The 56,440-nt window shown below is 45.3% G+C and overlaps 1 protein-coding gene across 1 annotated transcript; it reads left to right on the top strand.

Moving 5' to 3' along the window:
• Nucleotides 1-1,920: 1,920 nt before the first annotated feature.
• Nucleotides 1,921-38,713, top strand: LOC137153281 (MORC family CW-type zinc finger protein 4-like). Its single transcript, XM_067548432.1, has 21 exons — nt 1,921-2,313; nt 4,740-4,856; nt 5,422-5,614; nt 6,179-6,383; nt 8,146-8,540; nt 9,244-9,391; nt 14,858-14,990; nt 18,293-18,509; nt 19,433-19,581; nt 22,340-22,502; nt 22,819-22,947; nt 25,000-25,119; nt 25,981-26,072; nt 28,184-28,282; nt 29,068-29,196; nt 30,798-30,875; nt 31,375-31,438; nt 33,038-33,228; nt 36,170-36,914; nt 37,196-37,479; nt 38,489-38,713. The coding sequence occupies exons 1-21, from the start codon at nt 2,306-2,308 to the stop codon at nt 38,640-38,642; spliced, it is 3,813 nt and encodes a 1,270-aa protein (XP_067404533.1). The 5' UTR covers nt 1,921-2,305; the 3' UTR covers nt 38,643-38,713.
• Nucleotides 38,714-56,440: the final 17,727 nt, after the last annotated feature.

A 56,440-nucleotide genomic window follows, 5' to 3' on the forward strand; every position in this document is an offset into this window, starting at 1 on the left:
TAAACTTAGTGCATGCTGTTAACATCACTTAATTTAAAAAAGTTCAAGCAGTATATATTTGCTGCTGAAAGTTTTAAAGCCAGTCAAATCACTGAACTGGTGGAAGTCACTGGCTAAGCCCCAGGAACCAGTTTGTTGAAGTGCTAAATCAGCTTTTGAAAACAATAGCCTCTTCTGCAGATGCAGAGAATATTTTCTTCATTTCAGTTTATTCAGCTAGTTCAGTTCAATGACTAGTTCATTAACTGTTAAGCTGATTGGAGTTGGGGAAAAAAAGGAAGCTTGTTTTCTCTTCCAGTCTATGACAAAGTTGTTAGCAGATGAGATATTCTAGTTCTAAAATTCTGAAGGATGTGGTTACCAGAAACAATTAGTTCCATTCATTAAATACAGATAATACTTCCCTGTTTTAATAAATAGTCCTTAATACAAAACAGGTTTAGATAAACTTTTTTCTTATGTATTCAGCACATGTAAGCTTGCTTGCTTGTTTTCTTTGGTTAAATGAAATTTTTAAATGTGGGGTGAAGGGGGGATTTATAATTGAATTCCACATTCCATCCAAATAGACTTTGATCACCAATTTCTAACAATGTAAACATTAAGAATCTTAATTTGTTAAGCTATATATTACTTAAATGTGTATATAGTGTATCCTGATGAGCAAAAGTTACCAAATTTAGTGTAAAGGCTATTAGTTGCAAGTCATTTTTAATGATTAGCCAACTAATAAGAATCAACCTTTCTTTAGCAAACTAACTAAAGTACAAATGTAAAACAAGGTTGAAATTGGTAAATTAAAACAAAGTTCTCTGCTTGCTGACTTAAATCAGTCCATCCTAAATTGGGCATGTTTCCACTTCTGAAAATTTGGGCTGCAATCTGCTATCTCCAATAAGTAGTGTGCTCCCTTCCTCCTCGTACCCCACAAATCTTTTCTGACATGTTGTAATTTCAATAGCTCTTTTTTTCTGATTCAAAGATGGTTAATCAAGCTACAGGGAAAATGTAGGTGTTGGTCCCTGATGCTAGCGAGACAAGGTGGATGAGGAAATATCTTTTATTGGACCAGCTGTTTGTGAAAGAGACTAGCTTTTGAGCTTCATCAAGACCTGAAGAGCTCTGTGTAGCTTGAAAGCTTCTCTTTTACCAACATCAGCTGGTCCAATAAAAGATATTTCCTCACCCATCTTGTCTCTCCAGAGGAAAATTGGCATGTCTGAAACACTTAGCCCCCAATCCACAAAGGTTAGGAATGTTAGGAACCTAAATACATTTGTGCATCTGGGCCTTATCATCTAGCACTTGAAGTATTCAGTAAGCGCTTCTGTACCATACATGGATTGTGTGGATAAGTGGCAATAGACTTCTATCATCTATATGGTTTTAAACTGGTTTTATATGTTATTTGTAGGAATGGTGAAACTTGAGTGATCTTTGTTTTCTTATTAATGCAAAGGTAAATTCCCTATACCTGCCCTATGAGCAAATCACAGTACAACCCCCAAAAATGCTGATGGGGAAGGTGCATCTTCTCTACCCAAGTCTCTTCAACTCAGATTCATGAAGGGATGTACAAATATCCCCTGACAAACACTAAGTTTGTGAATTAGAGATGTTAATGCATTCTGTCCTTCCTCCTCACTTGGTTTGCCCCATCCCTCTAGTTGCCAGCTGAAATAAAGTAAGGGCCTAATTCTCCTGACATTTTACTGACTTTAATGGAGTTACTCTTACCTCTCACTTGTGTGAGGTCAGAATCAGGCCTTCAGTATTTTCAGTTACTATACAAATACATAATACTGAACAGGCCCTGCGCCGAGGGGCTTATGAGTCAGAGCTTGCTGCCCTATTCCCCTGAAGCTTTAGTGTAATAAGCACTGTGGGGCAAGGACTTGTCAGTGGTGGTAGAGTGCTTGGCATAAGGGGGCACTGATTGTGATTGGTGCCTAGGTCCCACCATAAACAGTGTGATTAGTAGCAGGGCCATGCTGAGGCAGTAGGCTCCAACTGCACCCCAGTCTGTGAGGAAACCCCTGTTCTGCTGTGGGGTCAAGGGCTGGGGTGATAATGGAGGCCCCACACTAAACTAAAGTCAGCCACACTGACTGACCCTTGCTAGAGCCTGGTACAGCCTGCCCCGGCGGGTTAGCACCACTGCACTACAACTCCCAGCAGCCCCTGGGACCCGCCCACCCATCCACTCGGGCCCTGCCGCAAGGAGCTGCTGGGAGTTGCAGTCCAGGCCCTCGGAGCTGGCTGCGGCCGGAGCGGCGGGGGGCGAGAGGTGCTGGGGGCCAGAGCTATGCGGAGGTGAGAGGAGGGCTCCGGCGAGGGCATCTCGCAGCCGGGCGCTCGTGACTCCCCCCCACAACCGGGGGCAGCCAGCGCCTGGGCTGCTGCTGGATTCGAGCAGCTGGGGGCTCCGGGGCCCTCTGTGGGGTTAGGGTGCTCTGGGTTGGGGTGCTCTGGGGGAGGAAGGATGGGGGTGCTCTGGGTTGGGGTGCTCCGGGGGAGGAAGGGAGAGAGTGGGGGAGCTGAGGGAAGGATGACGACTGAGGGGTGGAGGAGGAAGGCTGCCCAGGTGGGGAGAAAGTGAGGACTGGGTGTTTGGGGTTGCTCCGGAGGAGGCAGGGGAGCTTGGGGACAGGAAGGAAGGATGAGGAGTTGGGGTGCTCTGGGGGAGGAAGAATGGAGTTTGGGGGACCCTCTGGGGGGGATCTTTCCTTGTTTGCCAGTTCCTGTGAGACATCCTGTAATGCAGACTGCCTGTATGTGAATCCTAGCACTGCTAACTCTCATGATTTTATGCTGAGTCCCACAATACTTAGTGTTTTTCTAAAGCCCCAGTTCCTGGAATCAGGAGAGGGCAAGAACGTCTCAGCTTCCATTTAAAAAAAAGTTTTTAGCTTTTGTGATGGCAGAGAAAAACTTGAAAATACCAAGTGAGTATGTCCTAAAGGCTCTGAAACCTCAAGACACAGGAAAAGATCCCAGTATTTATTATTTTAAAATCTCATTATGTCAGTGTGGGGCCTGAGCCATGATTTTTGAGGCTTGGGGTTGGCCATTCTGGGGTGAAATCTTTCATGTTCCTATCATCCCCTGGAATGAGTGAGACCAGCCTGTCTGCTTTGCAGTGAAAGGTTTGAGCAGTTGCTATTTACTACCAAAGTTCAGTAGCATTGATGCAATACACTAAAAGCTTCTGTGTTAATTTCTTTCTACTCCCATGAAACACAGGAAAGGAGGGTGAGATGGGGGGAGTCTTTGGCAAGGGCAAAACCAACTAGAGATTTTAAAAAAGAAAGTTCCAGTTTAACATAGAGAGGACTTGGATTAAGTTGGCACATCATATCGCAATGGATAATAAAACAGAAAATATCATAATGCAACTATATAAATCCATGGTATGCCCACAGGTTGAATATCGCATGCAGTTCTGATTGCCCCATCTCAAAAAAAGATATATTAGAATTGAAAAAGTTACTGAGAAGGGCAACAAAAATGATGAGGGACACGGAACAGCTTCCATGTGAAGAGAGATTGAAAACACTGGGACTGCTGAGCTTAGAAAAGAGTTGACACAACCCCATGATCTGGGTGTCCCTAAATCTTTGACTGCCAGAAGAGGGACTGGCTGATGGGATGGATCGATTGAAATTGCCCTGTCTTGTTCATTTCCTTTGAAGCATCTAGTATCAGCCATTGTCAGAGACAGGATATTGGACTTGATGGACCATTGGTCTGATCCAGTATGGCGGTTTTTATGTTGTTATACTGGCACCTCTCTATGTTTCAACAGAATCTAAGCTTTTGTTCAAAAACAAAATGACATTTCCAGCTCTGATTGTTGTGAAGAAACCTTCACCTAATACTGGGGTGTTTGCCCAAATGTTTTCCAGTGCATGGCTGTCTGCCTGAGTTTAGAGGCAGCTGAAACAATAGCCCTAGGAGAGGTGTGGGCAGCTCCATTCATAGCAATAAAGTATTAAAGCAAGAATCTTAATAACTGTTTAGACATCTGCATTGTTAATCATTTCACTACTCATCACTTTAGCAAAAACATCCTATGTCACTAAGATTGTGAGTGGGGCTTGAAGAGTATCAACTATTTCTTCCCTCCCTTTATTCTGATCTTGGTACAGGCACTGAGAGAAGGAAACAAAAAGCTACAGAGCAGTAGATGCCAATGTCCTTTAAAGTTTTGTATGAAATAACAAATGCAAGGCAATGTGCCATTCATGGAGCAAGTTTTCCCTTAGAAAGGCAGATTGATAATCGAGTTATAACTATGTTCCAGCATGCTGCCAACTTCCCGCTTTCTTTGGCTGTCTCCAATGGCTTTGTTTTTGTTTTTTTGTGGGGGTTTTTTTTTTTGCACTGATTCATTTGAAGCTAGGCAGGATTCATTTTTTAAAATAGATCTTCTGTAAATAAAAATTACAGGATTGCATGTGAATAAAATAAACCATGCTCCTGGGATATTTTAAATTTTTCAAAAAGCATCTGTGCATCTTTCTAATTGACATCAGTGGGAATTTTGCAGTGAAGGTTATTTTTAGTTCCATCTTGTTCTTTATAGCCCATCTGGACTATCGCATTGTTTTCCTAGTGTTCTAATAAAGGGCTGGAAGACAGAATATCTGTGGATTTATAAATATGGTAGATTTGGGTGTGTGGGGAGTAAAGCAGTCTCTATAACTTACTGACCACCTCTGTTGTGTTTCCACGACCAGGGTCAACAGCAGCCTATCCAGCGATGACCACCTTCTGGAGGATTTGGAGACAGAAGGAGAAAGGCAGCTGAAAAGCCTCCTTCATCATCAGCTTGATACCGCTGTCTCCATTGAACAGTAAGCATTGAACTAGGCAGCAAAGCACAAGAGGCTGTTAGAGGCTAAAGGCTGCCCCTGCTGGCTCTTGGGTGCTGGCGGATGGAGCACATTCAGATTATGGAGGACAGCAGTACAGTAGCATTAATGCTATAGCAGGCAGATGATGAGCAGATAGTAGTGTAGGTGAGTCATGGGCAAATAGATGGAGGCAGGTTTCACAAGCAGAGCTTCCCGTGCTGTGTCTCACCCGAGCAGTGGAGCATGACTTTTGCTCCCAGCTTTCTCCTCATGCAAACACAAACTGCAGCTAGATTTTTCAGCCACTAGATGACACTGCAAATAATAGAAATATACATTGTTTGATACTCATGTGCCTTATATAGTCTTATAGTATCAGGTAAAAGAATATGGAGCATGCCCATCTTACAGAGGACAGCACCTTCAGAAACATAGCATCTCTAGTGCTCATGGTAGGCTGCTAGTGGTGAGAGCATGTCCAGGTTTTAAAGGCCAGCATCCTGTCCCACACACTTAATTTCTAAGTCCTAAGGACTACTTGCTTTGCTGTTGATTTGGGTTGCAGGTGCGTGTCCAAGCGGCGATGCTTCGCCCCAGCTGCTCTTTACAAGCCCTTTGGAGAAGAGGCGGCAGGGACTCTGACCTTAACGCAGTTTCAAGCGCTGCAGGAGAGTGAGCAAGAAACAGCCTCTCTTCGCGAATTGGGGCTCTCAGACTCAGAGATCCTGCTTTGGAAGAACCATGGTTCAACAGATAAGGTGAGGAAAGAGCTTTACTAGTAACAGCAGGAAGCCGGAACCCAGCATTGAGAGCCATCTAGAACATAATGGAGTCCGGAGTTCAAAGCTCTGCAGTGAATTAACAATGGACAATAATAAATTGCTGCTTTTAAGGCACCCTAAGCATTCTGCCAAGGAATGATTAACAGTATGTCTATGTTTCATAGAGCTACATTCACAAATAGATCAGAGAACAGGAGCAGATGCTACTCACTCCTCAGGTTTTATTCAGTTAAAGGGAGCCAGGAATATTGGGGTGTATGGATACAAGTAACCAAGGAGCAAAGCAAATGAAATCAGAGTGATCAGTAAGATCAGGAGAGAATGAGCTGCTCATCATTTTAACCCCCTATGTATAGTGGGTTCCTGGCTCTGAGTATGATAATGTCTCTGCCCTCATCCGGTGATAACAGAAGCTCTCACATCAGCCCCCCTTTGAGAGTAGCTCTTATTCTTAATTCAGTGCCACTCTAGTCTGAATTGCAGCGTCGCCCTAGAAGTGGGGTGGGTTTTCTCCTGAGCGATGCTGCTGATATATTTCAGGGTTCTGGGCTAGGGGCAGCCCCTGAAGCCATGAAGGAACGGCTGCAAGCCATCCAAGAGAAGATCACAGAGCGCCAGCGCATTTTGTCCCTGCCGCAGAGATTTGCTGGCAGCAAACAGCTGAGCCGGCGGGAGATGGAGATTGAGAACGCGCTCTTCCAGGGGACAGACCGTCACTCCTTCCTACGAGCGCTCTACCACCAAGGTACACGGGCTTCCAAATGCCACCAGTGCCCCTGGCAGGGTGGAAGTAACACGAGCAAGTGTTCTGTGAATGTAGATCTGGGGCAGTCTGGGGCATTTCCTTCTTGCCCTTTCTCCCTGAAGAAATAGATCTGCTTCTGCACCATGACGAGGTGGAGGGAAAAAGCTGTCTTCCTTTTGCCAAGAGCATCTTGCATGAACAGACTGTTTAAAGAAAGGACTCTCTAATATATGAGTCTGCACAGAGCCACTGTCAGATTGGACACCCCCACTAGCAGGCTGAACTCTGCGCTCTCTAACACTTGTGCAGCCAGATGGCATGGGTATAGCTGGAGACAGAGTTCAGCCTGGTATATTTAATAAGAGTAAGATGGTTCTCTTATTAATTATTTGTACTGCTGTAGTGCCTAGAGGCCCTTACCAAAATCAGTGCTTCTTCGTGCTAGGTAGTGTGCATACACATAGCAAAACTGTCCCTGTCCTGAATTGCTTACAGTGTAAATGTACAAGACAGACACGGGGTGGGACAGAAACTGAGGCACAGAGAGGCAAAAAGACTTGGCCAAGGTCACCCAACAGGGTCGGTGGCCTAGTCAGAAATAGAACCCAGGTGTCCTGATTCCTAGCCCCGTGCCCTCTCCACTTCACCACATTGCCTCTCATCTGAGCATCACTTTTCTCCTGCCTCTTTGTTGTATTCCTTCTCACAATCTGACCCTTATGCAGTGATGTCTGACACTGCCCTAGGAGACTGCAGAAACACATCATACACCAGATCATAGCAAAACTTATAAGGGTCGCATTTAAAGGGGTATTGCAAACCTAACAATTAGGTTTTGTTTGTTAGAAAAACAGTTTAATCCAGGTGCTTTTCACGACTTATTTTAAAAAATTATTTTTTAATTGTTGTTGTTTGTATTATCATAGTGGTCAGGAACCCTGGTTGTTGACTGAGGCCCCATTGTGCTACGTATTATACAAACACAGAGCAAAAAGATGGTCCTTGCCCCAAAAAGCTGACAATCTAATGACATCAATCCCCATTCCCACCTACAGCAGCAGCGTCCAGGAAGTGCAACTGCCTGAGGACTGACCGCTCTGGTGTCAGCACCCCAGCAGAGTGCAGTGTAACACAGTAAAAAAGCAGACTGATTAATGCTGCATGAATGGGAGGAAAGTACATTTCATTTTTGCCCTTTCTTCCATTAAATAAACTAAGGAAGGTGTTATTAGTAACCCAAGCAAAGAAACTCCTTTAAATCCATGATTTTAACCTGATGGTTTCCCTGAAAGCTCAAGAAAATGGTTTTGTTCAAAACAACATTTTAAAAAGCTGCATGGCAGCAAATAAGCTTCACTAGCCATAAGCACGGACCAGGTGGAGAAAGGTCTCTGCTAGCTGGAGTGCAGGGGAACCAGTCAATGGTGCTGATCTCTGGAACATGTCGAAATCAAGTGGCAGATTAGTTGGTTATAACATCTGCAGGATAATTGAGCCGGGAACGAGTGTTATAGAAAGTATTCTGGTAGAGATGCTGTTCTTTTCGGAAACCTGTTCTAATCTGGAATGCCATCTGATATTGCTGGTGGCCTACATTTTGCTTTTCAGTAACCCCCAAGCTCCTGTTGGAGGTTGGACTGAGCTGCCCTAAAGCAGAACTTCTTGCCATTGGGGCCCAGGCTCTAGCTGTCCGCAGTGATCTGTTCATTTACTTGTGGTGGTAGGTTTCATCATGTCACCATGTTTCTTTACTGTGGATTAGATGAAGCTCAGAAGAAGACGGTGAATGAGAAGGACCCCATGAGTCATTTGGAGACTGTCTGTCAAGAGATGCTAAGTAAGCCATTGCCTAGGGAATCCCAGTCTACAAAAAGTGATCTATGCTTGCCTTGCTTCCCGGCCCCAAATGAATCTGTGGTTAAGGATACCACACAGCTTCCGGACCAGGGGAAGCAGACAGAACAGTATGGAGGTCCCAGCTTCCCCGCGATGAAGAGAACAGGATCTGTGGCCCAGCAACCCAGCCTGGGGCCTTTGACTGTAAAGGAACCCGTGGAGTTCATCCCAGAAGAGGAGATCCTCAAGAATCGTCTCTCAGAGGAGGAGATCAGGAGCATCTCCCGGTTTTGCTCGTACAGGCCGGGAAAGCCAAGCAAGGTATGGTAAGGCCAAGCTGAAGGTAATAAACTGGGTATGTTTTTCCTTCCCAGTTATCACTGTACCATGCCCTAACGCAGAGCTGTGGGGATGCTGTTTTGGCACCTGTATTAGATTCATAGATTTCAAAGCTACAAGGGGTAAATATTCCTGCTTACTAAAGACTGAGCATCACCATAAGAGTGTGTGCAACCAAAGGAGGAGTAGCCTCTTCTGCTGGGGAAAAAGAGGGGGACCTTTGGAGTCAACAAAAGAGATTGCCCTGCTTAAATACTCCTAGGATACCTAACTTCCATCCATGCTTCAAACCCAGTCCCAGATGGACTATAGAGGGAGAAAGATCTCTGGCTCTCAGAGACGTAGACAAACATAGTGCCGCCTCCATAACTAGTCACGAGCAGTCTGCATTAAACCTTGTTTAACAGGCAGCAAGAGCTCATGATATAAATAACTGGAGCCAACAGGAACTTATGTAGATATGGCGTGATACAGCCTCAAAAAAGTCACAAGATATCTTCTAAACATACAACCACCAGTGTGGGGCAGAGGGGGTGAGAGGGGCAGAGCCAGCCCCTCCCCATGTGGGGCAGAAGGAGCTGTGGAAGTGAGGGGGAAGTTAGCTGTAAAGAGATGACCCTTCTCAGCACAAGGCTGTGATGACTCTCTCTCCCCCCCTGCTCCCATTGTTCTGGGGGCTGCTTAGGTGCTGTATCTGAAGAACCTGAGCCCTCGGGTGACAGTGAGGGAGCTGGTCTCACTGTTTGCTCGGTTCCAGGAGAAGGATGGCCCACCAATCCAGTTCCGCCTGCTGAGTGGCCGCATGAGGGGTCAGGCCTTCATCACCTTTCCCAGTAAGTTGCTCAGCTACATCTCACAGGCCTTTCCTGATGAATGAAGGTGCAGTGCCAGCTCCTCAGTGCACTGTGCTGGAAGGGCCACGGTCCCTGGGGTGAGATGGGAATCTGGCTTCCATACTTGTCTGACCTCAGCATCCCAGTGATGAATTCCAGCCTTGTCATAAAGTAAGAGGGGAATTCAGTGTCTTATGTTCACTCAGTGCTGACATTCCCCACACACTGCTCTACTGATCAGATCCCAGCACTATGCTGTATACAAGAGCTGTTAATGGCCAGGAGAAGACCACATAGTCTTGAGGTCTGTGTTTGAACCCAGTGGGCTCAAGAGCAGAGCTGGCTGTATGAGCAGTTATATGTACCCTGTAACCTGAGGTCACTTTACTCTCCTGTTCCAGGTGTCGAGGTTGCACGGGAAGCAATGCTGCTAGTGAACGGCTATAGCCTGCTGGGGAAAACGCTAGTGATGGAGTTTGGGAAAAGCAACATGCAGTCATTAGGTGTTGATTCTACCTCCCCCAGCTCGTGTGCCCTGGACAGTGCAGAGAAACCCACTACCAACTAGTGGACAAGCAATCTGTGGGGCTTGTGTGGATCATCATGGTTTGTAGTTACTCAGCTATTGGAACTGTCCTTTAATGCTCTGATTCTGAGCTCAACATTCAAATATATAAATCCCAGTGTGGGACAGGGGAGTCCTGGGAGATAAGTTCCTTCAGGTGAGACTCATAAGAAAACTAGAGACAACCCCACTTAGCATGGGGCAGAGGTGACTCTTGGGATGACAGGAACAGAGGCAACCCCTCCTGGTGTGGGGCAGAAGGGATGCTGAGATCACTGGCTTGATAACCAGACACTCTGATTTGAAGGAGTCTGAGGATCTTAAATTGCTGTGTGTTTGAACACTCATACCATGCAGCATGTTTTGAGGGGTGAGTACTATGCTGAATTCCATTCCGTATTTATTTTAAACAAATAGCTTTATGCTGTTTGTCCAGGATGTCTGTATTTCCACCACTAACATAGTATGTGTTAGCTTTTCTCTTTTGTTTTATATCTGTATTTTGGCACTGCCATCTGAATGGCCTTTAAGGGAGGAGAATATGTAAATAAATGTGTTCAAGTTGTGTTTTCCTAGTGCATGTCTCTGTTTCCCAGATATCTTTTTGGGTACTGCAGGAGCCTTCTATGTAGGGCCTTTCTTTTTGGACCAGATGTGTTTTGCTTTGCAGACTCTAGATAATAACAGCAGATCTCACTTCTTCCTCACAAGTTACTGTACTGGAACAGACCAGCAATGGTCTGCTTGGTCTGAAAGCCTGTCTCTGACAGTGGATAACACTGGAGGGTTCAGAAGAAGACATAAATGCCCCTGTTCTCACCCCACATCCATGTGGACAAATGCATTTGACTGTGCTGTGCTACGTGATTGGGAAAATTACTTGAACCCTCATGGTTGATTCACTAATACCCTGAAGCATAAAGATTGGTAGCCGTTGGAATTTTTCCCAGCTAGTCTCACTGCAGATGCTGCTGTTGATATAAATGTCCAATTGCTTTCTGAGAATTATGTTGTTTTCTTCAGAAATAGCTGCCTCTGTCAATAAATATGGCAGGTTGTTGTAATGCTTCTTCCCCATCATCCTGACTGTCTTTGGAGAGATGCATTTGAGTTCCCCTTGCCCTCTGATTGATGGAACCAGATTTCATGGCTTTAGCAGAGATGAGCTGCAACACCTGCCACACACCCAGAAGGGATACAGATTCCCTATAACAGCTGGTTCCTTCCCCAAGCAGCCAGCCAGTAGTCCAGCTGTCTGTTGCTTTTTTCTCTCCTTGCCTAGTCTCCCCTTAGCCTGTCAGTTTGATTTTTCTGGCTATTGTCTCTTTTGTCAGCTCTTGTTAGCCTTTCATCAAGTGCCATGCACAAAATCTAGGCTTGAGTTCAAATGTCAAATGGAGTGATATGTAGTGTCCTACTTGCAGTGCTGGGGGGATGGCTTTGGAGCAAAACAAAAGCAGAATGTAGAAGTGTTACTATATCCAGCCTTGAAGGATGCGCTGCATGCCATAACAGAGCTCTCTGGCTTTGGGGCTGGCCACCTTTGTCCTTACAAACTCTATAAGCCTAATTCTTCAAAACAGCAACATGATGGGCACAATATCTGAGGAGCATTCTTGGACTTTTCAAACACCAACATTGCTTTGGGGTCCCGAGTTTGGCGATCCCAGCCTGCTTAGTTTATGTTGCCATGCTATATTTGTGCATCATCAAGGTGATGGTTCTAAGCTCCATGCTGGCTGGGGTTTAAATTGACTTTCACAGGGAGTGGAGAAGGTGGCATTTTCTTCCACTTTACAAGAGAGTAGAAAACAGAGGGACATGTCAGAGAGAGGTCTAAATTATCCATTTTGTTTCCTTTCATTGGCATATCTTTTAATTCAGTTTACGCCTTTCATACCCACACTTCCCTGAACACGTGCATACTTGCATGATCATATAGACGTGATAGTGGGACCGGGGGATAAGATTAATCGCTGGGCAGGCAGGATGTGGGCAGAGGGGGTGAGAGCTCCATCAGCAGGGGCTAGAATCACCTTCCCCAATATACGTGGGAGAGGGGGGTGCACTAATTGTCACATGCATGCACCGGATGGCTTGGGGGAAGTTCAAAAACCACACTATTGTCCTTTCAAAAAACCCCATGATTTGTTTGGGTCTGACTCCTGATTTTTGAGGCTACGGGTACAGGAGAGGCAGGTCCAGGAGCCAGAGCAGGGCTGCTGCCCCCGGACGCTGGAGTTGCAGCAGGCACGGCTGGCAGTTAGTGCATATGTTGTATGCAAATAGAGCCAAGCGGCTCTTGAGGGAGCCCCATGTGGGGGGATCTCATTAGGAGCACTGAGAGGGCCGCCATGTTGCTGTACGGACGTGGAAGTTTCCTTTCGGAGGTCGCCATGTTGCTGTACGGCAGCGTGAAAGGGGTATCAGGACGGGGAGGGCTCCATGTTGCTGTACGGCAGCGTGCGTCTAGCAGGGCCACCATGTTGCCGTACGGCACGGGACGGGAGCCCGCTAGTGACAGACAGGGGGCCGCCATATTGCTGCGGGTGACGGCCGGAGCAAGGGGCTCTGTCTCGGCGCTGCCGCGGTGCGCTCGGAGCTGACACCCGACGCGGTTGCCCGGGCCGCCTGGCAGGGAGCCGCCATGGCCCGGAGGCTGAACACGGAGCAGGGCATCCGCCTGAGCGCGGTAGGTGCGGTGGGAGGGTGCGGGGCGGCGGGGCCCTGTACGCGGGAGCCCCGACCGGGCCCTGACCGCCCCGCTCTGTCCTGTCGCTCTCCCCGCAGATGAGCCCGCACTACCTGCAGAGCAACAGCACCAGCCACACGCGGCCCTTCAGCGCCATGGCCGAGCTGCTGGGTAAGGCCTGCGGGGCCCTGGAGGGTGTTCTGGGACCCGGGAGCTGTGCGGGCAGGGCACGGGGGGTGTGCACAGGCTGGGAGCTGTGCAGTGGGAGGTTGGGGGGCACCGGGGGTGTGTTCACAGCGCTGGTAACTGTGCAGTGGGGGGGGGGTTGGAGAGCACTGGGGAGTATGTTCGGGGCACTGGTAGATCAGTGGCAAGGGCTGGGCCGTGGAGGATGTGTATGGGTGGAGGGCACTGAGTGTGTGGGGTTGCTCCTTGCAGAATTACTTCAGTTCAGGTTGTTCGAGGTCGAGAAATGCATCTCTGCCAGGGGATGGGGAAGGGCATTGCAGTTTGTTAGAGGGCACTGGGGGTCGCTCATAGAACTGCTTGCTGTGCTAGGTCATTGTGCCGGGTTGGATAAGGCAATGCTGCCAGGGAGAGGAAAGGGCCATGGAGGAGTTCTAGGGCACTAGGGGGTGCTCACTGCACTGGTAAAGTGTTGGGTCACTGTGCAGGTGCTGGGCAGCTCTGCCAGGGAGATGGGAAGCAGCCATCTGAGTCTTAGTTCTCTCATTTAACAGCGATGCAATTCTTGGCTCTCATGTTTGAAACTCTTAGTGACCTGAATGTGGCTGGTGCAGCGTTGCATGCCTGAGTCTGCAGACAGATGGCTCCAGTGTCTGAGTCTGCCCAGCGTCTTGTCTAGCAGCAAGAATGTAAAACTAAGAACACTGCTAAATTTTGCTCTTGTTATTCGGAACCTGGTGGGCAGCAGTGAAGCTCCGGTTTCATGCTGCTTGAGAAAACTCTGAGCAGGCACTGAGGACAAGGACGCAAAAGCAGGCTACCATAAGGTAGTTGAAATCTCTCTTGTGGCATCTGAGTGTTGAACTTTACCTGTCTTGGGCCTCACGCAGGTGTGATTTGATGGAAAGTTTCACAGATGGATGAAGAAGGATGAAATGTTCAGGCAAAAAACAAAGCATCAGCTGTTTGAGCCTGCTTAGAGATTTGGGATGTTAGAATAAATCCCAGGTGAGATGGAATAATGGCAGTGAAAAGGGCATGATCACTCCTTATCACATCATACAGCAAATATTACCTCCCTTTTGTGCTGTGTCTACATCATACTATATTATACTATGGTTTTTCAATTATCATACATTCTTTGACTACCTCCTGTGACCATCCGTCCATGTCCTTTCAGCACAGTCTCCAAGTTTACAAATTTCTGAGCAGTTACAAATAGTCAGTTGTCTTAATTTTTTTTATAAGCAACCTGCTTGAGTGATTCTTGCTTTCACCTCACATGCAGCATTACCCCATCCCTCAAATTCTACTTGCCTGATTCTCAAGACTGGCTGTGATCAGTTCTGCTGAGCTTATGGCCTGATATTTTATGACCCTTCAGGACTACAAGAGGGCTTCCTTTTAGGACACTTCCTTCTAGGCCTGAAAGGTCCCAAGATATCTATCTTAAAATCATGATCTTTTTATGTACAGAAAAGGCACTTTTTTTTTTTTAAGAAGTTCATATTGACTTTCTCTGAGCCCTATACAAGTGAGCTGAAGGTAACCACAGCACCTGGGTTTACACTGCAAAGGTTCCAATAACATTTTTATTTCTAAACCATTTTCAAACTAGTTCTTCTGTAACACACACAGCACATACAAAATACTGATAAGGTGTGTAGTTATGATTTTATTGGCAATTGTCTGAGATGACTTGCATACCTCATTAGTAGCTTTCTCACTCATAAGAAACACAGCTCTCCTGAACTCATTCTATTCAAATCTTTTGATCATAGTATTCCTGTATTCTCTTTATGTATAATTCATATTTTCACACCTTCCTACGGAATAAGTATCCTTTTCTTATGGTAAGCAGTTTTGCGGAATATGATGAATCCTCTACCAGATATTTTCCTGAATTTGGAAGAAGCGGGATGGAAGCATGCTTTCATTTACTGGATCTCAGGAGATGATCTGAGTGTCAGGAGTAGTTGAGGACATGAGTATACCTAACTGGCCAGGTTTTTTCCTTCCACAGACAATGCCTCAGATCCTGGTGTGACGGCTAAGCTTCTTTGCATTGATGTTGTGGAGATCAAGGGGGAGCTTTGTTTGACTTTCACAGATAATGGTGCTGGAATGACACCTCACAAACTTCACCGTATGCTCAGGTAACAAGCTAAGAATTCATCCTGATATGGTTCTGCTACCCTAGACTCAGATCTTGTACACAAGTGTTGTCCTTGAGCCAGGGTTCAAGTTTTTAGGAATCCTGATTCATATGCACACAGAGCTCTCCCTGTGGTTTCTCTTCTCTTCTCTTCTCTTCCTTACATTGTGCAAAATCCTAAAATGACAGCTTTTAGATTTACCCTTCCACAAGCTGCTTTTTAACCTATAGTGCGTGGTCCAGGGACTCTTGATTTTTACATGCAGGGCTGGTACACACACAGACACACAGGTTCCTCATGTAACAACCTGTCCCTGCCTAGCTGAAGTCATTTGGCGTGAATTAGAACCAGTAACTCAGAGCACATGCTTCAGTACATAGGGGAAGGAGTATTTGCTTAAAGTAAACATGTCTCCTGGAGTTAGTAAATGAAGTCAGGGGTCCACAATCTCTTTCTGAAGAGAAATGGTAATGATAAGTTCCCGTCTTGTCTCCTTTCCTTTCAGAATATTAAGATTGCTTGTGGTTTTAGAGAATGTGACTTTTCTTTAATCTTTCATTCTGTGATGTAAGAAGATAGGCTTTCCTCATCGCTGCTTTCATGACTTCTTGTTAACAGTGGCAGAGGGAGACCTGACCTGACTCTGCAATGAGGAATTTCAATTCATTGTCAATTTTTATTATATAACTAACTTAAAAAAAATAAATTTTAACTTACTTTTGATTCTAAACCATAGAATATCGAATTTGCCGAAGTGTAACATCACCAAAAATCTTTTCTATCTCAAACAGTCAGGAGCAGTCTCCAAGAGATGACCTCTCATTCCCATCCCCTGCCAAAAGCATAAAGATCATCTGGATGCTCTTGCAGTTGATTCCTAGGGTAAAATTCTCAAGAGTTGGCTCTCTCAGTAGAGTCCCCACCCCTCACTCAGGTATACCGTAGCCTGAGTTCAATAATCTTCAGGGTGTGATGCAAGGCCCACTGATCTTATTTGCTCTTGTTTAGGTTTATTCTTCTTGTGCTTTAATTGTATCTGCTGGTAGTAGTCATACTAGAGGCTGTGTGATCATCATTCCTCACTGAGGGTGGAGAAGGGCATGGGATTTTGGTGTCTTAAACACCAAAAAGATGTGCCTGAGCAGCTATGGCAATAGGTACTATATACATTGAAGAAATCATGTTAGAATTGACAGTTAATTTTCCAGGAGTCTATCATAGGATAGAAAATTAAAGAGTAAAAACTTGCATGCCTATGCATGCCTCTTCCTTTATGCCTTGTGTCTGGCAGATGCCCAGGGACCATCAGATGTCTACTCCTTTGGGGCCACACCAGTCTCACAGTCCTATCTTCCCACTTAGTGTTGGTGCTCATATCGTCTTTCCCAGGAGTATCACCAGCCCCTCCCTTCTTTCTCTCCCTGTGCTGCATTTCCAGTAAATGCCTGTAACCTCCAGATTTCCATTTGCCCATATAATAATTTTGCAGTTTCCAGCAGGCTGTCTGCAAATCAGATAGTCACTCCGGGTTGGTTTGGTTGTTCCTCTGCATCAATTTGTTGATAGATAAGAAAAGGTGGGGGACAGAGGCAGAGAATCTATCATTTCTTCAAACGCAGTGAGCACAAAACCACAGTTCTGAAAAGTCAGAGGGGTTCAGGAAGTGAAAACCAGAAGCCTTAGCCCCTTCCTGCTCTGTGTGGTAAAGGAGGAAAGCAATGGCCTGGTCTCTTAGTTGAGTTTCTCTCGAGTTAATATGAAGTGGCTGTGAAATTGAAGTGGGGGAGGGGCAGCGGACTCTAGCTGTTAAAATTCTAAGACAGATAATTTCAGGGTCACGTGGGAAGCTCATTGCAAAATCCTTCCTTGGAACTAGAGAGATGCTTTCCAAATCTGTTGTTGGACTAATCTAGAATGAGGTGTGGCCAAAGCCACAGAGTGACCCTTTTTGCTTCTCACATCACTTCTTCACCCTTCCTGTCATGGTGTGTGGTGGAGCGGAAGGACTGACTGTCTCATGCAAGCACACCAAGAGCCTGGAAAGAATTAAGAGAATTGGAAGGAGGGGCCTAGAGTTGCTGGCACATAGATACCTACGTGGAGGACAGATAATGAGAGGAGGGAAGGAATTTTCTGGTTATTAACTACTTATTTTCCCCTCCCCAAAGGCAGCGTAACTATCAAGCTATCTTTATTAACAGGGTTCCACCACTAGTCTCTCTCCTGAGTGCAGACAATATTTAAGCATAGAGTTTTAAAAATGGGTGACTTGGACATGCAGGGCTTTAGAGGAATAATGGAGTAGTGCTGTGGATGTGTGCCAAGACTGACCCTTTAACAAGTACAAGGCTGGCTTTAGTAGTTTGGGTCACAGGCGGCTGAGTCTTGGAGATGCGCTTATCTAAACTGCATCGTTGCAACATCTTGAAGTTTATCTTACTGCACATATCATGCTCCACTAGTGTGTGAGGCCAATCACATTGAGATAGCGTGTTACATAAGTGCAGTATCAGTGGGGCGTGGTGTTACTTCATGTGACCCATAAAGTAAAACGCAGGCAGTGCTGACAAACCCTTCCTTGAAAATCAGGGCGGCAGGCATTGTGAGTGCCTGAACCAACCTTGATTGTGGGATCTGATAGGAGGGGATGCTGGACTCTCTTCAGTCTTGCCAACCCCTACTGATGGTTTTATTCCATCTGGGGAGTAAACGTGCTGGTTTATCTGATGTCTAGTGCTTAGAGCATAATGAGGAGAAGAGGACACATGGGGTCTAATCCTGATTGTCTTTGGCTCAGTGTACAAACTATGGCAGATTTTCACCTCTGTAATTCATTTTCCCTATCTGTAAAATGAGGATAATGGAGCTACATTGCAGAGGTGTTAGGATTAATTAGTGCTTAGAAGTCCTTGGGCAGAAGGCATTAAAGAAATTCTAATTAATGATAAAACTTACTCTGAGCCACATAATGCAGTAAGAAGCAGCACTGTATAATGATTGGAGCGTAGAACTGGGCGTCAGGAGAACAGGATTCCCATTGCAACTCTGCCATTGGTTTATTATGTGACCTTGGGCAAGTCTCTTAACCTCCCTGAACCTCCATTTGCAAAGTGCTTTGAGATCTTTGGCTGGGAAGTGCTGTATGAAGGCAAAGTATTATTCATTTGCCTGATGCACTGTGATCCAGTAGCCGCCATGGAACTCACATTTAAAATCGCTTTCCACTCCATGAATTCTTCTAGGTCCTGCTCACTCTATCAGACAACTGTCCACTTGACTGACTCTCTGTGTGTGATTTGCAGCTTTGGCTTCACGGACAAGGCAATGAAGAAGAACCACCCTTCTATTGGGGTGTATGGTAATGGTTTCAAGTCAGGCTCCATGCGTCTGGGAAAGGATGCCATTGTCTTCACCAAGAACGGAGGTGCGCTCAGCGTGGGACTCCTTTCGCAGACCTATTTGGAACGTGTCCATGCTCAGGCTGTTATTGTCCCAGTGATACCATTCAACCAGCAAAACAATATCCTTCCCTGTAAGGCAAGAGTGGCTGTGCAGACTGAACCATCTGGGAGGGAATGCAGGGGTAGAGTAAGTGTGGTACAGAGGAAGCCCAAGGGTCAGTGTTTCATGAGGCGTCATTGTTGCAGTAATGTCTGATGGTGAGGGTTATTCTGGGATATTTCTGGGTAGCCTCCCACAGTATCACCTGCATGTGCCACTGCCTCTGGGTAACATCTGTAGAGGATGCCAGGCCTATGGAGTACTGTGATAATGGCAATGTTCAGCACTGCACTTAGAGAACCCCTGCAACAGTAACTATGCTTGGTGTTGCAGCCGTCATATTATTCCCCTGCACTTATGTCAGAACTTTTCATGAATCCAGTGGGTACTCCTGCTAATTTCCATGTTCAGGATAACTCCTGGAGAATCTCTGCAGTAACTGCATCACCCTCTTCTTCGCCCCATAGAGTGCCCCCTCTTCCCTAGTAGTTGTCTGGTTTGTGCCCCCACATAGTGTTACCCCTCTGCAGCAGTGTTGTGATATGTGCATATGGTTCTGCCTCCACACTATTGGGAGCCTTAAATACACAGTTGCCTGTGTTCCACTGTTCCCGTGGGTTGAAATGGCTGTGCTTGGTATTCCTCATATTAACAGCAGTGCATGGCTTCACTTCCTTACATCCTCCCCCTCTGGTAAAGTTGATGCCTGGTGGTATTTTTCCACCAAGTTGCCAGTTTCCTTGGTTACCACTTCGCATGGTTCAACTCCCCTTTGGAAACATCTGCTGTTGGCACTGTGCTCTGTCATGCTCCTGGTGGGAGCTGTGTCCGTGTACATCTCCTGTCAGTGCAGTAATGTCTGAATTCTTACTGTCTTATTGGTAGTGGGGAGGGATGAAACCCAGGGCAGTCTTGTTCTTTCTTTGACTCCGTGGCTTCTAAAGAAAATGATTGTTACGGATGACTCTGGTCCCAGCCTCGAGGCCATCCTGAAACATACGCTCTTCACTACGGAGGAGGAGTTGCTAGCCCAGTTTGATGCCATTCCAGGCAAAAAGGGCACACGGATCCTCATCTGGAACATCCGCAGGTACTGGGAGCCAAGGTGCACAAAGAGGGATGAGTGGGAAATGGTATGTTCAGCGCTCTGTAAGGCTGAGGGGGAAGAGGTAATAACTCAGTAGCCTAAGGATTGAGTATCTAGATGGGCTCAATTTGCATCCATGTCAGTTCAGCCCATCCTCATTCTGGGGGTATAAATACCCAGTTTTATGCAACTTGCTATGTTTGGCTCTTTCAAGTATAACAATGACACCGTCTTACTCCATAAGTCTGCTTCTTGAGTGGGTCCCAGTCAGATCTGCTAACATTAGTAACTAAATATGTTGTGCTGCTGATCCTCTCTCCTGTTAGCCCTGCAGAACCACCACAGCTGAGAGAGAATCATCTGGAGTGTGTTCTCTTCTGTGCATCACAAGAATTGTTTAAGTTCCAGCGGCTACAACTGTGCTGAAGGTGATGGGTTAGCATAGGTGTCACTGAGGGCCTAAATTGGGGTGCAGATCTTTTATTAGAGCTTGTGGCACGTGGGAAGTGAAGAAGCCAGCTTGAGTCTCAGAATTTTAAGGGTTGGTCATCAGAAATACTTCATTATATTTGTAGACTGAGCACATTTGATACAGAAATCATTGGCCTAATAACAGGGAACTATACAGTGCCCTCTTTTGTCACTTTTTCCAGTAGAACTGCACTTTGATGACCAAGATCCTGTCTTTGGTGCATGGAGATATAAAAATCCCATGTGTTGGTTATTAGAGTAGAGCATTGCCTAAATCTCTTTGCTAAATTTTCCCTTTGCCTATTATTGTGTAGAGTTCTATGTCAATTGGCTGCTACATGCTATCCTAGAGGTTAAATGCATTTCAGATATGTTCCATGCATTTTGTTTAGGAAGTGCTTGGGAAGAAAGATGCAATAAAAATGTAGAATATTTATAGATAGGGCTTCTGGTTAAGTTTTATAGCCAATAAAACTATCCTGAAGCTATTTTTCACATCCAGTTATTTAGAGTAAACAGTGAGAAAAATTCTTTTAGTTCTGGAGTTTCTATTTTTCCTTACTTTTTTTAATTGGGTTATGTCCTTAAATTTGTTGCTGAGAAATTAAATGATACATTTAATGATGGAGGGAGCAGAATAATGCAATTCTGCAGCTTACAGTTTTTCCTGTTTTTTAAATGAGAACATTTTCTAGACTGAGAATTCAGGCTAAGATGCTTTGGAATTTATCTTTTTTTAGCAAATAAAAATCTAGACTGTCTTGAAAATATACCAAAAATGGTCTCCAAAAACCAGAAACCCTATTTATAGATAATTTGGTTCTATGTTCACGCTGCAATTGTAAATCTTTGCTTTTTTTTTTAATGCAACTTTTATTTTATCAATAGAAAATTCTTCTCCTACTGTCTCCTTCAATTCCACCCCCACATGGACTACAGAATATGTTGGGATTTTTTATCATTATGCCATAAAGAAGCATTGCTAGTGCATTTCCTTTTAATTTCGTAGCATGCGTCCATGTCCGCCAATGCTTTAGGACATAGAATGTGTTGTGTACATTGTGGCACATATACTGTGACAGAATTGTGCAACTTTATACAGATTCATGAAAGATTTAACTTATTCTTCAGCACTTAGTACCAGTCTGGAGTGTTGTTGCTTGCCTTTCTCTCCTATCTGTGGCAGACCATGGCATAATAGTAATTGCTGATAGTCCTCTGGGCATGTTCTGTTATCAAACTCCTATCCTCAGATGTTTATAGCGCCTCTGGAAAATTTCACTCCAAGGTTGAGATACTGAGTCGGGGGAAGAAGGGCTGTTGGTATTAGCTACTAATGCTCAGAAACTGACTTTGGATCACCTTCTTGTGAACCTGGAAAGACAATGGGTTGCAATGCTGCAGATTTCACATTTAGCCTGTCTTATAGATGACTGGAGATTCTGTCACTGCAGAAATCTTAGGGTTTCTATAAGATCTCCTCCAAGCTAGGCTTCTGATTAATCAGATGCTTTTAGGTAAGCCAGTGGAATGTAGTCGTAGGGTAATTCAGCTAAGAGTACGTCATCAAAAATGCAGACTTTAGCCCTACACTTCTTTTCTCCCAAGCACTAGCTGACTCTGCTTCCTTCCTTTTCCCCTCAACACATAGAAGGGGCTTCTGTGGAACACTTACAGAGACTGTTATGGGCAGGAGCTTGTTACATCATCCATCTAGATACCACCACATTCCTGTTGGGAAACCTTAGATAAATCTCAGTATTCCTTCTCCTTCCTATGTATAATCTTGTGTATGGGACACATGATGTGGGAGATATGGGTTCCTCTTCCTGTCTCTGCCACAGACTTGCAATATATTCTAAGGCAAATCACTTAAACCCTCTGTGCCACAGTTTCCCCATATAAAGTGAGGATGTTTCCCTACTTTCACAGGGCAGTTGTGAGGTACTCTCTTAGTGTGGTGTTTGGCATAGAAAAGCTATATAAATAAAATGACTGCCTGTGGGGTAACTCAAGGGGAACATGAAGGAAGATGTAACACTTTGAACTGCTTGCCAGGTACATGGATGATCTTGTGAGTGGAAAGTAGCACATTAATTGCTTATCCTGCCACTAGGGGGTCAGGATTAGAGGAACAACTTTAGTTTTTACTTTTCCCATAGCAGAGTCCCACCAAGTTACTATGTTCTTATGGGTGGGACACAGGATATTGTATATCTTGACTCCTATAAAGCTGTTCTGTTGCTGAAACGGGATGGCTGGATAGGTTATGTTGTTTGATGTTTTTCAGAAATAAAGACGGGAAGCCTGAGCTGGACTTTGATACAGACAAATATGACATTCGGATATCGGACTTCAGCACAGAGGAATCAGAGAATGCTGGGAGGAAGATTCTTCCTTGCCTTGAGAAGGTTCAAGAGTCCTCTGCACCAGAAACAGAGTACTCCTTACGGGTGAGTTAGGGGTGCTGGAGTTACACCAAAGTATTAGATTGATACTTGCCCTGTGTCTATCCAAGGTGAACAATGTCAGCTAAAAGTCTGTGCTGATGTCAGACATGCTGGGGCCCCTCACTGTATCACTTCCTATGGAATTAAAAGGTATGGAATCCAAGCTGAATAGCTGTGTTTCCCTGGAAAGGACTCAGCTACTTGGCTGTATGGGACTGAATGAGTTGTCAAATAACTTGACTATTTTCCCTAAAGGTTTTCAGTGAAGTCTGTGTCCATAATACTGCACCTCTCTCCTTGCCCTGTCCCCCACTCCCAGGCATACTGCAGTATCTTGTACCTGAAGCCCCGCATGCAGATTGTCCTGCGACAGAAGAAAGTGAAGACTCAGCTGATCTCCAAGAGCTTGGCCAGTATTGAATATGATGTATACAGACCTACCTCCACAGTATCCTTATAGCTGCCTCTGCTCTTTCCTCCTCCCTGGCAACTTCTTTGCATCCAGGCCAACACACAATAAGGGTCACTTGTTTCCCAATTGACTCCTCATCTGTACTCAAAGCTGGTTTGGGTGGGCTGGAGCAACAGAATAGAGAAACCGAGGATTGAAATGAACTTGGAGCCTGAGATCCCAATCTGAATAGTTCAGGAAGGAGCCCTGAAAATAACTGATGGATGGGGGCAAGAGTGTGCCAATTTAATGGATGGAAGCCCTCGCACTTTTCAAGCGTGAGCTAGGTCCAGATGAGTGGAAGGAGTCTTCATGCTTCCATAGTCCTGGCAGCTGAATTCCAACACCAGGCTTATGTGATTATCAGCACAAACCTACAAAAACCTGTTTAAAACTATAAATATCTTTGAAAGTGTATAGGGAAGAACCCTCAGTATAAACCAGGGCCTGGTTTCTGTGCGCCAGACCAGAACTTGTGCGTGACAAAAGCGGAAACCTTTCTCCATGCTCTCCTCTTTGCCTTGTTTATCAACATTCAGTTGCTAGCTTTATTTTTCCTGACTGACTGGAAAGCTTGTGATCTGAGTTAATTTCATTAATTTTTTTGCCCGCTAGCTATATGAACACACGATTTTTTTTTTTACCCTTTTGCGTGTGTTTTGAGAACACATTGACAGAAGAACAGAGACATGATTCCAAGTGAAAGCAAAGCACAAAGTGATCTGTGCTTACCTTGGTATCCAGGAAAATAGCCCTGACACAGTATGGCTTAGTTAATATTTAAAAAATGACATTGTATAAAAAAATCTACCCTTCCTCTTGAACACACTTAAAAAGCAGTTCTGCTCTGACAGGTGACTCTGTAAAATTGGTATCCTGGGATTTCATCTGTCTCAATTTCCACATCAAATGTGAAAAGAGTAAAAAGGTGGATTTATTTTTAACTTCCAACCCTGCATACTCATCCAGGAATCAGAGACTTCAGCATGGGTCCTTTCTTGTTTTTGCATCTTACTATTAGAGGTTTTACAGATTTTGACTTTGGTGACACTCAACAAACCATATTATTTTCAGTGGGTGTACATAATTATACCTGAGTGGAGTTTAATAAGTGGTGATGATGCAGAAGAAGAAATAGACTTTGGCATGTTCTCTCACAACTGTGTTGGTTCTGCAGAGCTAGCATAAGTGAAATGTCCCTCACGCTGAAAAAATGTGTTAGGATACACTTAAGGTAGCCCCAGAAGGTGACACATAATGAAAATATGCCATCCACATATATTCTGTAAATGTGGGAGCCCTCTTAAAGGGATTGGCCAACCAATAACAAGGTTGTTCTTTATAAATAGCTTCTATTTTTAAATCTAGTAGTAGAATTTCTTGCTTAGAACTGAAACCAAGTGAAGTGGGTGTCGTGTGTAATTTTCTCAACCTCTGTGGACTTTGATGTCTTTATTTCATTGTTTGTTGAGGTTTCTTCGGTCTTGTTTACAATGCCAAGACAACCAAATTTAATTGTGGTATTAGTCATTTGTTGGTCCATCTGGCTTATTATACAATTTGATCAGGGTTCTTTGGTCAGAACTTGTTTGCTTCATAACCAGCTTAAAATAAACACTGTAGCCTTTTTAGAGACCCAGGGTAAAACATGTTATTTTAACCTATCTGTAACAGTCTTGTTCTGGCAAGACTGGCTGTATTAAAGTGTTGGAACTCAGATGGGCTGCAGTTATGCTTATCCACCATTTTTGGCTGTGTATCCAGGGCTTTTCTCACTCTACAAAGGCCAGTACTCAGCTCCTGCTAGAGGAAAGGTGTTGCTCTAAGCAGCACGGCATTGTGACATTCAAGGTTGTGACATTGAAAATTTGTGTGCTTCACCTCCTTTTGGAGACACTTCCCCCTCTGCTGTTCTCCATCAGCACTCCCCTCTTCTACTTCTCCCCCTTCCTCCCCACAAATAATGTGCTTCCCACAAAATGCCATTCACATCTCTTTTCTTCCTCCTTGGAGCTTGCTGTTTTTCTCCTTTGACTAGTTTTCTCTCAGAATAAAAGGGTGAAGATCATCTTTGGGTTCAACTGCAAGAACAGTAGCCACTTTGGGATCATGATGTACCACAACAATCGACTCATCAAGTCCTACGAGAAGGTGGGCTGCCAAATGAAGGTGAGTGGTCAGCACTTCCCCTCTGCTCTCAGGAATGGGGGAGCGGAGAAGAACATGGCTTCACCAGAGGTAGGCCCTATTCATAGATCATTGCTCTCAGGTCCCATAGGCCTCCAGGATCTTGCCAGCTTAGTGCAGGAGTTTTTGAACCTGGTAACTTGGTGTGTAAGTCCCCATGAGCAGTTTACTATACATATATACATATTGTACACTTGTCTAGAGACTGAGATCCAAGTGCATCCTCGGAGATTATTTATTGCTGCTGGAAGGGGCAGATGCTGGTGGGGAACTAAGTTCTGATAGCCATCCTCTTTGCTCAGCCAGACTCAACCTTTCTCTGCGTGGTGCGCTCATTACAGAATTTCGTGTGCAATGGTGGGGCAGCATAGCTGTTCTAGCAAGCTGTCTGTCATTCCTTTGCTTCTAGGGGTTATCTTGTGGGAAGATCTCAGATTAGTCACACAACTGAGAGGTAACATCTCCGAGATACAGATAAATTGGTGGCTTTCAGAGTAAGGAAGCTAGCTGGTATTCCAGGTTTATGCCCTATGGGATTTGTGTTCAAACCTTACCTTGTCTGTAGTGTGTCGAGTGATCTGCCATCTGGGGTTTGAGATCAGGCCCTTGGATATTGCCACCTGTTCATGCCTGATGCATGTCACTGCTGTACATGGCGCATGCAGAGGTGTTACCATCAGTTCTTGTACTGGGAAGGGGATGTGTGGTATTAAATCGTGTTGCTCTTGCTTCTGGTATTACAGGGAAATAGGAATTGTTCTGAAGGTGCTGCCTCCCTCTCTGTTGTAATCACTATGGCTGAAATAATTGGTTCCCCTCCTTCCTTTCTGACCATTGGTGTAGGGTGATGGCATGGGAGTGATCGGGGTGATTGAATGCAACTTCTTGAAACCAGCGCACAACAAACAGGATTTTGAAGAAAGCAAGGAATACCGGTAAGGGAGGCTGCAGCTGGAACCACTGCTGTGCATGGGTTTTAGGTCTGATGTAGCTCCATGTTGGGCCATCTTCCTTCTGCTGTCTATACCAGAAAACGTCTGAGACCATGTGTCTAGGCAACCTGGAGAGACCACGCTCTCCTGGGTAGGGAGAAGGAGTGGTTTCCATGCATGTCTCCACCCATGAACCTTAAACGCTGCCCTGGAGATCTATCTGAAATAGAACAGCCTGTTTTCATTCATTAAAGCAGTGTTTCCCAGGCTTTCAGAGGCTGAGCCCCATTGCAGGAAAATTAAACAAGTCATGCCCCACCTTGAACCCTGTCATGTTAGTAGGGCATCGTGAGAGAAACTGGCATTGACACTGCTCCGTACCCTCTCCCCCCAACTAGTCCTTTAGTTAGGTATGCCCCCAATTTTGGGGAAATGCTGCGCTATAGAGATGAACTTTTACAAATTAATGTGAGCATTGAATTTAGAACAAGGATTGGGGGAGGGGTGCAAAGCAGACCCTGCCATTTGTCTTTGCTTTGCAGATAGGCAGCTGCTCTTAAGTTAGTACAAATAGCTATCAGAGCTCTGGGCTGCTGTGCTGAGGTCAGGGCCCCCTTGTCTCAGCAGGAAGTGAGAGGTGAGATGTTTGTGAACATCTCTCTGGTCTATCATTTTCCTGTCCCCTTTCACTACAAAGCTGCTAGTTTATTGACTTGACTGGAACTTGCATCCTTCTGAGTTGCCTGGGTTTCGTGCTGCTGCTGGATGGGTGGGGGGCTTTTGCTGTCAGTCTGACACCAGGAAACCTGTTTTATCAGTGGAAAGGGTAGATCCTGGGTGCAATTCATCCTTGAGTGCTGCCTAAAGTTAAAGGAGACTAGGGGTCCCCAAATCTTGCTCCCTATAGCAAGCTGGTCTGTTGAACAAGAGAGACAGTAATTTAGGATGGGCTTTGGCTAGGCCTGTGCTTTGTGTTCTAGTTTGAGCACGACTGGCTAGAATTTGGGTTTTCTCTCTTCATAACTAAGTCAGGGCTCTCTGCATTGTAAGGTATCCTCTGATTGGTGTGTTCAGACATTTTCTATTGGAATGTGTAGGAGATGGCTACTCTGTCCCAAACAACTCTTAAAGACCTTATTCTGAAATATCAGCCTCATCCAAACGCAAAGGGTAGACATGCAGCTTTCATACGGGGAGTATCTATGTCTGCTCCACCCTCTCCTCCTGTGCACAATCTTCATGCTTAGGCTTGTGTCTAATTTGTTTTACGTTCATTGATGCTGGCCTTAGTCCTGGTGGTTACTTGAATCATATACAGCAACCACTGTCTGGATGAGACATTTCATTAAGCTACCAGGAAATGTTAGAGGGACTGATGGCTTCTCTTCGGAGTGTGTGGGGGAACTGCCCAAAGATTTCAGGCAGGGCTAGCCAGGTCTAGTTAGCTGCCTGGATTTGGTATTGCCCTGTGAGACCTGAGTCTTTCACTGAGTGAAACTCATAGTAAAAATTGTGTGTTTGACCCCAAAATTTAGCTACACATAAAGATGAGAGACTAGCCTCTGCACAGCCTGATCTTGAGCCCTAAGGGATGCAGAAATTATAGGATGAGGTTCTCTAGCCTGCGTTGTGCAGGTGGTCAGACTAGATGATCATAATGGTCCCTTCTGGCCTTAAATTCTATGAAAACTATGAGGTACCCCTGGTGTGTTAAGGAATTACTCTGACTCTGAACATAAAGGCAGTCCTGCTCCAGTGAGAGACTCAAAGAGCAATAGAGAACAAGACTCCAGAGATCTCGAGTATTAGGAGCCCTATGTACTGGTAACATTGGGTTGTACTGACAGACTTCTGAAGCTGTGGGATAGACCAGACTTATTCCTGGTACAAATCTAGAAGAATGTTCTGAAGCCCAAGCAGGCCCTGCAGTGGCAAGGCTGAGTCACTTTTCTGTTCCTACCACTGTCACATCTGAGCACCTCTGGTTACTGTGGTGAAAGGCTAAAGCAGGCAGTAAGGGAGGTTTGTTTCTCCACCTGGGTTGTTACTTGTGTTGCCTGTTGTGACTTTTAGTGGCATTTGCATGTTCTTCACTGCTTTCCCCTTCCCTCTAGACGGACAATTACTGCACTGGGACAGAAACTCAACACTTACTGGAAGATGAAGGTTGCACAGATGAACTTGGATAGTTTGAATGCAGCCCACATGATAGCGTGAGTTCGAACATGATGATCTAATTTTAGTGTACCCTTAAAAGTACAGGCCTTTCATTTGCAGAGACAGGGTGGGGAGTTAAGGAAGGGCAGAGAGTATGGTGGGAGATATAGCTGTAAAGGCTGCTAGTGTAATGAATTAGTGATCTCAGCCTAGTCCACTAGCTAGTGTTGGGGATGAGCAGGACATGTAGTGATAGGGTGTTCCAGGTGAGAATCGCATTGGCAGATATATGGAGGGCTGGAGCACTGTGACTATGATAATGTGGTGTTCCAGGCTGGGACTTGCAGTGCCTTGACTGAGCTACCTGTCAGGATTAGGTACTAATACAATCCAGACTTCGTTTTCATAGCTCTGATATGAACAGCGCAATAGTGAAGTGAGCAGTTCATTCCGAGGGAGCTGTGTGCAACTGACGAAGCATGGCGATGTGTGGGGTTGCTGTGATGGGTAGTGGGGTATGATGTTGATGGCTGGCTGTCCACTGCAAGGCCAAGCACTTTGTTGGCAGGAAATCTGGTGACCTGGAGGGAGCTTCATTGGGAGCTGCTCATGTTATACAGGCACTACCTTCAGAATGAATGGGGACATCTGAGAATGAACAGTTATTAAAAACAAAACAAAATGTGGGGGACACATTGCCAGAAATTGTCGATCAGGATAGCCAGCCATGCAGTACCAGTGCTGGATGCAGCATTCCCAGTACACAGGGGATGAAATACAGGGAAGGGGTAGTTCTTTGCTTTGCATCCAAGCCATTTGGTCAGTGTATCTCTCTTTCCAGAGGGAGACCAGACCAGACTTGGGTGCAGTGTGAGGAGTGTTTGAAATGGAGGAAGCTCCCTAATAAGGTTGATCCTGCATCATTACCTGAGAAGTGGTTCTGTCATCTCCATCCCCACCCCAAGTACAAGTAAGGTGCTCACCTGTCTCAATCTTTGTCTGAACTTTCTCTCTGCTGCCTCCCACTCTTAATACAAACACTTGCTATCCAATTTTTGCTGGCTCCTGCTTCCCTTCCCATGTACATGTGCATCTTCTAGATTTCAAGGCATATGCAGCTTACCTGGCCAGCTCCTATGATCGCCCCTCGGAAAATACAGATCTGGGACTAAAAAAAAAATCCCACTTGAAAAACCGGTCCTCATGTGGAAGGAGGTTCATAGAAGGATGCCTCAAGGTTCCGGACTAGGATGGTGACTTTTTAATATATTAATTGGTGATCTGGAAAAGGAGATGTCAAATTACAGATACATACAGATTCAGTCAAGATTAATGGATTGTGAGCAGCTTCAGATGGGCCTACTTATACGGAGTAGTTGGCCAGCAAGATAGACAAGTGCAAAGCAATTCAGGTTAGAAGGAATAATTAAAATTACTCATATGTACAGATGGTTTCTAAATTAACTGTAACCTTAGGAGAAAGACCTAAGATCATTATGGACAGTTGAGTGAAAACATCTGTTCAATGTGCCATTGTTGTGGTTTAAAAAAAAACCAAACCAAACCCATCAAGATATTACTGGGAGGGTGCCTTAAGAAAGGGATAGAGAATATTACTGAGACTGTTATAATGCTTTTATGTAAATCACTGGTCTGCCCAAACCTGGAATTCTGTGCCTAGTCCAGGTCACCCTATCTCAAAAAGAAATACCGGGTCAATTAAAATTATTAGAGCCATGGAAAGACTTCCATAGGAGGAGAGATCAAAAGGACTAGGACTGAGTAGTTTAGAGAAGGGACATGCTAGATATAAATACAGTAATGTAGGGGAGGTCAATCAGAAACTCCTCTTTGCCCTTTCTCATAATATAAGAACCAGGGAACATTCATTCAAATTTAAACGTGATAAAGGAACCCGGTGTTCAAACGGCACATAATTCCCTGAGGGACTCATTGCCATAAAGTAAAATGGAGGCTGGGAACTTAGTAGAATTAGATGTTTTTATATGATTCATATCCACATTTACATTTTTTAAACTAGTGTATAAGGGATGTAAACCCTCCTGCTTCAGGATATAAGCAACCCCTAGCTGCCTATGGTTAAAGGAGTTACTTTTCTCTATAGGCATATGACAGTATAATTGTTCATTTTGTGGGTTTTATGCTTTCCCCTGAGGCATCTGGTATTGGCCACTATGGGAGACTGGGATTGCCACACTGTTCTCAATAGTAACTCATCATTTGAGAGGAAATGACACAGATGCAACAATACTTGATGCCATGAAATCAGATATTAAAAGCTTCACTTTCTGCCTCCTCAACTCTGTAATTTTAGGAAGTAAGTGGCTGTGTTCCCCCCTAAATATTTCAAATTTTGTTTGTTTCCAGGCTGCTCCCATAGCTCTCTCCTTGTCTGAAATAGATGCAGAGGTTATAAGGAAAGATAAAGTACTAAAGAGCCTAAGAGAGCAGCTGCAGACGTATACAAAAATCCTGAAGACTTGGGGAATTTGTAGGTGACAATCAAATTGTACTCTCCTGCTCAAGAATGACAGACTGATCTCTTTGCAGAAGCTGCTCAGCACCTGAGGAGCAGGAGCCCAGCGATGAGGAGATGAGCCCCAGCTATGATCGAAAATCCAGGAAAGAGTTAAGTATATGCACACTCCATCCTGCAGGTGGGCTAGCAACAGCCAGGGAGGCAGCAAACCAATCTTGCTTTCCCACCCCAATCATTCTGCTGCTTCTGCCCACTCAACCCAACCAGGGAGGGGGAGAAAGAAGCAGCAGCACCTCTCTGCACAGGAGGGCAAGGTGCTGGTGACATGTCCCAGTTTTCTCACAGGAGGCACAACATGTTAGTGGTTCCTTGGTCACCATCAGTGATGTCCCCTTCGTTTCTCTCACCCACTCTCTAGGATCTCTCCTTTGAGAGTAGACTTCTGTAGTTAATACAAACCACCTGGTCACTGGAGTCTCAGAGGTTCTGGTGCTGTGATAGTAAACTCTGTGCTGAGAGGTATCATAATATCTTAGGTCTTGCCCATGCCACCTACCACTTGTTTCTCCTGGCAGAGATAAATTTCAGGTCCTGCTTGAGTCTTACGGAGAGTGGAAACTGAATGCCTTCTTCCTTCCCATCACCTAGAGAGCAGATTGCAGAGAGGAAGAGGAGGAGGTTGTCTTCACCTTTGGAGAACCTGGAACCCCAGGTGAGAGGACCAAAAAGGACTGTAGAAGGCTTTTGGAGAGTGGGGAACCCTGCTCTGTGCTGTTGGGGGATGGCAAGGTCTCCGCCCTGCCATGTTATCTTTCTTATTTATGTCTTCTGCTGAGAGAGGAGCTGACACGAGGATCATGGAGCATTGGCTGAAACAAAGAAACCCTGTGTATGCACAGCTTGGACATGTGAACAGCAGAGCAATATTAACACCATACTTATTAACAGTGTGACAGTGCTTAGGAGCTCCAGCTCTCACATATCACTCTTTCTCCCATGCCCCTGCCTTAATCAAGGGGCTTGATCTTGCCCCCTCTCAGCAAAAAAGGGGTCGGTGAGATTTCCCCCTGTCTGTCCTAGGATCATAGGGCTGGTTCTCTCAGGCCCTTTCCCACTTTCAGGTTAACTGGTTATATAAAGACTCTGATGTTTTGAATTTTCAGGAGCACTGTCTTTCGGACACGGCTGCCCAGGATGGGTTCTCCGGGCAGCTCTGGACACTGCAGCGTGTGACAAGGTTGGCCGTCCTTTAGGGACAATTCCCTCCCAACAATCATCATGGTATTAAAACATCTTCCCGCCCCCTTCCAATCCCAGCCTAGTCTTGCTGCATGCCCTCTTCCCAAAGATACCCTCATGTGAGTCATGTCGCATGCTAGACTAGTCTTTCCCTGATCCATTGGGAAGTACAAACCTGGTGAGGACAAGGGGATTTCTCACTCTCACCTTCTTTCCTTCCCATTAACCACCTCCCAATGAGCCATGAGTTCCATCAAGCACGTAAGTAGATGAGGCTTTGATCACTGTTGCAGAGCTTTTGATCTGGTTTGAGACCAAGAGGTTCTCTGAGGTGTTACTCTGTCCTCACTCATGTTTGTCATCTCCTCCCACAGTAGTGGCATCAATTCCTCCTCTCTTCCCTTCGTCATTCATGTTTTCTTCATGACATGGTCATCCCACAATATCCCTAAGTGCATGTCTGTGTCTGTGTAGAAAGAAAGTCAGTTTGTCTCTTGCATGCGTCCTTTTGCATGGATGGTCTCACAGAAGCACCAGGAAACACTTCACATCCTGGCATGGAGGAGCTAATGCACCATTTCCTGAACTGGGAAGGAGATGAACTCTTATAGCCCTAAATGCTAACTGTGCTGACTGGAGAAGTGGAGGAGAGAGGAATTCCCTTTTGGGACAGTGACCATGCAGTTATTGGTTCAGTCCTCAGCTGGTAAAGCCTGCTGAGGTGGTTATCGCAAGGAGGACCATTCAACTTCCAGCTGGCAGAGCCCCCGACGTAGTAACTGCCAGGGGAATGGGGCCAGTCCTTGACTTGTAGAGACTTGTCTGACAGTGATGTGCGTGCAGTCCATGGCCATCAGAGAATGGTGACTGGGGGAGTGGGAATTGGTCTTGGCTGGCTGAGCCCCAGTGCTGGTAACCACTAGGAAAACTTTCTCTTAATTACCAGTTGGTGGACCTGCTGGAATGGGGGCTCAGGCTGAATACTCAAGGTTAAGTCACCTTTTCCGGAGCTGCAGCTGGCATGTGAGAGGCACTGTTTGTTTTATTGTTTCAATGCTCTCTTTCTTGCCAGATATTATCCACTACCCCAGAGCCCTGTGCAGCTCAGAATAACAGTGTAACATGTGTGGTGAAGCAACAGCCTGAGGAAGAAGGGCCTGATAGGATTGCCGGCTCTCTCACTCCTCCCCCTCCTCTTGACAAGATCAGTGCTGTCTATCTGACCACTGGGCCTTTGGAGCAAAATATACCACAGACAGCAAGGTAAGTGGGAAGGTGTAAACTACTGCCCTCCTATCAATAACAATCCTTCTCCTGTTGTGGGATGACCTCCCTGTGTGTGAGATTCTGTGGGGGAATATGCTTGCTCATGGAGTATAGGGACATGAGGCAGGGAGTGAGAAGGGATTATCTGAGAATCTGATTAAAGCAGGTGTTGGCTGGAGCCAGCAAATTTGCCCTCATTTCTCTTACTTTCTTTTTTTAACTTCAGATGCTGTAAACACAGTTCAGCTTTCTTTTTAGTGTTTTGCTGGCCTTGAAATGGGAACATGGAGCGCTTTGGTAAATGGTTTGTACGGCCATCTGGTTTAATTATGGCTTCAGCTAGTGTCTGTGTGTCCTTTGCTGAACCGTCAATGCTGGTATTATAGCAGCACTCAGTGAATCACGTTACACTGGGGGAAGGGAGTGGTGCTTCATTTAATTCTCTAACAGGTACTTAGGTCATGCATGGCTGGGCTTCTCCAGTCCTTGACACTGATACCCATGAGGTCCTCCTTTAAGTGCTGAAAGTACGAAGTTTGGAATATTACTAACTAATCAAGATCACATTTGCAGAGTTTTTTCCTTTTGTGTTTCTCTTTTTGAGATGAACTTCTTGCAGGTTGTGACACATATTGATTCTTCACCTTAACCTAGAACAAGGAAAGGGCAACAGGGTGGAATAGAGGAAGGTACAGAAATCCTTGTTAAGTCCTAATTTTTTAATCTTTCCCTCCTTTCACTTTGGCCAGTGTCCTTTTCCTGTCTTCCTGCTGCCACCACCTTCACAGCTCTATATACATACAGAGTCTCAACCTAAATTCATCTCAGCTGTTCTTTGCACTGGTGCTGTTCTGATTCTCCTATGGCCCCTAGGAGCAGTCTGGCTAATGGGTGATGTGACTTCCTGTCGTCAGATGGAGACTGGAAATTCAGCAAAATTTGTGAAGTTCAGTCCTTAAGAGCTGTAGCTGAAAATCTAGTTGTTTTCTGGTTTCCCGCAGGTAGAACAGCTTCTTTGGTTAAGAGACGCTTCTTAGCTAAATCTGAACTTCACTTGGGGTTTGGATTCATTCTCCTCCCTCCCTCCCCCCACACACTTGCCCAAGTGTTGTCTCCAGTTCTATATTTATGTGGGAAGTCAGTGAACACACGTGCATGTTTTTAAGTGCTGCAGTACACCAATCTATGCACTGGGTGGCACAATTAGTCCACCTTCCCTTTTAGAGCCCCCCTCTGGATGACTGCTTAGAAGAGGAACTGCTGAGATGGTGAAGACTGTTCCATATGCACATGTGTAGTGAAATTTAGCACAAGTGAATTTAAAATGCTTTAGTGATAACGCAAGGGCATGAGTAGAGGTTCTCAAACTGCAGTCAGTGGAACACTTTGGAAATGCTGCTTGCATGCTGCTGACTTTTATTTCCAGCTTCTTATTCACGTCAAAAAGCTGAAAATACATTCAACACCTTCCTACCACTGCTTTTCCACCCTAGTAGTCACTGTAGTTGACTGTAGCACATGGTAGACAGAATCTTCATATTGAAATGTTCTATGGTATTGAAGAGTTTGAGAACTCCTGCAGTAGAGGATCAAACCTTCCAAAAGTAACAGATCCCTCCATTCCTAAGTGGACCATATACGGCGAGGAGGCACTTAGCCTGTCACTAAAATACTGCCACCTCTGGGGTAGAAGATGGTGGCCAGACTGCACAGCAAATTTTAAGGTTTTCCAGGCACAGAAGTGAAGATTAAATTCTGGCTGACAGTTGTACCAGGAAATTTAGAAGGGAATTGGCCAGGATATTGGCCAATACCAGCTCTTTCCTAGTGGAAAGCACCAAGTGCAAAGTGACCTGGAGAAAGGTAAAACAGTGTGGGATGGAGGCAGCAAGGGGAGATTTGAGTAAACGTGAAACCTTTCAATCAGAGAACAAAGCTAAATAGCACAAATATGAATAAAGGGGGACATAAGCAGGCAGCCACTTTGTGTTGAAGCAAATGTATGTTTTAGTTAATACTGCCCTGCTTTTTTTCTAAAATAAGTAAGCGCTATATTTACTGCTGAGACAGTGTCAGATTGAGAGGTAGGTGTCTGTCTACTGGAGAAGATCTATTTTAAGACATGGCCTGGAATGAGCCAATCTGAGAGTTTAGCAAATGCAGACCAGCTTCTCCCAATCAGTACAGGGTTTTTATGGGTGTTGGTGCACTTACAAATGAGCTGGCTTCTTTCTGGCTGAAGTTCAGTTTTGTTTTTAATTATGTGAATAAGTCCGCCAACCATCTGACTGTTTGACTGGCGCAGATTTCACTTAGGATTGTGGACAGTATATGCTTCACAACGTATTGTAAACTTTATTTAACTGGGTCGTTTTCCTGATACTTAGAAAAGCCCAGCATTTTAAATATACTCTGTTGTGTTTAATGAAATGTCAACCAGACATTTTTCATGAGAGATTTTGCAAGCTGCAGCTGGCTTCCATTTGGGTACGCAGGATTCACAGGCTTTGCTATGCATGATCAGAGGGGCGGGGGGTTCTAGCGGATTGAGTTTGAGGAGAAGTGGGGAATCAGGAACTCCTGAGTTCTAATCCCAGCTCTGCCACTGCCTTGGCATGTTCCCCATCTGTAAAATGTGGCTAACAAGAGTTACCTGTTTCTCTTGGGGGTTGGGGAGGGAGTTGTGAGGGTTATTGGTTAGTATCTGTATAGCCCTTTGAAAATCTATCACTAGGCCTGCAGAACGGCTTTCCTGATTCCAGCAGTGACCTCATGACTAGTGAAGGTAAGGGAGAGGGAAAGTGATTGACTGCTGTTGAGGGATCAGTATTAGCGCCTAAAACAATGAAGATCGTTTTCTCAGTGGGACAAGGTGGTACTGCCTGGCTGCTGCACAGGGTGGGGTTCAGGCCCATTGATCCAGTCTTCTCTTTTGCAGCAAGTGCAAGCTGTCCTCGGAAGAAGAGCTGCTGGAAAAGCAGAGGCAATATCAGGAGCAGATAGAACCTTCCCCCCCAGATCTGACCAGTCCCAGCCCTCCCCCTTCTTTGGATAGGGAGAGCTCCACTGAAGCAGATGAGGGCCAGGAATGCAGCGAGTCTGACAAGGATGATCAGAATGTAGAGGGGAGCATAAACTCTTGCCTGGTCAGAGAACATCTGGATGCACCCAATGGCACCAACCAAGCTCAGGATGCTTCATGCAGTGGAGGTCTCTGTCCCACCAAAGAGACTCCAGCAAGTCCCGGTCAGTTGGAAGGAGAGCAAAAGGAGATGGCAGTGGTCCAGGCAGAACTGGAAGAGAAAATGCCAGCCTTAATAGCAGAAAGCCAGGCAGCAGTTAAGAATGTCTGTGTAAATACATGTGGGAATGTGGAGGAGGTGGACAAGAGACCCTTTGTGGCTGTTGTTGGTATTTCAAAGGCTGCTGTGGATGGTGAGGCTCCCATTCAGCTAATTCCCTTTGGGTGGGAGGAGAGACTTGATAAAGCAAAGGTTGAAGAGAAGGCCCAGAGCCACAATGATCATCCCCTTGATGGGGAGAAAGGAGGAGGAGACTTGCAGATACCAGAGACTACAGATCAGAGGGATACGGTGGAGCAGGAGGAGCTGAGACGAACTGTGGAGAATATCTCGGTGGAACTGAAAAGCATCTCAGCAGAACGGGATTTGCTCCAGGGCAAGGTAATATTAGCATGTGACTCTGAATTCTGGTAGCGCAGGAAAGGGTAAGTTCTGCAGCAATAGGGAGTTGGATGGGGAAGATCAAGACTGACTTGTCAAAGATAGAGATTCCCCTTCTTCTCGCTCTGTCTCTCGTGTAAGGCCAGGTAGGGATTAGGATGCCTTCCTTACTCTACTAGCCATTAGCCTCTGCCTCAGCCCCTGGAAAGTTATTTTTCCCTTCTTTGATGTGCGACCTCACTTCCTATGCATGCTCCTGCATTTGCTGTTTCTTTAACTAGGTGGAGGAACTAGAGCAGGAGAAGTCCCACTTGGAGACAGATTTCTTGAAAAGCCAACAGGAGTTGGCAACGCTGAGGGCCCAGGAAACCGAAGGCTTGTACTGGAGCAAGAAACACATGGGTTACCGCCAGGCTGAACTGCAAAAGCTGAAGGCTCAGCTGGAGAGGACCATAGAAGAGAAGACAGAGCTGAAGGAGAGGCTCAAGGAGACAGAGATGCACCTGGAGGTGCTTAGGGAGGCACATGTCTCCTGCAGGAGCCCAGAGAGGGGGGACTTGAAAAGGTCAGAACCGTGGGTTAAGCCATAGATAATAGCAGTCAGTCCCAAGGTGGCAGGGGAGGGGGAGGATATCCATATAGGAAACTGACTTCTGGGAGAACGCTTTTCTGATACCCATGAATTGAAAATGCTGCACGAGTATTGGTGGGTTATTACAGAGGATTGCTAGGTTGTGAGGAGAAGGGGGTTACTGAGGAGAACTGCAGGTGAAGCCAGGTTTGAAGGATTCTCCCCTCCCCGTGCACCCCCTCGAGTTCCTTTGGCAGGGCTGGGTTCTCTCCTGCAATACATTGTTCACTTTATGGAGTATTCCTGTTGCATCATTCAGACAATATTGGCTTATATAAGAATGGCCATACTGGGTCAGACCAATGGCCCATCGAGCCCAGTATCCTGTTTTCCAACAGTGGCCAATGACAGGTGCTTCAGAGGGAATGAACAGAACAGGAAATCATCAAGGCATCCATCTCCTGTCACCCATTCCCAGAGGCTAGGGACAGAGGCTTCTTTAAGGAAAAGAGAACATGTCAAGAGAGAGAATACTTTGTGGGTACTGAACTCTTTCCCACAAGCATGGGACTTTCCATATCCAGGATTTCTTTTTAGCCCTGCTTCTAAACATGACAGCGTTTATGGAATCATAAGGATCAAGTGTGAATGTTGAGCTCAGAGACTTTGTTAGATTTACAAACACAACCCCTCTGTGTGGTAAGTATTGTTGCCCCCCAGTTACAGAGAAGTAAACTGCATTGAGAGATGATGTGATTTGCAAAATGTCACATGAGAAACTCATAACAGAGTTGAGACCCAAGTTACATTCCCCTATTTCCAATCCTGTGTGGGCCCCAAGGTTTTCCAGTCCTACCATCTACAAGCTGCACTGCCTTTAGAATGGAACAAAGAACCATAGCCCCTTGCGGCACTGGTAATAGGAAGAAAGATCTAGGGGAAGGGATGTGTTGGAACCAACATTTGTGTGTCTGACTCTTGACTCTTCTCCTCTTGCCCATAGTGCTCTGGAGAAGCTGAAGAACCTGCGTATGAATGTCAGCCAGCTCCTCTCACTGGTCCTCCCTCACCTGGAGCTGCAGGATGTTAACTATGAATCAGACCAGGTGGATGAGATCTTGCAGACGGTGCTGGAGACTAACAGGATGTCAGAGTAGCCCTTCTTCCATGCTGCCATTGTGCCTTTTTGTATAGTTTGTTTAATAAAACCTTACATTCTTTATCCTAACTCTGGGCCTTCCTTCATTTCGTAAAGAGCGGAGCTTCCATTCCCACCTCCTTTCTTGTGGTTCTTTAACCTTGTCAACAGGGTCCTGTGGAGATCAGCATGGATAGTTAGTAACTGAATGATTGGATTTTAGTAACTGAATGCATTCCCTTCTGATTGTCTTTGAATCATAAAATATAATTGTCTGTCAAGAGATTTCTTTAAGTTTGGGAGCCAGGTGGTTTCTGCACACAACTGATGAACAATACTTAACATGATGATCAACATGGCATGCAGACTGGAACACTTCCATGTTTGCTGCTCAATGCAATTACATCAAGAAAAACATTCCATATGCAGGATAACCAGAAATCTGAGGTAGTTTCCATATTTCTGAACAAGCCATGTCATTTATTCCATAAGACCTCCCTTGAACTTTCCACGCATCCTCTGCTGCCTCGTGCTGCTGGGTGATGGTATAAAGGGCATAGCCACCCCTGACTCCCTCAGTTCCTTCTTCCCTCCCATGATGGTTGTTGGAACATTCCGTCTTGCTATTGCAAATTTCTCTCATTTCCATTTATATATAGTTGATTCTAGTTAATAGCGTTAGTGTTCGGGTAGTGTAATTGTAGGCTTCCTTTGATTAGGAGTGCTCTTCCCCTGTTTTGGCAGACTCTTAATTGCCAGTCTTCTCCAGTAATGAGGAAGAAGCACCAGAAGATGGCATCTAAGGATTCAGTATTTGGGAAGTTGAGGTCCCCAGCATCAAAGTCTAGCAAACATGCCAGCAGAGAGGGTAGCATGCACTAGTAGCCAAGGCGCTCCCCAGTGCAGATAACTGCTCGGACAGGGTCGTTGACTCCAGCACTGGTATCAGCTTCATTGAGACTGACCCCTAAGACAGCACCATCTGGCTCAGTGGTACAGTCTTCATTGCCTAAGCAGCAGCAAGACACTCCCAGTACTGTCAACACCTGAAGCATATGCTGTGGCACGTGACCTGCTGAGCTTGGTACTGGTTCGCCAATGGTTCAAGAGTCCTCCTGCCCAGCATCGATGGCTGGTCGTCAGGATTTGCAGTTTTGGTACCTTGGGCACCGCTGGGCAATCTCATACCTTGTTTGGTTCTGTCAAAAGGCAAACTGGCGATGATTTCACTGTGATGCCCTCTTTTCTCCGGATTCCTGGCGCCAACAGGAGCAGCTCCTTCTTGGTTGAATGAATCCAGTTCGTCCTGAGAGTTGGAAGTTAGACTGTACATGTCACAAGCACTTCCACTGGGTTCCAGAGATGGTAATTAATGGGGAGCTCTGTCTTGGCTGTTGGGTAGAGACCCTTGGTTAGGAAGGAATTGAGGTCCAGGACAATACCAATGACCATTTTGGGACACTTGGGAGTTTCCACCTGTCTCCAAGTCATCTCCATACCTTTCCCATTCTTCTTCTAGTCGAGATCTTCCCCATCAAAAGCAGCAGGAAGCTGCTTGTAGTACTGGGCTCATACCAAACTTGAACAGTCTACTCTGGTGGAACATCCCCCCCCCAACAACATACCTTGCAAGAATTGGGGTAAACTCCACCTCAGCCAGTCCTGAGGTCATCGCCCGATGAGGTGGTAATGTTGGAAGGTTCCTCACCTACACCGGACAATTACAGAGCCCACCAGGATCTTCTAAAGAAGGTGGCTTCCACCTTAGATGGAAGTGGTTTAAGAGAGATGTCTCAGATTGGGTAGTGTCTTGGCATCTGTGTGAGTAGTTCTCCCAATTAACGAAGCTATTCTGGAGCCCACTAAAGTCCTGAGGCAAACTCCATCTTCCCTAGCTCCCATAGATAATAGAACTGAGCAAAGGTATTATGTTCCCTCAGAGGGGTTTGAACACTTTTAAACCCACCCCCCTCCAGGCTTTTTGGTGGTCTCTGTATCAGTGAGTGAGCACACCAGAGTCAGAAAGCATCTATGCCAACGTCAAAAGATGCAAAGAAGCTTGATGTCTTGATGGGAAACTTGATTTGACAGTAGGGCTTCAGCTCAAGTTTGCTAATCAGCAAGTATTGCTGGGTCTATCATTGTAACTTCTGGGAAAATGTTTTGATATTTATGGACAAGTTGCTAGAAGAGGTAAATTTCTTACTATGATGGATGAAGGAAAGTTAAGGTATGTCTACACTGCTGGGGCTGCTTCAGGCTGCATGGACTGATGTAGTGGGATTTATTGAGTGGGCAGTGGCGATCCACACAATCAATCCCGGAAGTGCTTTTCGGCCGACACAGTAAATCCACCCCAGCCCCCCGAAAAGAGTAACACTGTGTTGACCAGAGGGCATTCCCTGTTGACGCAGCACGGTGGAGACACCACGGTAAATTAACGTTAATAAGTCGACGGGAGATGCGCAAGTTTCAGTACGTAGCTTGCTGGCAGTGTAGACCAGGCCTTAGAAGCCAGGACTTAGCTTCAGGCTGCTTTGGATGCCGTGGATTCTGCAGCTAGAGCTATGGCATCGGCCATTCCGATGCACAGATGTTTGTGGCTCCTGTCATCAGATCTTCCTCAGTAGGTCCAACAGACTGTCCAGGATCTTTCTGTTAAGGGAGCCATTACTTTTCTTGGAACAGACCAATGACAAGCTGAATAGCCTTAAAGACTCTAGGGCTACGCTCAAGTCTCTGGGTTTTTATACCTCTTTATCAAAGAATAAAGATCACATTCATATGCTTCCTTTTCGCCTCCCCACCAAGACCAGGCTAGAAAGAAAGGCAAAACCCTCCTACTTTTTCAGCATTAGCCAGCTCATCTAGACAGTCTGGGAACTCCAAGCAGCCACTTTGGCGTGTTTGTCAAGGTCAGGCTAGCAGTCTCCCGTTTTCTAGCTTCTCTGATCCTGGTATTTTCCAACAGGCTATCCTGCTTTCTAAGTGCTTGGATCCACATCACTACGGACCAGAGGGTTCTAAGCACAGTGGAATTGGGGTACACTTTATTTCTACTGTCCTCTTTTCAGGGGCCACTTTCATGAGGAAATTCTCCTTCAGGGATTTCATTCTCTTCTCCATTTGGGAGCCGTAGAAGAGGTTCCTCTGCTACTCAGAGGGAAAGGGTTTTATTCTTGCTATTTCCTATCCCAAAAGCAAAAGGAGGCTTCAGACTTATGAGACCTGTGACAGCACTAAATCATCTAAAGAAGATAAAGTTTTGTGTGGTCATGCTGTTTTCCATTATCCCCTCCCTGGATCCTGGCAAGGGGTGTGCTGCCCTTGACTTCAAGGACACACATGTCAATGTGGCAATACATCAAAGCCATAGGATATTCCTCAGTTTTTGGTCAACCAATCCCATTACAAGTTTACAGCCCTGCCATTTGGCCTGTCCAGAGTTTGTTCAAAAAATGCATAGCAGAGCTGGCAGTGTGCTTGAAGAAATCAGGAGTTCAAGTGTTTCCCTACCTGGACAACTGGTTGGTGAGCCGCTGGGGTAATTGCTGTCTAGTGTAGCAGTGACCCAGTCCATCTTTGGCGCACTAGGTTTGCTCATGAACAAGGAAAAGTCAACTCCTGTAACCTGTAAAAAGGAGAGTTCACAGGAGTGGTCTTGGAATCTACGGAAGCCAAGGCCTTCCTCCCACAGACTGGGTTCCAGAAGATTCTGGGCATTGCTTTGGACCTGAAGGCCCATCCTACTACACTAGTATGGAATTGCCTCAGATTTCCGGGGCATATGGTATCATGTACTTATGTAGTTCAGCATGGCCAGACTTCATCTAAAGAAGCTGTAAGGATGGCTGAGCTCGGTGTACTCTCCGATTCATCATCCTCTGGACATGGTGGTTCAAGTGTCTACGTGAATCTTAGAGACTCTGAACTGGTGGATGTCGTGTGTTTGTTGGGGAGAAGGGGTTTCCATATGCTCTTCCTCATCCTATTTTGACTTTATGGATGCTTCCATGCTATGTTGGGGGGCCCACCTACGATCTCTATGCACTCGAGGGCTGGTTTGCCCAGGATTTAACTCTCCACATAAATGTAAGAGAATTGAGAGCAATTTGACTAGCTTGTCACGTTTTCCTTCCCCATATCAACGGAAGGAATTTGCTAGTACTGACAGGCAGCACGGTGTCCGTGTTCCATGTGAACAGGCAAGGAGGGCCTTGGTCGACTTTGCTATGCCAATAGGCAGTGCTGCTGTGGGACCACCAACTCAATCCACCTGAAAGCCTCCTGCCTTCCTGGTGTCCAAAACAGTCTGGCAGACCAGTTGAGCAGGTCTTTCATCAGCCCCCATGAGTGGGGTCTCCACCCAGATGTAGCTAGATTAGTTTTCCAGCTGTGGGGATTCCTCATAGAGATTTGGTTACAACCAAAATCAACTGGAAGTATTACTAGTTTTGTGTATGAGCAGGCCACAATCCTGGAGCTTTCTCAGACACTTTTCTGTTGCCCTGGATGAACAAGCTCCTGTACGCATTCCCTTCTATTCTGCTCCTACCCAGAGTGGTGTTAAAAATCAAGCAGGACCATGCCTGAGTGATACTCATAGCAGCACTGTGGCATCACCAACACTGGTTTTCTATTCTACTGAACCTGTCAGACAATGCCCCTTTGACACTACTGCAGGACTCAGAGCTGATCTCACAGGATCAGGATCACCTTCTCCATCCCATCCTAGAAGCCTTTCAGCTGACATGCTCTGTGGTTGACACTTCAGGAGGAGATCTGTTCAAAGGGTGCAGAATGTGCTCTTTAGTAGAAAACCTTCTACCAGGTATACTTACTTGGTGAAGTGGAAATGATTCTCCATTTGGTCCCAACAGAACGGAGTTTCCCTGGTCTAACCTCCAGCATATGTGCTGGACTATTTAGTATACCTGAAACAGCAAGGTCTGGCCATTAGTTCCATCAGTATCCACTTGGCAGCTGTCTCTGCTTTCTATCCTCTGGTTGATAATCGCTCTTTTTTCCATTCCTATGTCAATTAGGTTCTTGAAGGGTCTGGACCAATTATATCCCCAAGTAGAGGATCTTCTTTCCGCTTGGGACTTAAATCTGGAATTGAAAAAGCTCATGGGCTCCTTTTGAATAGTTGTCACCATGAAGGCTACCTTCATCAAGAGATGGAGTAATGAACAAGTGGCTATCACCTCAGCAAGGAGAGTGGGTGAATTACGAGCTGTAGTGTCTGGACTTCCATATACTGTCTTCTATAAGGACAAGGTACACCTACACCCTTATCCAAAGTTTCTCACCAATCAGGCAATATATTTGCCAACTTTCTTCCCAAACCCTCATGTTCATAAGGATGAGCAGAGACTCTACATATTAGATGTGTTTTACTTGGCCAGGACTAACCCGATTGTTTGTGGCAGTTGCAGACAGGATGAAAAGACTTCAGATCTCTTCTCGAATCTCACTGTGGATCTCTTCTTGCATATGTTTATGCTACAACATGGCCAATGTAACTTCTCCGAAGAGGGTGCTAGTGCATTCAACCAGATCTCATGCAGTCTCTGCAGGTCTTCTAACCTAGGTGCCTATTCTGGACATTTGTAGAGCTGCAGCTTGGTTTTCACTGAATGCTTTTGCCTCACATTATGCCATCTCTCAGCAATCTAGAGAAGGTACTAGATTTGGAGGGTAGTCCTTCAGTCGTGGTCCAGGTAGGATCCAGTCCCACCTCTCAATCAAACTGCTTGTGAGTCACCTGAAGTGGAGTGGACATGTGCAATCATGTGAAGAAGAAACTTACTAACCTGTTCCTTAACTACTACAGTTTGAGATGCGTTGCACTGTCCATTCCATGACCTACCTTCCTTCCCCTCAGTAGCAGAGTCTGTCCTATAAGAAAAAACTTAGGTGGGAGTTGGGGCAGCTCTGCCATCATTCAGTAGCGTGAGGCAGCAGAGGGCATATGCACTATCACAACAGGTACCTCTGAGAGAAAAATCTGACAACTGTGTACTGTGCACATGCACATCTGAAGTGGAATTGACTGTGCAACATATCTTGAAGAACAGTTACAGAACATGTTAATAATTTCTGATCCCCAGATCTATTTGCTGTCTTCCATTTCTTTGCATTCTTATTTTCGCATCCCAGTATATTTAGGTCTGGTTTCAAAGGTTGTATCTGTTTCTAGTAGTTCTGATTTTTTTTTTTTAAATTTACTTCCAGAGATCTGGCTTCTTACTCTGTATCTACCTGGGCTTTTGCTGTGCTTCCAGCACACATTCTGGTTTCACCAGTAGAAAAAATAACAAAGGTTACTGTAGTCATATAAAATAAATGAATTCAGCTGACTAATCTTAATTTTATGCTTTGGAAACTGAAAACAGCTTTCTAGCTAACGAGCCAGTCCTGCTCCCCGTGGGGAAACTTCAAGGTCTCTTTCATCAGTTTCTTTTTATTTTGCAGGAATTAATTCCATTACTAAATACACCTATAATCAGAAGTTAAATTCCCCTTCTCTCCTTTCTTTTGCAATAAATTATCTTTACCATCATTCTAGTGAATATTTGCAGACCTGTTAACCACAGTTAGATGATAGCTCTAATTTAGAAATAGTCTGCAAATCACAACTAGGGATTCTGTATTTCTCCTTTATCTTCCCCGAAGACAAGACCATCTTTACCTGTTAGCTGTGCTGCCTTTTAAAAATTCTTCTCTTTCTATTACATTATTTTTTCAGCTGTAGTGCAGTGAGTGAGCCATGAGGGAATTAGACCCACTGACCTTCAATCTCTTTGGCTTCAAGCTTCTTGGCTACCTTGACACTGGCTTATCTATCTTTGAAACTGCGCACTACCCTATTATAGCCTTGCAAAGCTAATTCACCAGCTCAGATACCAAAATATTCTTGTATCTCAATGATCATCAAAAAGTTAATATTTAACTTGCCTATCAAAAATTATCCACCTCAGGTGAGCAGGCAAGAAGAATAGTGTGATACCATCTTTTGACCAGCTTACCCTTCCCAAAATTCTCCAATTTTCCCCCCTTTCCATACTGAGATAGGGTTAGAGAGAGGCCTATTCTATCAGATGCGTGGGAACGAAAAGCAGGATAGCAAATGCAAGGGTTTGGAGACAATCTCCTTTCCTTATTTAATTTTTACACTGAAATACTAGAATGCCTGAACTTCTTTACAAAGTGTGACGTCTGCAAATAACTTCCTGTATTCTCTTAACCACTTACCAGGAATCCTGTATGGGAGGGCAATGTATAAAAGCAGGAGTGTAGGTTTGCATCTTAAACAGAGCTAATTTTACCCCAGATAAATTGGGAATTTACCTATGACCCTGATCCTGCACTATTAAAGTCAAAGGGACTTTTACCATTAATTTCAATGAATGTAGGGTTGAGGCCTATGTACCTTGTGCAATTACCGGGATATCTGTTAGAAGAAGTGGACTCAACCCCCATGTTTAAAGTGTGACTCTCCGCTGACATGGCTGTATCACAATAGCACCTTCATACTTGCTGCTGCCTATATGTGTGTGGTCATAGCAGTTCACTTGGCTCCATTTTTATTCCTGTTTGCCCAGGACAGCTCATACAGTTGTGAGGATTAGCTGGATTCACTTTTTGGCTCACATGCCAACAAGACTTGTTAACCTAGTTTCGGTTACAGACTCTATTGTTGACCCGGGAGCGAGAAAGACCGTATGGGGTGAATGTTTAGTGCTAGCAGCTTATGGGGTGGTAGGGAGAACATAAGGCAGCCTGGTTGTATCACTTTTAGGCCATGGGACGTTATTAAAATCAAGGTAACTGTCAATTTGTAAGCCCTGGGCTGTTCGCTTTCCAGCCCTGTGGGGATCGGCTTGAGAAGTGTACCACTAGTCTTCCCCTGGTCCTTTAATGCTGGTCTAAGGTATCTTCCTCTCCATGGGATAGAAGACTTGGGCCTATTTTCCTTCTCCAGCTTGTTTATCTATGACTCAGAGTTTGTAGGTTCCTTCCCCAACAGGCCAAGGGAGGCCTTCCTGCATGGATCTTTAAAAGCAAGGGCCAAATTATTTTTTCATCTGCAGCGATCCAGTTCCAGGCTGTCTGGAGTGACTCTCAACCACGAGGGGCTGCTTCCGGGCAGACTGTCAGAAACAGGGCAGACATCCCAACTGATGGTATGTTCTATCATTAGATTTCACCCAGCCAGTAACAGTGTGAACTCCTGGATCACTGTAACAGTCTGACCATGGAGTCACAGACAGTCCCTTTAGACTCTCCAATCTATCTGGTCACCAAGGCAAGCTGCACTTAGCAGTAAATGATCGCTTATACCAAAAATCACAAAATATTCAGGTTGCTTCCAGTCCCAAGAGACCAGTCACTTACCCCAGATCAGTTGGTACCCTAGATCTTACACCAAAGACAAAGCCTTTAGCCAATCTTCTTAAAAAAACTATTTAAAGTTTTATAAACTAGGAAAAAGAAATGTTTACAGGTTAAAGCAAACACGAGTGACACCTAATTCCTAAGAATGAGGGTTGTAGAGATCTGTCAGTTCGAGAGGACCTACAGATAATCACTGAGGGTCTCTGGCTTCAGTGTAGTGTCTCTGGCCCTGTGAGAATTCAAACAGCAAAGAACAAATTCTTCCTGTCTTTATTTCCTTCATTCAGCCTCCAAATCCACGATGAGCTCCTTGCATCTAGCATTTTCAAGGTGTGATAGGGCTATTCACCAGTGCTTTGCATTCAGATGGTCCTTGATGGCCCATCTGCTTTTGATAGTTCTTCTGGATGGGTAGATGAACTCTTCCCATCTGAGTCCACAAGTTTAGAGCAAATGTTTTCAAAGTTATAAAGCAAAACTTGCATATTTCTTTATAGCCGGGAATACAAACGTTACAAATAAGATTAATGCAGGCACCAATTTACAAACATTCTATAGAGTCTAAAACACTAAATACATTCTTATAAGCCCAATTCCTATTTTGAGCAACACTAACACAAGTGAACTGGTCTGGTCTCAGGCTATGAATTTTGTCAGGTTTTAGCTAATGCCTGCAGCCTTGGCAAGAACTGGCACCTGGTCTGTCAGCATCACAAGCATTATCTACTCTGCCCCAGCCACCTATTTACCAAAGACTTTAGAATAAAGGTGGTTTTGGGGGGGGCATATGAGGCAGGAGAAGAGTGCCAATCAGGAAACCTATAATTAATGGGCAGGGTAGGGCTGATCAGAGTCTAATCCCTGCACCCCGGCCCTGACCTTTTTCATATTCAATATCTGCGCTGCACCATCGCAATGAACTTAAGGCACCCAGAAAAAGAGTGGAAAATCCAAAGGCTAAGGGTAGCAGTATCTTTACAGTAAAGAGATTAAGTAAAGGTACAGGAAAATGACGTAAAGGGCATTGAGATATTGGAGATACGTTTGAGCTTTGGTCCAATCTAACTGGTTCTGAGGAGTCCACCAAAAGTCTCTTAAGGAAAAAAAATTAAACATGAGCTTCCTTAGGAGTGCTGCATGCTGCAAGTTCAGAAACAAAATCCTGCTGCTTCCCTGGGTCTGTTTATCTTTTTTATATGAATCTAGCTAGATCTTTTTTCTGTTATTGCTCCATTATTTTGCTAGAGATTGAAGTGAGATTGCATGTTTCTCCAATCCTTCAGTTTCTTCCCAATTCTCTGAGGCCAGGTCTACACTAGAAACTTTTGCTGGAATAGAAATGTCAGGGGGGTGTGTGCATGCAAGAGCCCTAGTCAGGATGCAGTTCCGGCATAGAAGTCTTTTTGCTGACATAGCTTATTTCTCTTGTGCCGCAAGTATAAGTTATACTAGCAAAAGCACATTTTTGGTAGTTTAAGCTGATTATATGCTAGGAGGGTTTGGTGGTAAAGCTACATTAGCTAACCTTTCCTAGAGTAGACTAAGCTTAAATTATCAGAAAAAAGCATCTGTCTTTAGTCAACTTCCCATAACACTCTGGAGATCAAGTCCTCCAGCCCATCTGATTTGCATACAGTTACTATTTTTCATGTATTTCCAAATCTGTTCCTGATCAATAGCTGTTTTTAAACGTTTTCATAATTGTCCAACTTTCTTTTGTTTTTATTGTTAAAGATTATTTTGAAAAGGTCAATGTCTGATGTGTTTGAGACATCAATTTCATTCATTAATGAACTGACTTTCTAATACATATCTGTCAAGATGTCCTGCAATGGCTCAAGAGCATGAGTACCAACCTCAGAGCTGACTATTAAGAACCAGGGCACAAACCCCAAATTGATTGAGTTCTATACTTAGATTTTGACAACCAATTATCAAGTGTAAACTCCTCAGGCACTATAAGAGGCTTAACATGGAGTCATAGACAATCCCCCTGAGTGCTCCCATCTCTCTTGCCAGCCAGATAAGCCTATCTTTGTGACAGATGATCCCTTACACCATGAATCACAGCAATATTCAGGTTATTCCCAGTCACAAATGACCAGTCACTTACTGCACATCAATTGCACCTTAGATCTCACACCAAAGATGATGCTTGTAGCAAGTCCTATAATAAATTATATACAGATTTAGTAATAGAAAAAGGAAAACGAGAGATATTTACAAGGTGAAAGCAGGTAAACATATACATACAAATGAGTTACAATCTTAAATTTCAAAGAGTAATAGATGCTTCTGTAATAAGCAAGCTCTACATGTCTGTTAGGGTTAATCTAGGTTAGGCAGCTGGGGATCTGTTGCTTATGCCTAGAAACCTGGCCCCCAGAGTCTAAACAGCAATGAGAGTCAGTTCCTTCTTGTTAGGGATTTTTATTTCCTTCCCCTTTCTGCTTTGGGCTGCAAACTCAGTTAATTCACTTGCAAAATTCATCTTCATGGACGGGAGAGAAAACAACAAAGTATTTTGTCCTCTTTAATGTTCCACTCTAGTCTGTTTGGTATCAAAAGGTCTTCCATATTGGGCAAGACATAACACCTTCTGTTGGAGACCAGCATTTCACCCTGGTTAATATTTCTCTCCTGTCTGGTGATTTACACAGTCACAAAGGCTTACAATCTGAATGCTCAAATATTGCCTTACAAGTAGGGATACAGGTGTTTTAAGTGAGAGTAATGCAGGCAGCAACTTACAAGCATTCAATAAAGTCTAAACAGTAAACACATCCTTATAATTCTAATACCTATTTAATACAGGTGAGCCGGACTGATTTCAGCTATGCATTTGTCAGTGTTCAACTGAGACTTTGGGACCTTCAGTGTCACAGCCACTCATGGTGCATTTGTGAACATCTGTGTTTCCCTCAACTCCACTACTTGGCTGTGATTTTTCTGCCCTTGTGCTCCCCTCATCTTTTACCCTAAATGTCTTAATTGGCTGTGTTCCCATTTGTCTTCCCTCTTCCATTTCCCATGCAGCTTTTCGCAGCTGCTTTGAAGAGTCCCTGTGATGAAGGTGAACTGACCATTTCTTCCTCCCTTGCTTGCTTTAGCAGAGGAATTGTTGTCTCAGGATTCTCAGCATTGCCTTGCACGCTGGTGGATTTTCACACTTCCACCCTTTGCCCCTGATTCACTAAATTTCATAATTCACCAGAGCTTGCCTTCCTGAGATCTCATACTCTTAAACCGCTGTGTTCTGTATGATGCTGCCTTCAAATAGCGTGTGGTGGCTGGTGTGAAGCTTTCCTATCAAAGGTTCTCTTCCTCTCTTTCTACTGCTGGATCTAGTTTTAAAGTTTAACTTAAAACCGTGCCAGTTTTGAACACAGACGCATGCTCTCACTTCTGCTGAAGTGAAGGTTGTGCGATGGGAAGAGTCACGTCCTACAGCATTCAGTGCTTTGTGAATCCCAACCCCCACCACCATTGGCTGTTCTTAAGTAGTGGTCTTCTCTTTGTTTTCAAACATGCCCTGGGCACAAGATTCCTGGCTTGGCAGAGAGAAGAACTGAAGGGACATGGGCCCCTTTCATTCCCGGTTCTTAATGTGTGGCCCTAGGGGTTTTTAGCCTTTTTCGTATGCAGTGTTCAGAGCAGCATGGAAGCTGTTTTCTAAAGACACGATGGTTTCTTGTTGCACCCTGTCCTTGGGCACCTCCTGCACTCCATACCAGTCCACATCTCCCCATCTTACCTTGTTGTTTTCATATAATAACAGTGTTGGAATTAAGGCAGCAGATGATCGCTGGTACTTTACAGGGCAGTGTGAGCAGGGTGGAAAGCGAGGAGTGAAGGGTCAGTGTAATTTGTTGGCCAATCAATAAGCAGCCTTGACTGCTGCCCCCAGGCTAGTTCCGTCAGGTTTAGTGGCACAGGGAATGTGGCAGTGAAGGCTCAGTAATCCTGAGTCTGGGTTAATAACTGTAAAGTTCACAAGAGACCAGCAACCCACCAGGGAAACAAGGACCCTGCTGAGATTCTTTTCCCCCCTCAGCAGTAACAGGTTCTTATAAACGCTCCCTTGCAGTCCCAAGGGATGTTCCTTCTCTGATCCCAACAAATGTGCACTAGTTGGAAACAAGGATATGGTGACTCAAGGTGCACCCTCGGAGAAGGTGTGGTGGGGAAGGCTGGGTTCTGTGCTAGAGGGGGCAGTGCAGGTCATGTCCCAGCCCCACTTGCTGGGGTTACTTCTTCATATAGTGCTGCAGCCCAGCCCATTTTGTTCTCTGCAGTGATTTAATGGGTGGGTCAATATGTCGTTCATATAAGAAAGGGGGCTTCTGGTTATCCCCTCTCTCTCGCCACTGCTGCTTCCTCCAAATCCTGCTGGAGGGGGAAGGACAACAGCAAGCACAGGAAGTCCTCAGCATGCCATGATCTGTGGATGGTCACAAGACTTGGCACAGCCAGACCCCATGCAGAGAGTGAGGCAGGATGCATGACAGGTGCAGCTTCCACACCTGAGGGTGCTAGCAGAGTGAATGGATGTCAAATGGCCCAGGACCCTTTGGGCTAGGACTTGGCCATTCCAGGTAACAGACTTGTCTGAGCTTTAACTCCCTATTTTCCTGGCATCTTGACTTTGTTCATCTTTTAATTTCTAGGTTATTTTAAAAAGCCAATCCTTATTCACTGATGGGGTCCTGGAGCTTCATAGCAGGGTGAGGAGAAGTGCTGAGAATCTAGGGGAGAGCAAGCAAGCTGGGGAGAAATGTAATGGTGGCTTGATCAAGGACAACATGGATCTTCCATTTGCTCATCCTGTGAGAACTTCTTGCCGTTTTTTTTTCTTCTGCTCTTCAGCCATGAGCACTTTTCACACTCCACTCTATCATCTTGAGTTGTAAGTGCCTTGTGGCAGGGACTGTCTCTTACTATGTATGTGTACACCATCTAGCGCAATGGGGCTTCATGCCTAAGCGGTTCCTCTGGGTGTTACTGCAATACAAATCTTTCAGAAATACAAGAAATCTCTGCAAAAGGGCAGTTGCTATTCTCCACCTCTCACTGGATGCACTAGTCAATCAGCACAAGCAGGCAGGATTTTCAGATGTATGTTGGCAATAAAGCCTTGTCTACATGGGGCAAAAAGCCCAATATAGCTACTCCACACTAGCTCCCCGTGTAGATACTCTGATTGCCCTGAGTGCCTTTGTGCAGGTTTGGTTAATCCACTTTAGAAGTGTGGAAAGCGAATGCCCATATAGGAAGTTAATGTGAAATAGCTATTGCATGTTAAATTCACACTGTAGCTATTTAACCTGAACTTCCCCATGTAGACAAATCCTTAGAAATTCAACTTTACTTGTCCAGACTTGTGGTGTTGCTAGGGGAGAGGATTTTCTCTAGCCTGGTTGAGAGGCAGAGAGATGCTCTGCACGCACCCCAGCTGTGGAAGTGAGTCACAAGTTCCTAATCTGGATGGGCGTTCCAGGGGGTCAGAGTTACCAACATCGGGCTGATGAGGGGGGAGAAGAGGGGACAATTGTACCAGGGCCCTGAGCTCATGAGGGCTCCAAAAACATCTGTAACAGGAGTGAAATGGGAGGAGATGGGGCCCCAGTGAATGCTGCACACCACGCCCCAAGTTTCTTTCAACGGGTCTGTGACCCCTTCCCAATGTGAGGCAGAGGCAACTCTGGTACCCCTCCCATGGCAGGGGTAACTACTAGAATTGTTTTGAACTGCGATAGTGCCTAGGAGGCAGGGGCTCATTGTGGCAGGCACTGTAAGAATATCTAATAGAGTGTCCCTACTTCAAAGAGTTTATAATCTAAGGGTAAAACTATAGCAAACAGGTGAATGCAGGCAGGCAGATGGGAGCCCAAGGAAAGAAGGAGAGACCGGTCCGCCTGAAAAGCAGCAGTGCCAGCTCACCAGCTGCCTAGCCATTGTCGAGTGTTTGAAGGCATCGTGGCGAAGAAGATTTCCAAGGATGCCAATGAAGTGGCTATGCAGATATTTGTGGGGTGCTTCTACCATGCAGGGCAGAGAGCATGAAGCTGCCCGTTGGAAATTTTTAATACCAGGTAATCAAGACTGGTATAAGCTGCGAGGGGAAGGTGGAGATGTTGTCGTCTTGATCCAGTAAGAAATCTGATGGGTAGGATGAGGATAGGCCAAAGCAAAGGCAAGTCGTTGGATGCAGCAGGGAAGGGAAAGCCAGTGGAGGGATGTAAAAAGAGGGGTGATGTGGCAGATGGGACAAGCCAGGGAAATAGTCTTGGCAGCAGCACTAACACTGAATTCTGCAGCCCCCAGATCGAGGTGTGGCTGCTGGTTTCTACCTAGATTTGTTTATAGCGCCAGTATCGCTTTTGAAGATAAGCGCATGTTAATATTTTATTGCCCCTTGCTTGATCTGAGACACCATTCAGGCAACAAGGCAATCAAAGCTACCTTTCCTGGCGGGGAATATATTTCTTTATGACAGCCAGATTAGTCATCAAAGCAGGGCCACCGCTTAGCAGAGAAGGCTGGACTCAGGTCCTCCTGTTACCACTCTTTCCAGTGTGTGGGTACTGCAGGACCCCTGAGAATGGAAACGATCCCTGTCCTCGGACAGAAGTGCAGTGGGAAGGCGGCTGCAGGGGTAGCACGTGTCTGAGCTGGTTGTTTAACCATGGAGAGAGAAGTCACTCCTGCCATGGGCACTCACTCTGATGCCCTCAGTGCCCTGCTGTTCCTAGTTCACCGAGTGCATTGCATTCACTGTCCTGTTTGCCCTGGCCTTTCCTTGGAGTGATTCACCCAGCACTGCCAAGAAAGCTCTGAGGGCTGATAACAGACAACATGCTCATCAAGATACATAGCATGCTGGCAACAGACAGCTGAGTGGGCATGGGGACAAAACAGTCCTTTAGCCCCTAGAGAGTGGTCCCTGAACTGCACAGCTGAGCTGAGTTAGCAGGGGGGAGAAGACGGCCTGCTCTTTGTGCTGCATATTAAAAGACACTGTCAATCCGGCACCTTCCACTCACGAGAAATTCACATTAACATTGAGAAAACAAAGGCGACTTGGAGAACAGGGGACCTTCAGACAGCGCCGCGCTCTCAACACCCCCACTTCCGTTGCCGTGCTGAATGAGCTTCCAGCCACTCCTCTGGACGCAGGGTCTCCATCCCAAGCACTTCCCACTCCTCTACATGCCTAATTATTGACTGGCTTTGGTTCCAGCAGGAAACGATTCTGCTCACAGATCAGTTAGGCTGGAGACTTCATGCACAGCAGTGACACAAATTGCAATACCTCCATGGTCATGAAAGATACTCATCTGCAGCAATATCCTCAGGCATCCTCTCAGGCTGTAGGGTATGGCCCTTGGCTGTCCAATATCACATTGCATAAGCCATGTCATTGAGCTGAGCTGCATTGGGAGAACCCCCAGCAACCTGCTTACCTGGTTAGCCTAATTGCTATCTTTCCTTATCATTACAATTGTTTATAGTGTAGACTGTGGCTGGATTTCCATGATTTGCTTAATTATTTTCCCTTTTCCTGTCCTTTATTCTAGTTTAAAAGTAATCCAGCTCTTTTCAGCTCACGTTTCACTTGTTGTCTGGAGCCAGCAGAGATTGTTTCAAGCACCAACGCCTGATGATGCATTTTGAAAATCCTTATGTAATTTTCTTGTGTTGCTTTATATCTGGCCTAGCCACTTCAGAGTTGGTTCCAGAGTTGCTGGGATGTAGCCCACGGGGCTGCTTGAGAAGCAGGCGCTTGCTCTTGAAGGTAGCAACAGGATCTTTATGAAAGGATTGGACACACGTGTGAGACTTTCGTGCCCTGCTGGCATGCCACCTTACTCATGGATTCCGAGGCTGTTGTGAAAGCTTTCCCCATGCCTGCCAGAACCAGGCCCTGTTAGTTCTATTTGTGTTGCAGCAGCGCCAACTCAAGTCAGGACCCTGTTGTTCGGGGCATTGTACCAACACTCAGTGAGAGACCACACGTGCCCTAGACTGCTTACAACATACATAGACAAGGCAGAAAAACCAGAGGAGAAATAGAGGCACAGAGAAGCAAAGGTCACACAGAAGCTCAGTGGCAGAACCAGGGCTGGAACCTAGATCTAGCACCCTCCCCACTGCTGACTCAACTTAAAAGTGCCACTAGGCCTACTGCCTGTCCACAGTAAGTTACCGCAGTAACTCTCACTAATACCCCTCTACTAGGGCTCTGCTCCAAGGTAGCTACTGTGATTCAAATTTCCCTGCTGTGAACAGGCCCCTAGATCTCTGGTTTCAGAGACGTGTAAATTGCAGCAATGACTCCCGTGCACTTTATGATCACTGCTAGCTCTGGAGTTCTACTGGGAGCCCTAACAGCTCTCGGATCAATTCTTACACACTGGTTTTGAAATGAAAAAGGAAATTCCAAGGCAGTCTTTGCTAAGCTAAACTCCTATAATTAATTCAAGAGACTTTGATTTACAAAAGCCGTATGTTGTGCTAAGAAACCCTACTTTAAGGTTTTACAAACTTCCTGTCTATTACGTTCCCTAAACAACCTTAATGTTGCCCCCATTGCCCTGCCAGTTGTGTGCCCAACTCTGAGGCATCCCTTCACTCACGCACTTTACATTAGTTATTTTGACTGTATCAGCTGCATATGCTGTTCTTCCCCCCCTGTGAATTGGGAGCTCTCTTAGCCCTGAATTGTAGCTGCTACGGTGTTGAATCTTTTAACAAAAGAGTGTAACTTCCAGCTGTTTGTTCGGACACTTGCGTTAATTAGGTGTGGATAAAAAACAAACAACCCCCAGAATTTTTAATAGCCTGAATAAAGCATCCCTTTTTCTCTGTCTCTGACTATCAATGATATCATCAACCTCCTGGTTCTCCTGTCGTCCATAGAGTCTTTGAGTAGGGGTGGGACAACACTGTATAGACAAGACCTGAATTTCTAGAGCAGAGGAAAATCCTTATTTCAAGTAACCTTTGTACATCATCTGCAAAGAAGCAAGCATTTACAATTTTGAATTACTTAAGTAAATGTAAATGAGTCCTGGTTTACACTACAGTTAGGTAGATGCAACGCCTTTTATATTGACCTAAGTATGGAAGTGTCTACACTAAAATTTCACTACCGCCAGCATAACTACCCCACTACTCCGCCTTAATAACTCCACCTCCATGAGCAGCGTAGAGCCAAGCTCGATGTGGTTAGATTGATGCAGTGTCAGTGTAGACATGGTGTTGCTTATGTCGACTTTTACAGTTTTCAGAAGCCATCCCACAGTGCCCCGCACCACACTGACAGTACAGTTGGTACAAGCGCTCCTGGTGAGGATGCGCACCGCCAACACAAAGAGCGTCGTGTGAACGCACATGGGTGATTTAATTACTGCGGCG

Source organism: Emydura macquarii, unplaced genomic scaffold (assembly GCF_026122565.2).
Source record: "Emydura macquarii macquarii isolate MOO-44397 ecotype Brisbane River unplaced genomic scaffold, CSIRO-AGI_Emac_v2 contig_1253, whole genome shotgun sequence".
NCBI classification, from domain to species: Eukaryota; Metazoa; Chordata; order Testudines; family Chelidae; genus Emydura; species Emydura macquarii.

Excerpts from the sequence above, each read along its gene's own strand:
- LOC137153281 (XM_067548432.1), top strand. Across the intron at positions 26,073-28,183 it reads GAAGAAAGCAAGGAATACCG|ACGGACAATTACTGCACTGG; the intron begins GTAAGGGAGGCT and ends CCTTCCCTCTAG. Across the intron at positions 29,197-30,797 it reads CATCCCCACCCCAAGTACAA|AAGCTGCTCAGCACCTGAGG; the intron begins GTAAGGTGCTCA and ends ATCTCTTTGCAG.